This window comes from Phyllostomus discolor, chromosome 13 (assembly GCF_004126475.2).
Source record: "Phyllostomus discolor isolate MPI-MPIP mPhyDis1 chromosome 13, mPhyDis1.pri.v3, whole genome shotgun sequence".
Classification (NCBI taxonomy): domain Eukaryota; kingdom Metazoa; phylum Chordata; class Mammalia; order Chiroptera; family Phyllostomidae; genus Phyllostomus; species Phyllostomus discolor.
In genome coordinates, this window is record NC_040915.2 from 61,246,822 (window position 1) to 61,302,813 (window position 55,992).

The 55,992-nt window shown below is 55.0% G+C and overlaps 1 protein-coding gene and 1 long non-coding RNA gene across 4 annotated transcripts; both read left to right on the forward strand.

Annotated features, from left to right (window-relative positions):
- The first annotated feature begins 7,751 nt into the window (after positions 1-7,751).
- LOC114510208 lies at positions 7,752-10,123 on the forward strand. Its single transcript, XR_004900425.1, has 4 exons — positions 7,752-8,170; positions 8,327-8,444; positions 8,821-8,935; positions 9,405-10,123. It is a non-coding gene; the product is annotated as an uncharacterized LOC114510208 (long non-coding RNA).
- Positions 10,124-29,533: 19,410 nt separating this feature from the next.
- On the forward strand, positions 29,534-54,516 carry PPM1F (protein phosphatase, Mg2+/Mn2+ dependent 1F). 3 transcript variants are annotated; one of them, XM_028528767.1, is made up of 8 exons: positions 29,534-29,664; positions 35,605-35,852; positions 41,161-41,303; positions 44,327-44,529; positions 45,125-45,313; positions 46,746-46,889; positions 49,209-49,302; positions 50,560-54,516. In XM_028528767.1, the coding sequence occupies exons 2-8, from the start codon at positions 35,656-35,658 to the stop codon at positions 50,970-50,972; spliced, it is 1,383 nt and encodes a 460-aa protein (XP_028384568.1). In that variant the 5' UTR covers positions 29,534-29,664; positions 35,605-35,655; the 3' UTR covers positions 50,973-54,516. The 3 variants fall into 3 exon arrangements, with proteins under 3 accessions (XP_028384568.1, XP_028384567.1, XP_028384566.1); XM_028528766.2 differs by having other exon boundaries at positions 29,544-29,619; XM_028528765.2 differs by having other exon boundaries at positions 29,552-29,675.
- Positions 54,517-55,992: the final 1,476 nt, after the last annotated feature.

The following is a 55,992-nucleotide window of genomic DNA, read 5'->3' on the forward strand; positions in this document are numbered from 1 at the left end:
CTCAGACCCCACACTCCTGGCTCAGCGGCTCTGAGCAGGTCTGTGTGTGCTGCCTCAGGCAACCCTGACAGTCTCCGGGGCCTGGTCCAGTTTCTGTTGTCAAACAAGCCATGATTGTCTCAGACGGTAACTTCCAGGGGACAGGGGTGCCATGGTGAGCCGTTCTCGTGCCAGATGTTGAAAATCACCTGTAAGCCTTAGTGCCCTGTGGTAGCTGGATGCAAGGGGTAGGCCTCCTGCCCGCCCACCTGCCATCCTGCCTGTACCCCTACCCCAGCCCCAAGAAGGAGCACTGCTTTGGGCAGCCGCAAGTCCTCTGAGCTTCGGAAACTCCACCTCTGACCGTGTGGCAGCAGGAGCTTGGAAACAGGGCTTTCCAGGTTGTTCAGTAGAGGGACATTTGTACCAGGGGCAGGTGAATGTTTCACACAGGCCCCCTGTCTTGGGAGTAGGTTCACAGTTCACACCGGGACATGAGAGGCTCTGAGAAGAGCCTCTGTAAATAAGCCTGTGGCCTTACCTGGCATTCCACAAAGAGCCACGCCCCCAGGCTCCCTCTCCCTGGAGGCTTCAACAGGAGGAACACAGTTCGGGGAAACTCCTTCAGATGCTCTCCAGAGGCTGCCTCTGTGAGCAGTCTCCCTGGGAAGCTGAGCTGCAGCACCCTGATCCTGGGGCCCTGATAGGGCCCCATCTGTGGGGGGGGCAGGGTCCCTGGCACAGGGCTGGGACTGCGTCGCCACCCACTGAGGCTCCGTCACATAACAGACTCTGGCCTTCTCTCCTGAGGTTTTAGCCCGCCTCTGGTGAGGCGGCCAGGGCAGAGGCCAGGTGTGGGCTGAGAGGGCAGACACTGCACGTTAGGCTTCAAACCCAAACCACCCGTTCCGTACAGGGTTCTGCACTGAGGTTTCAGCCTGGGGGCCAGGAGTTCAGTTAGGGAGCTACTGCAAAATCAGTCCAACCAGATACGGCAGCTGGGATCAAGGTGGTAGCCGTGAAGGTAGGGAGAAGCAGGTGATTTCTTTTTTGTTGTGGAAAATTGCAAACATAAAAGAAGCAGAATAATATAAGCCTCTGTATACCATTACCCAGCTTCAACAATTAACCTGGAGACAATCTTGTGTTATTCAGATATGAATCCTAAACACCTTAGCATTTCACTGGATGTATTTTGATCACAAACCAGAGTGTTCTTGCTAATGGATAGAGGACGATGGGGTAGGAGGATCAGAGTTAAGGACCACTTCAAGGCCTTTGGCCATAACAATTGGGAGCATGGAGTGGTCCTTAACTGAGAGAGGAAAGACTGGCAAAGGGCACAGTGTAGGCAGGAGGACTAGGAGCTGAGTTTTGGGACAGAAGTATGAGGTGTCTGTTAGAGATACACGTGCAGTAGCGAGTTGGATGTATGAGTGGATTTCAGGGAAGAAGGCTGGGCTTGAGGTACAAATCCAAGGGTCACCAGCATAGAAATATTTGAAGTCACAAGGCTGGACGAAATGACTGAGGGAGTGAGTATAGAGCAGGAAGAGGACAGGACCACGGACTGAGCCCTGCAGCATGTAAAGTGGGAGGACGTTGGGGAGTTGCAAGAATCCAGCAGAGAACAATGTGAAGGAGTAGCTTAAGAGGTAGAAGAAAAGTCAAGAGTGCTGTATCGGAAGCCAAGTGGAGACATCGTCCTAAGAAGTGATCCACTGGGTCAAATGCAGGGTGAATCTGCTCTGACGTTCTCCTGATGGCAGTGGCGAATCAGGGGAGAGACCAGCGGTGAAGTTGACATTCTGGAAAGGTCGGCCTGGATGCTTCTGTGGTGAGGATGGGTTGCAGGAGGCAAGAGTAGGTGCAGGCAGGCATGCCAGGACACTGCTGTGGTCCAGGTGAGAGGCGATGCTGACCTGGACTTGACCGGAAGCAGTGGAGGTAGAGAGAAGGGGCTGGATTCTAGGTCTGTTTTGGAGGAAGGGTAGACATAGAACCTGGTGACAATAGGTAGGAGGTGAGGGACAGGGAGAAGACAGGGATGGCTATCAGTTCTCTGGCGTGGGTCCTTGAGTAACTGGCAGAGGGCGCCATTAACAAGGGGGAAGATGGAAGGAGAAATGGAGCGGGGGTGGGATTGAGAAGTGCATCTTTGAATGATGACTTGGAGGTCCCATGGGTGGTCAGGGAAGTGAGCAGTTCCACATGAAGACAAATTCGGTTTTCCTCAGCACATGGATGGATCATTGGTGCCTTAGGGAAGGATGATTGATACTGAAATTAAATGATGGGCAAAGAAAGTGAAACTTAGAACACCAGATGGGGTGGCCAAAAAGATGGGACAAAACCAAAGAACTTAAAAACCTTGTCCACGCTGCCTAATGCTTCTGATAAGTTGAGAAATGTAGATCTGAAAATACCCAGGAAGCCACTGGGGACTACAGCGGATGTGGTCTTACTGGAGAGATGGGGGCGCAAGCCAGATGAGGATAGGCTGGGGAGGAGGTGGGGTGAGAGGAACGGAGACCAGGAATGCAGCCACCCTTGTGCAAAGTTTGTCATGAAAGGGAGGAAAAAGACGGAGTGTGAACTAGAGGGCGTTGTAGGGTGGGGGGAGTTTATTGTTAGAACTATCGTTTTGAGGAAAACCCTGCAATATGACACACTTCTATTTAAATGTGCACACTGACTACCCCCAAATGTAAAGCATCACATTTTTTTATTTCATAAATTTGAAGTCGCCATATTACCAATGGTTGGTAGTGGTACTTGGTTGTTAAGTGGTCCCATATTGTAAAAGTTTAAAGAGCCATGGCAGTTCCGCAAACCTCAGTCTGCAACAACGTAAAGATCCAAATGTTTGCTGTATGTTTGTGATGACAAATAATGAACTTCAAGGCAATGTAAAAGCTACTCAGACAATAAGCATTCAGACCTTGTATACTGGTTTTTGTTCAGCTTCATGAATGAGAGTCGAGCAGCTTTCAATGATTTGATTGCTGATACAGCGGATGGCATTTGCAGGTTTAAAAAGGGAACCGTGAGTTGGTAACACGTTGGTCTCATGGTTTGGCAGCACGCCTCCCAGTTGAGCACGTTTCTGTAGGGAGGGAACAGAGCCAGTGGACAAGAAGTGGGTGGGCTAGGTTGGGGGTCTGCAGCACAGACACGCTCTGTCGAGGATACTGTGCATTTTCTCTTCTGCCATTATGATTCCATCTTGTCCAAGGGAGGTATTTTTCTCATTGATACAAAGATTGAAAACTATACATCCACAGTCCTCCATGCCGGCTGTCAGAAATACAGAGCAGGTGGTGAGGACAGAGACAACGGATGAATATTTGGAGGCCTACGGTGAATGGGGAGCTCTCAAAGAGCCTGCATCCTCCAGCTCCCCTCGGTCTCCACCCGAAGCTCCAGGCTAGACGGATTTTACAGAGCTCTGAGCAGTCAGTGATAGGTCCCGCAGGGTCAGGAGGCCAAGGGCGTGGCCTGAGTCTCCCAGTGGGCCACCCAGCTGAAGCAGTGAGCACAGCCCTCGTCCTGCGGGCTGTCTGATCAGTAATTGTCCCTGCCTCAGGCAGCTGGGGGATGGCGGAGCGGGGCCCGCTGCTGGTGCATGGAAAGAGACTGAGCCATGGCACCACGGTCTTAGGCACGCTTCTCTGAGCTTTAATTTCCTCGTCCTTAGAGTAGAAGGTAAAGGATCTGTATCCCTTATCTGCTGCCATGTAACAAACCGCCTCAAAGTATTAGCGGTTTCAAACAACACTGTTTAGCTCACCTCTTTGGGGGCTGGCTTGGTTGCGTGTTTGCTCTGCACCTGTGGTCAGCTGGAAGGTCGTCTCCTGGCTGGATGATCCCGGATGCCCTCCCTCACATGTCTGGTGGCTGGTGGTTGGGGTGAGGAGGTGCCACTGGGCCCTGAGACTGTCATCATCCGGCAGGATAGCCAGGGCTCTGCACATGGTGACTGGGGTCCAAGTGCAGCTAGAGAGAACAGCCTCTAGCACTTTCCAAGCTTCCGTATGTGTCACGTGGGCCAGCCTCCCAATGGGCAGAGTCGGTCCCAAGATCAAGGCTGGAGTCAATGTGGGGGGCGGGGCAACACCGCAAAGCATAGCTAGATGGACCAGAGTAATTTGTAGGCATTTTTGGAGACATTGCAAAGAGCAATAAGAAGCGGCTAAGTAGTCATAAAAAATAATAGCTCACCCTGGCTGGCGTAGCTCAGTGGATTGAGCGCAGGCTGGGAACCAAAGTGTCCCAGGTTCGATTCCCAGCCAGAGTACATTCCTGGGTTGCAGGTCAGAACCCCCAGCAACCGCACATTGATGTTTCTCTCTCTCTCTCTCTCTCTCTCTCTATCTCCCTCCCTTCCCTCTCTAAAGATAAATAAATAAAATCTTAAAAAAAAATTTTCAAAAAAGAAAATAATAATAGCAAACAGTAATTTACACAGAGTGGGGGCTGAAAAATATGTTAACGGAGCAATTCTCATATAGAGATGAGGTTCAGAGAAGTTCAATAACTCCAACAGGGTCACACAGCCAAATGGGGGAAGAGTTAAAATTTGCACCCAGGGCCTTCTGGTTCCGAAGCTCAGGCTCACAGCTGTCATCCTCTGCGGGCTTGCCAGCACACGTTATCCGGTTCCATCTTAATAGGAACCAATCGGAGGTTTAATCCAGGTTGGAAGCCTGTCTCTCCCTTCTCACCTTTCCCCTGATTGTTCTCAGACAATAAGGCTCTGGCCGCATTTTAAGAAGCCAGCTGTCTGCCCAGCTCCTCATCTGCATCACGGGGTCAGGGCAATGAAGCCAGGCACAAAATAGAAGCTTAAAAAATCACCCACTCATACCAGCAGAGACGGAGTGGCGAGTCTCGACTTCCACCCTCACCAAGCTGTGGTAAGGCACCTCAGCCCCTTTGCGGTGGGGAGGCAGCTAGTGGTGGTGTCAGGAAAGGGGGGGGCCAGTGGGGATGGCGGGGGGGAGGTTGGGACTTTCATCCCTCGCAGATACTCAGCAAATCAGGCCTCCACTCTGTGGTGTCAGTAGAGATTGGGGAGAGCCTGGTTTTGCACCCCACTTCCAGCAGTGAAGAGGAGGTCCACCCTCTCCCCACTGGGGTGGTGTCAGAGGGGAATTTCTCCACCACCCAGGGGCAAAGAGGCCATCTCCCTACCCATGGGGTCAGCAAGGTCAGCGGTACACTAATAGTGCACTCATACTGCTGCCCTTCCCCGCCCCCAAGATAGAAATCAAGAGACGAAACAGATGCAAAGGAGGGTGTTTACTGAACACAAAGTGGTGGGCGAGGAGAAAGGGAGAGAGCTGGGTGCACCCAGGGAGCACACGCTAATGAAGAGCGAGGCTCCCTGGCATGCTGCCAGGGTCGGGCTGACACACAGCTCAGTTCTTCACGCAGGCGCAGAGCAGTTTTCTTTGCTTGACGCGTTCCCAGCCCAAAGCTGTGACCTCAGTCGTGACCCCAGTGCAGGTGCGGAGCTCTTCGCTTTTCAGGTTCCAGCTGTGGCTTGGTATCCGCCGCGCAAGTGCAGGGCTGAGCTTTTTACTTTCCAGGAAATCTGTGCAAGTGCCGGCCAGCAGGTGTCAACCAGAGCACGCACAGGGTGGAGCCCTCCGGGGAGTGCCCGAAGAGAACCTTTACATGTATCTAGGAGAGGCTCAAAGTAATAAGAATAATAACAGCAACAATAATAATTGAACATTCATTTAAGAGATGCTCAGCCTGTTCCAATACTGGTCCCTACCATCGATGGGTCACTGGAGCCTTTATGGGGAGCTGGAACTCACCCACCCCTCCAATGCCAGAGATCCTCACCCCTCGGGGGTTAATAAAGGCCAAGTGGGAAACCTGGAGAACAATACTCACCTGGCATTAATGAGGCAGGGCCCCCTCCCCTTGACCAGTCTTTAAATATGACCCAGAGTCCCCTAACATAATACACCAAATGTGCAGGTTTCAATAAAAATTACTCATCACGCTCTGGCTGGTGTGGCTCAGTTGGTTGGAGCTCCATCCTATAAACTGAAAAGGCCACAGGTTTGATTCCCAGTCAGGGCACATTGACGGGAAAGCCAGACCAGATTCTGCTGCTCACAGTTGGGTCTCCACTGCCTCCTGGGCGTTTACTGAGTGAGTGATTATTGATGTTAACCGGGAGGGGCCTGATGTCAGTGGGTTTCTCTGGTTCTCGTTCCTGGCTCTGTTGCCTGTGTTAGAATAACGTGAAGGGCAGAGCTAATTCCCGTCTGCCTTTCTGACATCTAGGTCTGCCTCTTACCAACAGATTGCTCAGGCTGTATAACCCAGTGTTTGAAACACTCCCTAGGGCAGCAGCACATTCTCAACCAGGTCCTTTCCCCTAGTGAACAGAAGTGGCCAGCCCACAGTCCTCTTGGCAGGGCCGATGGCCAGGGGACACATCTGGTTTGGAACATTTAGCCCCATCAAGCGCAGCAGGCCAGCCCTGGTAGCATCGTGTGCGTCGTCGGTGCTGGAGCGACTCCCTGGACCCCGTTAGCTGGGCCACAGGAAACTTGAAATAGCTAGGCGCGGCTTCCCACAGGACCATGAGCGCTAGGTAACGCTTTTTCACACTTGGTCCACAAACCCGGACACATGAGATCTTCGCGGGAAAACAAGAATGAGATTTTACTACAAAGCATGAACAAGACAAAAGGGTTCTGGGGGGAAAACAGGGAGAGGGGAGGAGTCAACCTTAAGTGGAGGGTTGTAAGTGGAGCCAACTGCTCCACTGAATGGAACCGGCCAAGCACCTCCATTGTCTTGAGGTCTCTGACTGCTGGGCTTGGACGGCAGCTGCACACACCCCAGCTTCCGGAAGAAGTGCGGGGCAGGGCTGGGAGTGGGAGGCTGTACCTCTGGGTGCCCAGCTGGCTCCCAGGTGGCAGAGGTCAGGGCTAGACTGTGCTGCACGTGTTAATGGGGTCCAAACGCGGTCCAGCCTGGGAGGAGGGACAGGCATACCGGCTGCTCCTGGAGGAAGCTGTTCTTTCACGCCAGCATGTGCCTCCCAGACCCCAAGGGAGTGGATTCCCACCTGAAGGAAAGTAGCTCGGTTGATGGTCCAACAATTTTCTGTCCAAACAGGCCCTGGACGACAAGGAATGAGGGGGCCCTAATGGCAAGGCTCTTCCTCAGAGGCAGAGCAGCAGGGGGTGGAGGCCAGGACACACACCCCACTAAAGGCAGCCTTGCTGGCAGCGGCGCTGGGCCCTCAGGTGGAAGTAAGAGGAGCTCTGCACGTCATGGGTGAGACTCAGATGGGGGCTGCGGTGCCTCCAAGTGCACGGTTGTTCTTAGTGCTGGGTCCCCGCTCACCACTGGGGCGTTCTGGCGAGGAGGGCTGCAGGCGTTCAGACTCAGTCTTCTCTCATGGAAGTGGTGGGTGCCGGGAACCCCACTCGTTTCCACTGCAGGGCTGAGGTCTCCAAGGTGCAGCTGAGATCTGGGGCAGCGGCTGTGCTCCCAGAGCCCACAGGTGCTGCTGAAACCCCCAGGCCGAAGTGGGAGGTGCTGGTGCTGCCGAATGTTGAGCAGTCCTGCCATCGATGGCTCAGCATTGGTCACAGCCCTGTGTGTCCCAGCGGCTGCTAGGGCACCCGGCAGAACAAAGGCTGTTTTGGTTTTAGTTTTATTTTAGACAAAGAGGAAGGGAGGGAGAGAGAAACATCAATGTGAGGGAGAAACAACAATCAGCTGCCTCCCATTCATGCCCCGACCAGGGATCAAACCTGCAGTCTTTTGGCGTTTAGGACAACTCTCCAACCAACTGAGCCACACGGCCAGGGCAAAAGTATTTTTAACACATTCTGAAACTTGGGTAAACAATGTCCCCAGCACGCCTCTGGGCCTCCCTTTGTGATCCGAAAATGCACTTTTGGACCAATCTGTGTGATGCTAGGAAGAACTGCTGACAGTTCTGCCGGTGTTCTTCCTCGCTTCTGTTGAGCGGCGATGTCATGTCCAGGTCACTGACCTCACTCAGCCATTTCTGATCAGCAAGGGCAAATGGAGAAAGAGCCAGCAGGATACAGCACGCACACCTCTGTGGCCGGCTCCTGAGCTCTGCTCTCTGACAGGTGCTGTGGGTTTCGGCCGTCTCTGTAGAAGACAAGCCCTCTTTGAAGTCCAGGTACAGACTATAAATACAGATACTGTGATGCAGCCGTGCAGGACGCATAGCTGTGTTCTCCCCATTGGTTCTCCCCTTCCAGACCCAACAGTGACGTCTTCTCTGATAGGAACCTACTCTCGCTTGTTCAGCTATATCTTTCGGAATTTGTCCAAGGTCTGACCGATGCCATGCGTGAAGACTACATGGTGATGAGAGAGTTGGCTCTTCGCATGAGGTTAGATCCAGGAAAAAGGAAGCAAGAATTGCACAAGTTCATGGGTACTGTGCAAAAGTAAGTGCTGCTTCTCCGCCTTTCACCCCCTCTCCTGAAGTTGGGACCTTTGCAGACCCCTTGGCGTCTACCTCAGATTCTTCAGTTAAAAAATGGCAGTTGGGAAGAAGATTATATCTGGGGGGCAACTCTATTGTGTTTGTCATTGCTACCTCAGAGGAGGCCTAGAGAGGGAAGACTCCAGGTGCCTGCACAAGTGTGAGAACAAAGACAAGGTCAGTTCAGAGTTTTAGGGGGTCTGCCTGTGGCCCCGTCACAATGGGGAGGAGCAGGGAGGGAACTTAGAGTAGAGGGACAGTGTCCTGTGCTTTGCAGATGGCTCATTGCTTTGTTTATTTTCTTGGGCTGGATCACGTGGAACTATTTTAACTTTCAGAGATAAAAATACGCAAAAAGAGCTTCAACGCTGGGATATCAAATTAGAAACCGAATTTTTGTCCTTCTCAGGGAGAATTTTGAAAGAAGTGAGAATTTTCCAAGGAAAAAGAATGGTAAGACAGTGTCACATGATTATGGCAGAGTTGGGTCAGACAAAGAGGTGTGCAAAGAGAAACGAGCTCGGTCGTGTCTAAAACTGGGACAGCTCTCCTCCTCAGGCTGCTGGTTGTGTCCGAGAGAACGAGCAGAGTTCCCATCAGAATGCCTGGAAAGTGCTTGGCATGTGGTAAACTGGCATCACACCACTGACAGTCCTGTGGACATCTTCAGGTGGCAAAACAATCTTCCAAGTAGACCCTTAAGGGCCAAGTACCTAGAGTCGAAGTCATCCAGAGTAACCCATGATAGAACCCATGATAGTATTATTATACTGTACTTTAAGGAAAAATACCGCATTCAGTCATGATGGAAGTGTAAAATTATACTATTTCAGTGGGAAAATAGGTCACACTTATAGTGGGAAGCATCTTAGATGATTTTTTAAAATGATTTCTCATACCATGACTTGGAATTCTTTTCCAGTTTGACTCCCATCCACGATCAGCGAAATGGGCGAGAGGAACAAGAAGTGGACCACACTCAGTGTGAAGTCACTGCACCGCTGGCTGATCCTCTACACGAAGAGAAATTACGGAGCAGCCCTTTCCTTCATGCAGTCTTGGGAAAGTCACACCTACCATGGGCGTGGCTATGAAAGATGCAGAAACGTAAGTACAGCGGAAATCACTCCTGACTTAAAAGTCCGTTGTCAGCAGTCGGAAGGTGGAATAACAGAAAATATTAAATTGTAGGAATCCGTTGCTTATCAAAACCCCGAGAGTCTACACACAAAGTAGTCGCATCTACTCCAGGCAACTACTGTGCAAACAGGCATTCGTGGTTCGTGGTCTGTGGCCCTTGGGTTACAAGATGAGGAAGACGTGACCATCAGCAACTTGATGCGAGTGGATGGTGTGATGGTAAGAACTAGTTCCCAAATGTGTTTCCAAAAATTGGACTTGTTTTAAAACTAAACTTGCAAACTGAAATGCCTGTCTTGGCATGTGATCTTGTCTTGCATGGTGTCATGTGTATAAAATGTTTCTTACATGTTTCACAGCTCACTACCCTTTGAATACAGACGATCTGCTTTTCTAGGCTTGAAGTAAGTGATCCAGTCAAATCCTATGTAACCATGTTTTACCATTTTTATTTTTAGAGAGAGGGGAAGAGAAGGGGAGAAACATCAATGTGTGGCTGCCTTTCGCGTGCCCCACACTGGGGACCCAGCCTGCAAGCCAGGCATTTGCCCTGACTGGGAATCGAACCAGTGACCCTTTGGTTCACAGGCCTGTGCTCAATCCATTGAGATACACCAGCCAGGGCTCTTCAAGGATGATCTTGAAGAGGATCTTTGTTTCTTAATCGTGAAACCAGGGTATTTCTCCTATTGTCTTCTCCAAAAAGCCTAGACTGTTCTCTCCTTTTAATTTCTACTCAGAAGCCTTGGAGGCTGGCTACTCTGAGGGGTACCTTCTGGGGGCCATACTTATTCTCAAATGAAATGTGTTATGTTTGAAATCCTGTTGTACTTACATTTTGTGTCTTGCCTTCTGTTACTTGATTGACTCCTCCCTTCCTTCTCTGGTGGTATAGCCTTCCACACTCGGCCAGATTGGGACATGCCAACTGGGAATCGGCAAAGCAGCCCATTTTAGTCCTATTGGGGTCAGAGTAGAAGGGACTTGGTAGGTGTTTCATTCATAACCCATTCTCACAACAGTAATTTTTTTGCTCATTTAGCAGGTCTGCCTGAAAAGATTGCCTTTTAGTGTCCCAGGTTCGATTCCCAGCCAGGGTACATTCCTGGGTTGCAGGCTATAACCCCCAGCAACCGTACATATCTATCTCTCTCTCTCTCTCTCTCCCCCTCCCTTCCTTCCCTAAAAATAAATAAATAAAATCTTCAAAAAAAAAAAAAGATTGCCTTTTTAATTATGGGACTCTCTTTTAAAAAGAAGTCCTTTATCTTGTGAATGGGAACTTGTCCCACTTTTACTCATTTATTCTGCTTGCACTTTTTAGGAAAGTATCTTCTTTTACTCAAGGCAGCCCCTTAAATACTTTTTTAATGTTTATTCATTGATGTTTAGAGAGGGAGGGAAGAAGAGGGGGAAAGAGGAAGAAATATTCATTTGTTGTTCCACTTATTTGTGCATTCATTGGTTGATCCTTGTGTGTGCCCTGACTGGGGATCGAACTCACAACCTTGTCATATTGGGACAATGCTCTAACTAACTGACCTGCCCAGCGATGGCTGGCATTATTATTATGAGACAAACTTTATGACAACTTTTTTCCCAGAGCATATACAGCCATTTATAAGGACAAATTTCCATCCTTTGAGGAGATAATTATACACATTTTCCAATTAACAAGCGATCTCCAAAACACATGAAGAAAACTGACAGAAGTGAGAAGAGAAACAAACCCCTCAACAACAATAGCTGGGTGCTCTAATACTCGATTTTCGTTAGTGGAAAGAATCTGTCACTTCTTGTGATGTTCACACCAGCCCCATGGGGTGGACAGAGTCAGGGGCTGTGACCCACATGTTATGGTGCAGGACACGGAAACTTAGATCCGGTGTCTTGCCCAGAGTTGTAACCACAGAATTAATCTAAATTGGCCTTGTCCTGTTTCTAATGAGATATAAGTTGCTTTTCAGAACTAGCAGAACAGGCCTGCAAATCAAGCAGTGGGGCAGTTAGGCATGCACACTGGAGGAGGAGAAGGAATTGATGCTAGAATTACCTTTCAAGTCTCTGAGACAAAATCTGGCAGGACTACATACGAACACCCCCCCACCCCAAATTCAAACATGCCGTGCGTGAAGAACCGTGATTCCCAGGCGCCTGTGCACTAAGCTCTCATTATGCTGAAACGATGAACTCTGTAGAACATGCACAACCTCCCCCGCTTCTTCCTTTAAATACACCTCAAACCCCTCTCTGCAGGAGACAGAGCTTAGCCCTGCCTCCTGTCTCCTTGCTGCCCCACTTAGCAATAGAAACCCTTTTTCAAAAGCCAGTGCTCGAGTACTGGCCTCTCTACGTGTTGTGCTTGAGGACCTAGCTCACCGTCAATCACAGTGCCACTGTGCAACTGGTCTGAAGCAGGGGCCATAGCTGGTGCCCTGGGGACAGAAGTCCCTGAACACCTGGACAGGAGATCATGTCATGGAGAGATCACGGGCTCTCCTCACTCCCTACATCCTCCTGCCCCAAAGCTGCTGCAGGGAGACAGCAGGTGCCAGGAGCAGATGCCTGGCCCAGGAGAATGGCTCATATCCTCACCCAACTCCTGCCTCTGTTTCAGCCCTTGGCAGGAGATACAATGCCTTTCCTCCAAAGGAAGACTGCCCCCACCCCACCTTGAAGGACAGGGCATCCAAACCTGTGTCCATGTGCCCCTCACTAACCACCCCCCTGCCCCCGCACTTGATTCTATCAGCTGTCTCACATCGAGACTTCCCATTGGTCAGGTGATCACCCTGAATGACCAGTCATCTGACTCAGAACCCAGGACATTCCAAACCAACTGCCCACGTGACAGTTGCACAAAGCATCAGCTTCGTCTCCAGCTGACCAAACCTGGGCAATGAGCAGTTAACATCAGTACCTGGGAAAGGCGTCTGCTGGGCGGGTGCTTTGGTGGCTGTGTGGATGAGGTCTACATGCCCCCAGGGTCTCAGTGACAACTGAACCAAGCAGCTGCCACTGAGGCCTGGCTGTGAGTGGGCAGTGGCCGCGCTGGCTCTGAGTGTCCAGAGTCCGTTCTCATCGACGCCCAGTCTCTGCTGTGCACACCTCAGTCTAGTGACTGGACCCTGCTGGGCGCCAATTCTGAGCACCTTCAGTGGAGTGGGAGGTGGGGGGACATTCGTGCCTCTGTCTGTTGTTTGAGCAGACGCCCATTTTCATGCTGCTGAGCCACTGCTGGGGATGCCAGATTCTCTTCACTTACTCAGATTCTCTTAAATAGTTCTCTTAAACAATTTTCTATTGACACCTTTGTATGAATCCTTTATGCTATCCTTTTTATATTCTGAACTGTGATCCCGGACATTGAAAACAGGAAAATCTATTGACACGTTGCTGGCGGAAGGCCATGGGGGCGGGGGGTATTGATTCATCCCCAGGTCACATTTCTGTTCTCCCTGCTCACCAGCTGCCAGCTGACTCTGAGTTGGGCTTAGGAAAGGGCTGGTCAATTACCCAGCACCCAGGTTGTGTGGGGACATGATTTCGATGAGACAGCACAAAAAGTCAGCACAGCACGGGGACCGAGCATGGGAGCTGGTGTCTGGTCACTTGCATTAGATCATCCTGGAAGCCACATACACCTAGAAAAGTGACTACTTACCCCCTCTGCCCCTAGTGCCCTGTTCTGTGACATGGGGCCCCCTTTCTAGTATTATGAGGCTAAATATAACAAAATTCAGACAGAGCCTGAAGAAAAGTGTCTGGTTCTTCATAAGTGCTACCTATAGGTTCAAATGTTAAATGTCTGGAAGAATAAGCGTGAAAGGTAGGGGCTGCCTCTAGAGAAGACTCTCAGGCAGCTCCAGGGCAGGGGAGGGTGGGAAGTTACTTTTCAGTCTGCACATGGGTGTGGTGCTTTGTAACAGCTCAGGGGGAGTATCTGTTATCTTCTCCTGTGAGCTCCACACTGAGCCCTGTGGGGCGGGCAGAGGAGGGGCTGTGACCAGTATTTTATGGTTCAGGACACTAGAATTTAGAGGTATTAATTGACTTGCCTATTAACACAACACTCATGATGAATTAGAGACAGGAATGCAGCTGTTTCCCTGGCGAAGTGATCCCTGAACACCTGAGACCTGAAGATGCCGCCTGAACCACAAATCAAAAAGCTCTCATTCTCCCTTGACCACACCCTCCTGCCCCAAGGGTGCCTCCGGGAGATGGCTGATACCAGAGAGGTTACCAGCCCCAAGAGAAGGGAACATGCCTCACCCACCTCCTGCCTCTACATCTAAACCCCTGACTCCCAAACTATGCAGCTGCCCCAGTCAAGGCCTTCGAAATGATCCCAGCCGTCCAATCTGTTACCCTCCTCCTTCAGCATCCTCATTCCTTCAGAGACTATCAGTTGCTCAAAGGACCACCATGAATGACCAGTCATCTGTTTAACTCCCAACTGACTTGGAACCCAGGACATTCCAAACCAACTGTCCATGTGACAGTTGCACAAAGCATCAGCTTCGTCTCCAACTGACCAAACCCGGGCAATGAGCAGTTAACATCAGTACCTGGGAAAGGTGTCTGCTGGGCTGGTGCCTTGGTGGCTGCGTGGATGAGGTCTACACGCCCCCAGGGTCTTGCTGACTACTGAACTGACCCATATTGCATTGTTCATGGCAATATGAAGTTGCCGTGACCACTGAAATTCGGAGATTTTAAGTGACTTGCCCAGAGTCAGAACACCGCTGACAGGTGGATCTGTGAGAGGAATGCAGTCAGATTCCTGGGGCCCGAGAGCCCTGGATTTCCCAAATCCTGTAGATCAAGTCCTGGACTCCTGAACCAAGGGCCACCCTCCCTCCTTTCCCCACATCCTCCTTCCCCAAGGTTGCAGGAGGCAGACAGGTTGGTGTCCGAGCCAATGGCAGGGCCCGTGCCTTGCCCAGCTTCCACCCATGTGTTTTAACTCCAGACCCAAAAACGATGAAGTTTCACTGAAGTCCCCTTGAAGAACCAGGGGGTCCAATCTGTGTCCCTCCTCCCCCACCACCCTCACACATCAGCACCTCAAGGTGCACATCCTGAGGGTGTGACCAGTGTGTGTGTGGCTCCCATGTGGCTGGGAGCCCAGGCCTTTCATGCCACTGTCCGCAGGGCAGCTTTCTAATGAATTCATTAGCTTGGCTTCAGTGACGAACCTTGATAATAAACAGTGAGCGCTAGTTGATGAGGAAGGTGAGCTGTTGGGCTGATGGGCTCAGGGACAGAGCTGGCCTGCCCCGCCGTCTGCTGGCCATGGACGTGAAGGACCCTTCAAGCAGCCCGGGCTGAGGCCCGGCTGAGTGCAGGCTGTGAGGGCGAGCCTTTCCTGCTTGCTCCTCCCTCACTGCAATCCAGTGTCTACGAACTCCTCCTGCCTCCCCAGGCTCTGCCGGGGCAGGGGACAGAGACCCTTGTCTTCACAGAGGGACCCCTCTGGACTCTCTGAGAATCACCCAGCCCTCCCAAGCCTCTGTCACCAAATGTTTATTCCACCTGCCCAACGACACTGTCCCTTCTTGCCCCTCTCCCAGGCAGCATGCCGACACCCAGCGATCACCTGCACTCGAACCCATAGAAATCCCGCCATGGAATCCCAGTTTGTCTCCTTTCTAACTCAGGATTTAGACTGCTGGTGTTTGGTTTCAGATTGTGACATTTACGCTGGGAGGGTCGACCTGTAATTCCCCTTTCCTGTCAGGTCTGTGTGAGTGGTGCCCAGATCCCCCTGGTCCAGGGGAAGCACTGTGGGTGTGCCCCTCTGTGTCCGTTCTCTGGAACACCGTGCAGGAGACTGGCAGTGTTTGTGAAATGTTTGGTAGAAGTCAGAGGAAGCCACCTGGGCCTGAAGTTGACTTTGGGGAAATTTTTTTTTTTGCATTTCTTGTTTTTTAATTGACTGTAAATTACCCAAGTCTTAAGTGTAAAGCTTTATGGCAGGGGTGTCCAACCTTTTCTCTGGGCCACACTGGAAGGAGAGTTGTCTTGGGCTACATGTTAAATACACAAACACTAACAAAAACTGACGAGTAAAAAAAAAAAGTCCTGTTCATAGTTTTCGTGACCACAGAGAAGCAAAAAAGTCCTCACATAATAACCCTAATTATTCAGTGGCCCTTTTGATAATCTTCTAAAATCCTCGAGCAGGTCCCAAGCTTGTGATCACTAACATAGAAAAATGTACATATCTTACCCTGGATGGTGTGGCTCAGTGGATTGAGTGCCAGCCTGTGAACCGAAAGATCATTGGTTGGATTCCCAGCCAGGGCACATGCCTGGGTTGCAGGCCCAGCCCCCAGTTGGGGGCATGCAAGAGGCAACTGAACATCTTTCCATACAATGACGTTTCTCTCTCTCTCTTTCTCCCTCCCCTCCCCTTTCTCTAAAAGTAAATAAATCTTTTTTAAAAAAAGAAAAGAAAGCGTACATATCTAAGTAATAAAACATCATTGATTTTTTATATATTTTTATTATAAAAGTAAAAGAGGGCAGCCCTGGCTGGTGTGGCTCAGTGGATTGAGTGCCAGCCTGCAAACCAAAAGGTCGCCGGTTCAATTCCCAGTGAGGCAATGTGCCTGGGTTGTGGGCCAGGTCCCCAGTGGGGGCCACATGAGAGGCAACCACACATTGATGTTTCTCCCCCTCTCTTTCTCCCTCCCTTTCCTTCTCTCAAAAAAAAATCTAAAAAAAAAAAAAAACCCTATCTTTAAAACAAAGAGAGGGCAACATAAAACTAGTCAGATGTTTGACAATATATCTGAGAAACTAGCACATCAATATGTGGTTTGATAAAAGTAGTTGTGATTCTCAGTTCTCAAGGTGCTCATCAGACAGATATTTTAGCTCTAATTTTACTCTGAAGCTGTTTCATTCTTAAAAATAGTTGCTCACAGATGTAGATGCTGCCAAATAGTGATGACATGGATAAGGCGTGATTGCAAAGGAAGGAACATTTGTCTCTGGGAAGATAGGACCCATAAAATTCTAGTAAAGAAGTGTCACAGGTTCGATTCCCAGCCAGGGTACATGCCTGGGTTGCAGGCCATGACCCCCAGCAACCGCACATTGATGTTTCTCTCTCTCTCTCTCTCCCTCCCTTCCCTCTCTAAAAATAAATAAATAAAATCTTAAAAAAAAATTCCAGTAAAGAGACACAATCAAATTTGTCTTTAAGTTGAATGTCAGATGGCAGCTCTGTGCATTCCATTTGAAAATTGGCAGGCAACATATTTATATCAACTGAAAATGGAGTCACAGATATAGCAAAAATGCTGATTATTTTCCCAGAAATCTTGAAATATGTTTTCAAATTCTTGTATGACATTGAAAAGCAAGGCTGAATATTTTTCATTGTTCACAGGACTGTGTTAAGCCAATGTGTCAAAATGCATAAAATTGTTTGCCCTAATTTGAGCTTGCCATAACTTCCGTTTCATTGGGTTCGGCCGTTATGGTTTGAAACATGGTGTCGATAAGCTGGTTTTCACCTTGAAGACACATGTGTAACCCGTTTAAATAAGCGATTAAATCCACTAAAAACGCTAAACCTGTAAGCCAATTTTCATTGTGAAGTTCCGGCCCACATTTGTTTTGGGGCACTGTAAATGACTTGATAACATGTCGCAAATCATAAAATCTTTTCAACATTTGGCCTCGACTTAGCCATCTCACTTCCGAAAAGTAATGACGTCGCCACAGTCAGCACGCTTTTAAAGAATTCCTGGAACTGGCGGTGATTCAGTCCCTGGACTCTTGTGAAATTCATGGTTTGGATGAGGATTTGCAGGACGTTATCCATTTTTAAGGCTTTTGTGCATAAATTTTCTTGGCGATGTACTGAGCAATAACACTTCATCACACGTGAGTTTTGGGCAGCAACTGCGTTGTCTTCTATCAATTTTGCAGGTCCTTCTCCCTCCCCTGCCGTCACCGGGGCACCTCCAGTGACATCTGCACCAGATATGTTGACAACGGACAAAGACATTCACTTTAACATACTTTTTGCCGCTTCATATAAATCTCTTGATTTAGTTGTGCCTTTTAATGGCACTAAAGAAGCCTTTTCTTCAGTGACATTGTATCCGTCATCAATACTGCTGATAAAAATGGCCAGTTAGGCCGCATCTGTAGCATCGGGGCTGCCATCCATCACCAAAGCATAAAGTTTAAAATTAGCAGCTTTACTCACCAAACTTCTTTTAACTTTCTAGTTTCTTCAGTTTGCTTGGCCATAGTCCGGGAAGACAAGCTGATTTTAGAATGTCCCCCTTTTTTCCAGGGCAAATTATATCTGCCATGCCTTCTATATTTTGCTTAATAAACTCACCATCGGTAAATGGTTTTGATCTTTTTTCCATTTAAATATGCTACCATATAACTAACTTTTACAATGGAATCTGCCTCAGTTGCAACTTTCTGAAAATATTTTTGTTGAGAAGACACTTTTTTTCAGTTCTGCTATTTTGTCCTCACAACACAATGCTTCCTACGCGTTGACTTTGGCAGTACATTTTTGCATACGATGCCTTTTCAAATTATCCTCTCTGGAAACTTGCACACACAAAAAAAAATCCCTACAAATTAAGCAGAGTGCCTTCCTTTTGCCTTGACAAAAAAGTATCACCTGTCTACTTTGCACTGAACCATCTTCCTTCACCTGTAATCTTTCCTTTTTCTCTGGAGACCTGAGAGAAGCCATACTGGGATTAACAAATAATAATATATAAGGAACTTTATTTACTTGTATTGTGAAGATTAATTGACAGGAAAACAGGAAGCAAGATTTGGGCCTTCCCACAGCCCCCTCTCGGCTGCTGACGCAGAACGCAGGGCGGGCGGATTGTGAAGCAGGGCGGGCGGATTGTGAAGTGGGGCGGGCGATGTGTGAGGTGCTGCCAAGGTGTGGAAGTACCTTTAATAATCAAATGAGAATGCCTACCCGACTTCTAAGCAACATTAAATGCCTAATGTTGCAACAGTAGGTTGAAATACTGTTGGTACATCGCGGCTTTGGTGCGACGAGCACATGCAGCGTGTGGGGTGAGTCCTACTGTCCTCACTTGGAAGAGGACACGCTGGCAACTGCACACCAACCGCTGCGGAGCTGAAGCCACGTGCGCGTGCAAATAGTGAGAGCGTACATGTGTTCATTTTACGTGGCATTGCGACATGTAATCACAAAATAACTCATGATGTTTTAAGTAAATTTACGATTTTGTGTAAAGCTGCATTCACAGCCATCCTGGCTGCATGCGGCCTGTGGGCCACAGGTTGGACACCCCTACTTTGTGGTTTCTTATAAACACAAACACATTTTTTGCCAACACCCAGTTCAACATTCAGAATGTCTCCAGGTTACAAAAATACAATCAGTTACTCCGTGCACATTCCAGGCGCAATGGTGGCACCTAATTCACTCAATATTCGTGTGGCAGCCCCCTCAAAGAGGGTGGACGCAACCAGAGAGCTGGGGAGACCCAAGGAGGGCCTTAGGGGTGACTGGGGAAGAGGAGGCAGGAAAGGAAGCAGAAAAACTCCTCAGAGGCACTTGGACTTGGAGTGAAAAACTACTGCCACGTGAAGTGTGGTTCCCGCAATGATTCACTGATGGCTGCCTTGGTTAAGGGTGCATTTCTACGTTTGTGTTTTATTTTATGTATGTGTTTACAAAATAAAACTAGTAGGAGATAAACGCTTAATGTAAAAACCTGCAACATTAACTATAAACATCTCTCTAAACCTAAATCTCTGCGATGCTGCACACAAAATAACCAGCACCAAACTCCCTGACTTGGGAGAGAAGGAGTGGCGGGAGGCCGCTCTTGATTCTTGGCACATTATCCCATTTAAACCCCCTGACACTGTGTGTGTCCCGTCCTTTGGAGGCCCCGGTGAGGCCTCTGCCGGCTCACAGCGTTCCTAGCTGTCAGGCAGCACCTGCAACATCAGGGCAGGGGGGACATCGCTGGGGGGACATCGCTGGGGGAGCATAGAGACAAAGAGGGGCTCCCTGGACTGGGAGCCCTTCCTCAGGCCCTAGAAGTGACCTTAGGCCCTGACATCCCCAGGGTCAGATCCACAAAGCCCTGGAGTCTTTGGCTGCTCTTCGCTGCAGGAGTTGCTGTCCGCTGAGTGTCTGCAAACACTGCCGAGGGAGCAAGTGAACCTGGGCATCGGCTGGGCATCGGCTGGGCAGCCGGCAGGTGGCTGGTTTCTGGGACAGTGGGACTGGTGCAGAGAAAAGAGGGGGCTCTACACTCCAGGAAAAAAAGGCTGAGCCTCCCCCTGAGCTCTGTGAGGAGCGGGTCTGATGATACTAGTGGGGGTGGCGACAACGGCCCCTGCACCCCACACTGGGAGACCCCCATGCGGGTCTCCCAGTCAGTCATGAGCCCGTCACAGTGAAAATGAACACAGGCTCAGAGCACGTGTCCTTTCCCCTGATGTCCTCACTGTGTGCCTGCACCTTTCAGCGTAAAACCCACTATGCGGTGATAATAAAAAAAATGTTTTATGGTTTAATGTATTCCAATGTGGAAAGGTCACAGAAGACAATGCTGTTTAAAATGAAATGAAATCACTTATATTTGCTTTATTTATTTACAGACTGGTTGAGATGTGTATGTGGGTGATTTACCTAGGACTTAAAAAAAAAAGTTAAAAATTGTTATGTTAGCGAAGCCTGACCTGGGTCGGGCGCGGACTGCTGGTACACCCACCACGGGGGCGGCTCGCTGGGCTCCGGGACGTGGCTGAGAGGTGGCAGCGGTGTCACAACAAGCCAGGGCGGCCCTCCCTGCTTTTCCCTCCCTGGAGCCCCTTCAGTCCTGGGCTGTATCACTTAAACTCAAATATTTTGGTGTCCGTCCTTTTAGCCCTCGAGCCGTGCTGCGGCCCATTCCCCATGAGCTGGGCCACGGGCCCCTGCACGCAGTTAGGTCTGGCTTCCCACACGGCCAAGTGGACTAGTCAGCGCTCCTGTGCACTTGGCCTCCAGACACAGGCACGGGCACGGGAGATGTATGCAGAGAAACGAGAACAAGGCTTTATTACCACTTACAAAGAAGACAAAATTGGATTCAGGGCAGGACATGAGGAGAGGGGGCGTGGTCGGTGGGAGGCAGGAGGGGGTGTCCCACCGGCTCCAGGACTACAGGGAAGCTGGCTAAGAGCCCCTGACTACTGTCCCGAGGCTGTGGACGCTGCGATGGGACACCAGCCTTGAAGTGCCCAGCTCCGGGGCAAACCGCAGGGCAGGGCTGGGGCTGTGATGCTACACTTCCGGGTGCCCGGTTTGCTCCAGATCTCAGCGATCAAGGCTAGACTTGTACTGCACATCCCAACACCATCCAGCCTAGGAGGAAGGTGGGCAGGGCTACTTCTGGAGAAAGCTGTTTTTTCAGGCCAGCATTTGCTGCCTGGACCTGGAGGAAAACGCCTTGGTTGGTGGCTAAATGGTTTTGCGATCAGTCTACCCCTGGACAAGGCAATGTGCAGACCCTAACAGCCAGGACCTTCCTTGCTGTGCTCACGGTGGAGGCAGGGTGGCTGGGGGTGGAGGCCAGAAGGGTTGCGCCGCTAGAGGCAGCCTTGCCGGCAGTGGTGCTGGGCCCCCGGCAAGCACCGAGGCTTCTTGTGTGCACCTCTGAGGGTGGAACTTTAGGCAGGGACAGCAGTGCCTCCAAACACAGGGTGGTTCTTATGGTTGGGGCTCACGTTCACCACAGGGGTGCTCTGGTGAGGGCAGCCACAGAGAGCTTTGGCCCAGGCTTCCCCCAGGACGGCAAGTGGGCCCCTCAAGGGCGCCGGGGGGCCCCCCCGCTCATTTCTGTAGTCAAGCTGAGCACTGCAAAGGCGCAGCTCAGATCTGGGGTAGCTGCTCTGCTCCCAGGGCCCACGGGTGCTGCCCACACCTCCAACCTGAAGCGGGTGGAGTTTGTGTTGCCCAACTCTGGATGGCGCTACTGACATTTGGTCCCAGCACTGGTCAGAGCACTGGGTTTGTGGGTGGCAGAAGGGACTATAGCTGAGTTGGCAAGCAAAAGCTGGCCGGGTGCTGGCATGGGTACCCAAGGTGGAAGTTGTGGGTAATGAGCCTCCAAGAGTTGCTTGTTCGTTGTTGCCCAAGGCTGGCTGATTTGGGGCAAAGGACCGGGCCTGGGCTGGGGCTGGGGCTGGGGCTGCTTGTTTTCCTCCCTGGAGAGAGCTGTCAAAAGTGCTGGCTCGGGACTGCTGCCCACCATGGGCCCCAGTGTCGGACTGTTGGGGGGGCTCCAGGGTTCACAGCAAGTTTCAAAATTGGGGTGGAGCTGCCGAGACGCAGTGCAGAAAGGCTGGTGGCCCCTGTGACAAATGCTGAGCAGTTACTCAAAGGTGTCTTTGAAGGGCCCGTGCAGGTGGGAAGCTTCCACTAGAGCTTAGGGGGAGCCCCTGCGAGGAGAGCTGGACAGGCGGGAGAGCATCCATTAGAGAGACCTCACTGTCAGAGATGGGCTGTGGGAGCAAGCCTGAGGAGGCTTGGAGTCGGTGCAGGCTGCAGAAGAAATTGGCAGGCTGGTGGAGGAAGGGGCACTAGGAACAGAGCCGGGGTGGGGTTTGGGAGGGGACAAGCGTATCTACAGATGGGGTGGGGGACTCCATTCTGGAGGTGCTGGGAGCAGTGGGGAAGGTAGAACTGACACTGGCTCCTTGTGTCTTGAAGGAAGGGCCTCCTTCCCCACCAGCTCTGTTCAGAGGGGGCCCCCGGGTGGGCTCCAGTGTGAAGTGGGGAGGGATGTCCAGCTGCTGGAGTGGGGCAGAGAGCAGCTGGGCTTCTATTTCACTGCCCATGCCTGGTGTCAGGGAGGGAGTGTGGGCAGAGGGGTTTGGGTCCCACCCCCTGCAGACAAGTCAGCCCTGCCTGACAGCTGGGAGGAAGCAAGGAGACTGGGCCTGGGGGCTCTGGCAGGGAGGAGAGGGGTCAGGTGGGTTGTGCTTCCTGGGAGACAAAGGATGCACAGAGGTGTCCCCTCCAACCGATTCCAGGAGGGGTGCTGGGCCTGCAGAGTCCTGCTTCCTCTTTTCTTTCACCGGCTGTGGATTCACACTGGGGCTGAAGGGACAGCTGGGGCAGGAGCAGTCCTCGCAGCAGGCAGGGGGAGAGCACGAAGGCTCTGGAGCACCACAGCCCGAGGTGGCCTCCGTCTCACCCCGCAAAGCACTGTTGATGCGTTGGAACACTGCTTTCTTCGGCATGTCTTGGACAGCGACTGGGAAGCCCCGCTCAGGAGGCACTGGCAGCCTCAGAGGTTTCCCTCGCCTGCGTGGCAGTAGAGGAACCGTATGTCTCAGGCCTGAAACTGTCAGAGGCAGATGAGCATTTCCTCTCGGATCCTTTCTGCCCACTGGTTGCATCTTCGTCCTTTTCATGCTGGCTACTCCTTTGAGAAAGCTGAGGAAGGAGCCTGTGGGCCCTCCTGGCCTCCTGTCTTTGAGAACCTCTGAGGCAGCCTGGCATGGCAAGTGGCGGGACCCCTCCTCCTCTGCACTGGCTGGAAACCTCAGGTGAAGCTGTAGGAGCTGGTGACTGCATTTCTTTAGCGACAGGAACTCGTCATGGAGACCTGGGATTTCTTGTTGCTTGCACCTTCTGGGCTCTGCGTGCAGCAGAATCTCTGTAGAGGCCCAGGCCTAAGCATGAAGAAATAGGGCCTCTCTGGATTCCCAAAAGCCTAAATGCAAATTGGGCATCCCAGAGCAATCAGGGCCTCTTCCCCATGCAGCCTGCAAACCCTGTGCAATTTCAGTTTTCTCTGAAACTGCAGGGTCTTCCTCCTGCTTGGCTGTCTCTTTCCCCCTCTCCAAGGGCTCTCAGGACAGTCTCTTTTGTGCAGGTGTCTGGGAGATATCTGGGTGTCGTGAGCAGCGTGGGGGTGAGTGCCTGCTCCTGTGCCACACACAGAGAGTGCCTTTGCCCATTGCAGACATCTTTGAGTTGGGAGAAGAGCGCATCTTTTTCCTTTGACGCCTGCAGATTGAGGTAGTAAGGGTCCCCAGGAAAAAGCACAGGGTCTGTGGGATCCTGGAACACAATCTCAGAAAGGCTGTGACACAGCATGGAGGCTAACTCAGTGGACGCTTGCAGGATGGGCCGCGAGTAGATGCCGGCTTAAGGACAGCTGGGTGTGTGGACCAATGGGGAACTGGGTGAGCAGTAAGCACGGTGCTGGCCTCGCATCCCAGGCCCTACCCAGGCCTGAAGGTAGAAGGCAGGGCCAGAGCCTGCCCAGGTAACTGCCCACTGGGCGCTTGGGTGACATCTGTGCTCAGGCAACAAGCTCCCATTGAGCCCCTTCAGCTGCTAACAGTGCAGAAAGCCAAAAGCTCACTGTTGGGCCTGTTGCTGGGATACATTTGGAATGTGCCAGTGAACAATGGGCACCAGTGCTGGAAGCTAGAGCACCCGTGAGGACTCTGGGGGAGGGGCACACAGAGGGCATGTGCAGAGGAGGCCCAAGGACCCAGGGCCAGCAAAGGTGTAGAGCCGCCCCAGCCCTCACGGCTTGAGGGCCACGGACATGTTGGCAGAGGCCTCTGCTTCCCCGGGAGGCCCCGCAGCTCCAGCAGAAGTAACTGTGCGTGAAAGTGGGGAGCAGTTACGTGAAGCTGAGGAGGAAGCCCCAGGAGCAGGGGCGCTGGCCCAGCCGCCTACACACACGTGGCAGCTTTAGCATCAGCACCTGTGACCCTCCTACCCTCTTCCCTGGGGACACGGGAGGGGAGAAGCGGGGAGAGCCACTAACGTCAAGAGTGCCCAGGCCACTCAGATCCTGCTTGGGTGACACCTGAAGGTTGGGGGGCACACTTAGCACAAGACCCTACGACTCCGCTTCTGGCAATTACCCAAGGGAAATAAAAGTTCCGTCCTCACAAAAACCTGCATGTGGGTCTTTGAGCCATTTTATCCACAACTACTAGACAGAGGACTTGAAGTTGTCCAACTTGTCTTGAGGGAATTCGTCATTATTTTTCAGTTGCTCTGGGAAGAACACTAAGTATATGAATTATTTCACTGTGGGATTAGAGTTAATATCTGATCAGTTAAGTGACATGTAGGAGCTTCACTGATAGTAAAGACTGTTTGAATTTGGGCAACTGTCCCCCGCTGAAACTGTGGAATACTTTTTTTCCCCTTAGAACCACCTGTATATTACACAGTGGAAGAGGACAATAGCGGCTGTCACCTCGACCCAGGTCCTCGCCATTTGTCGCTCTTCCTTTGCTCCTACAGTCCCCAGCCCCCCGTGTCGTAAAGTCAGGGGTTGCCTTAGCGGGAGTTTCCCTGAAAGAAGGGGGTGAGACAAGGGCTTGCCCGAGGGTGATCCTAAGGAACAGGTGTGGGTGATTGGCAAGAAGGAAACATTCCAAGGAATATCATTAAATAGATGACGGCCGTGTGCAGTGGGTCTGATCCCACTGGGGACCCTCCGAGGAGCAGTGTACAAGGCGCCGCTCTTGAGAGGTGGGAGAGGGGAACACGCATTCACTGGCTCCTGTCTCTCCATTGGTCAAGGGTTGCTCCTTGGGGCGTTAGCTCCCTGGAAGGTCCCTGCTGGCCCGTGTACGCCACGGCTGAACGGGGAGGCCCTGCGGCTCCAGCAGAAGTAACTGCTGCGTGAAAGCGGGGAGCAGTTACGTGAAGCTGAGGAGGAAGCCCCGGGAGCAGGGGCGCTGGCCCAGCCGCCTACACGCACGTGGCAGCTTTAGCATCAGCACCTGTGACCCTCCTGCCCTCTCCCCTGGGGACACGGGAGGGGAGAAGCGGGGAGAGCCACTAACGTCAAGAGTGCCCAGGCCACTCAGATCCTGCTTGGGTGACACCCGAAGGTTGGGGGGCACACTTAGCACAAGACCCTACGACTCCACTTCTGGCAATTACCCAAGGGAAATAAAATTCCGTCCTCACAAAAACCTGTATGTGCGTCTTTGAGAGCCATTTTATCCGCACCCAGTCAGTTCAGCTGGACAGACAAGTCCAATCACTATGAGCCATTTGCTAAGGTGGGAGGCCTGGTCTGCAGGGGTTCTGCCCTGCACCCCCCTCAGAGCAGGCCAGCTAGCAGCCACGGACCTCCTGCTCCCCCTTCTCCCGCACCCTCTGCTCACCCTCCGTGTGAAGCACCCGCTCACGGATGTTTCTTATGGGGCGGCAGAGATTACCCTGATGGGGAGCAGGGCTGTTTTCACTGCCGTGTGAAGCGAGATTATCCAAGAAAATGTAAAACAGCGCTCTCAGATTTTTCCCATCCCACTATGCACACCCCTCCACGATGCTGACTTGCGGTTCCTTCCATCAAGAGCTGGAGCCTGTTTTTCCATCACCTGAAGCAGGCAGGGCACGGGACTCGCTTGGGCTGAGGAGGCATTAGCAAACAGGATGCAAGCAAAGGCTTAAAAAGGGTGGACCTACTGGGACTTGTCCTTTCTCCTGCTACTTTTAGAGCCCAGTAGCCACGCAAACAAGCTCAGACCAGCCTGTTGGGTAACGAGAAAGACATGACTAAGGCATTTGATTTTCCAACTGATATTGAGCCAATTGCCAGACATGTGTGTGGAGGTGCCGTAGACCCCCAGCTTCAGGCGAGCCAGTCCAGACCAGAAAACGTTCTCAGCCAATTCCCAGAACCAGCAGCAAGTAAACGGGTGCTTGGGGAAGGCTTGTTATGTTGTAAACTAACTGATCCAGCCCGTGGCATCTTTTGGATTCCTGGATCCAGCCGTGCCTGATGTTAGCGCCCCATGGGCTCTTCTCGGTCATTACATTCTTTTCATTTTTGCTTAAACTAATTTGAATTGGGTCTCTGTCAACAGAGAGGGTCCTCGGCGATCCAAGATTGAATAGACTGTGCAAACAATAAACAGGATAAATAAATAAAGTTATAGTAGATCATATGGCAATAAGTTCTAAGCAGAAAAATGAAGCAAAGAGAGAGGTGCCATGTGTGTGTGTGGGTGGGGGTGGGGTGTGCCTGTGTGTGTGTGTAGGTGTTCGGTCTCAAACAAGGTGGTTAGAAATAGCCTGAAAAGGAGACGTGCGTGAAGATGAAGGAGGTGGAGAGTGAGCCGCGTGTGTGGCAGAAGGAAGGAGAGCAGAGGTCCGTGGGGCAACGGTGTGCCCCGGGTGGGGGGGGGAGGTTGGAGAACACCAGCGTAGCTGGGGCGGAGTGACAGTGGGGAGGAGAGGAGGAGGTGATGAGGTCTGAGTGAAAAGGTGGGGGGTCCCTGGTGTAAGACCTTTACTAAGACTTCAACTTTGACTCTGAACGAGATGAGGAATCATTGGGGAGTTTGGAGCAGAGGACGGACATGGTCCAACTTTCATTTTAACAGGGTCACTCTGGCTGCGGGGAAAGACTGCCTTAAAAGCGGAGGATGCGGGAGAAGGGGGAGCTGGAGGTCCATGGCTGCAAGCTGGCCTGCTCTGAGAGGGGCACAGGGCAGAACCCCTGCAGACCAGGCCTCCCATCTTTGCAAATGGCTCATAGTGATAGGATTTGTCTGTCCAGCTGAACCAGCTAGAACAGACCGTTGTCCTTGATAAACCCCACCCCTGTCACCTTCCGATCCTGGTATGCATTGAGACCAAGTGCCCCAGATGTGTTTGCTCAGATGAATGTAGTCGCCCTTCCAGGTCTGCTGGACAGGAGAATGTACCGCACCTGCAGATATTAACCCGCCCTCCTCCTAACTCCGTGGCTCAGCCCTTGAAGACTTGAAGGCACCAATGGCTGAGGGAGACCCCAGGGCCCCCCATTAGAAGGCAGCAGTAGACAGGAAGCCAGACGGGCACCGCAATGCAAATGTCCTGGGTGAGGTTTGGGTGAGGGTCTGCACTTCCTTCCCAAGGTCACTGCTCAGTGATGGTTTGAAGGCCCAAGACCACCATGATGCCCTCTCCACAAGGAGTCTCACGATGTGTGACAGCATGGGGACTGGGAGAGCTGGAGGAGGGAGGGGTTATAACCACCTGCAGGTGGGGGGGCAGAGTGCTCAGGGTGGGGTTCCAGAACAGGAGACATTTGGGGACCAGGATAGAGTTCAGTCAGAGGGGGCAGAGACAAGAGGAAAATCCAGCTCTTTGGGAGCCCCCCTGCTCCTCAGAGAGGCTCTGGTGGGGGTGGGAGGGGCAGGTAACATTGAGAGATTCCTTGTACAAGTGTGAAAGTCAAGAGCCAGGAGCTGAGGTGGCATGGAATGCAGACAGGGCGGGGTTGGCAGAAACCGCAGGGCAGGAGTAAGCTCACAGGTATGTCCTTGGCCCGGTGCCAGTAAGGGGCAAGCTCCTCGCCAAGCAGCAGTGCCCTGTTTTGCCTCGTCTCCAAGCTGCCAGCCTGGAAGGGAACCTGCTCGGAAATGTGGGCCCCAGCCGAGGAGCCCTGCAGATCTGTCAGCTGTCATGAACACCCGGCTTTATAGCTCGGGGGGTGCTGTCCCACACACCACCTCACCTGCACCATGATTCTCGAACTTCACCCCACAGTCATTCTGTTGCACATGGTCCTGGACACACTTTGAGAAACACTGATGCAGGTTCTCACAACAATCCTATGAGATAGGTTGGTTGCTACTGCCCCCATTTTTCTGGTAGGGAGACTGAGGCTTGAGAACATCCAGGGTCTCGGTTCATAAGAAGTAGCCTCTGGCCTTGCTGACAGCAGGAGCTAGGGAGGTGTGGGTAGAAGAGTGGGATGAGCCAGCACCTTCTCCACCCTGCTTTATCCGCCCAGACACCCCCTTCCTTCCAGACCCACCCCGTCCCAGATGGTTTCCTTTCAAATTGGCCAACTGCTAGTTCTCCAGGTTCCTGGCTTCACCGAAACCTTCCTGTTAGTGAAGCATCCCGGAGACCTTAATTCCTAAGGAGGACACAGGCCAGTAGGTGGGCCTGAAGGTCACTTGAGCAGGGCCACCGTGGAACTTTTGAGGGCCCTTCCTTCATAAAAGATTTTTAAAATTATACCTTACAACCATATTGATATAAAAATGAGCATATTAATACTATATATTGAACTATTTTCTTTGACCTAAGAGTTCATTTGTTTCTTTTGGCGGTAAAACATCTTTCTGGGGCTCTATGGCGGCAGATGAGTGGCCGCCAAAGATGTCCACCTCCTTCTGGCCCCTGTGTGGCAAAAGGGAATGAGGGTTGCAGATGGAATTAGGATTGCACATCATCTGACTTTAAAACACGGAGATTATCCCGGGTTCTTTGGGTGGCCCAATGCGTCACAAGGGTCCGTACGTTCCTGGCTTTGACGATGGAAAGGACCCCCGACAAGGAGAGGGGCAGTCTTCAGAGGCTGGAAAAGGCGAGGGAACAGATTCCCGCTGGAGCCGTCAGAAAGGAACGCACCTGCTGACACCCTGAACTTAGCCCATTGAGTCTTTGCAGACTTCTGACCTCCAAAACTGTTAATAAATTTGTGTTCACTTTGTCGTAATTGGCAGAACAGCAATTGGAAACTGATGTAGTCCTTAAAAGTAGGGTGGTCTGGGACTCCTTGCCGGATGGATGGCGTGCCCTGGGCAGTTGGGGCGTGCATCCCTGCTCTACCACTTAACGTCTGTGGACTGCACAAGTTGCTTAATTTCTGGGCGCTGTGAAGTAGGGGTTGCTTTCCCCCATGTATTCACCCACTCAAGGCTCAAAAAGTGAAGCAATTCACCAGTAAGCAGGCAGAACCCAGCCTGAAGGCCTATCTTCTCCACCTGAAATGGAAGGGCAGAAATCACGGGTCGCGGGACCGCCAGGGGGCAGCAGAGGCCCGGCCCCACCCCTATTCTCCCCCCACCCCTGGCCCTACTGCGCCTGCGCAACGATCGCGGCGGCAGGGGACGGGAAGTGGGCGGGGCCGGCCGGAGCACCTCGCTGGGCGCCGAGCGGCGGAGTGGCACGTGAGGCCCGCGGGGACCTGGGGGTGAGGAAACCCTTGGAACGGGATTGCGGGGCTGACGGCGCTGGGGTGAGGCTCAGGTGGGGGTCCTAGTTGTGCAGGGGTGAAATGGGCCGCTGAGGATCCAGAGGGGGCATGATGGGGGGCTGCGGAGGCAGGGAGGCCGAGATGGGGAGGCTCAAAGGGTCAGGGGGCTGCTTCGTGGGCTGAAGAGCGGGAGGAGGTGCTGAGGAACCTGAGGCGGGGAATTGGTGGACTGAGGAGCCAGGGGTGCAGAATTGGGAGGCCATTAGCTTGACGGGGGTGTGGCCGAGCCAAGGCCAGGTGTGGACTGAGGGCCAGAGCAGAATGGGGTGCTAAGAGGTGAAGCGTCCCCATTTTCCGGAGTCCGGCCCCTCCCCACCCCACTCCCCCTCCCCAGGAGCATCTGGGCCGGTCCCACTGCCCAGATGCCCACCCCACCAGCCCCTGCACCTTTGCAGGACTGCGTCTCTGTCCAAGTGCCCCCATCCGTGGCCCTTAGCCCTGCCCCAAGTGTATTTAAAGTGTCTTAGTTAAAGCTAGTGTGGGGGCTGCAGCAGCTTTAGCAGGACGTATGTGTGAGAGAGAACCTCAGACAGGGAGACCACGGGTTCCACCACTGCAATTGTGTGACCTCAGGCAAGCCCTTTAACCTCTCTGTAGGGAGCCCTTAACCCGCAGTAGGGAGAGATGGCACCTGATTGTAGGGATTTTAATAAAGGCCTGACATAGTGGATGGTGATGGGCCCGTGTCCCGCCCCGCCCCGCCGCCCCCCCCTCCCCCAAGCTAGACCCAGGCCCTGACTGACAGGTGTCCTCATGGCGGTCAAGTTCTGTGGGTGGAGCTCTGCTCCCCTCTTGGGAGATGGACTGTGAGGGCCAGCACTCTGAGGTCATTTCTGCTCACTTCTGGCCTTTATGCTCATATCCCGCCTATTGTCAGGTTTCACTCTTTTCCTCCTGCAGCTGAGGTGAAACTGATGTGGGCATCTGACTATCCCGTTTGAGTCCGGTTTCACTTTAGTGGCCATAGTGGGGTTGTTTGCTGTCCCTGAGCCTGTTTCTTCATCTGCAGTGTGACTTAACAGCATTTTCTGCCTAGTTGTAAGAGGTAGACAAAAAGAGTGTCACTTTGAGAGTTGGAAACTTCCACACAAGTTCATTTGTAGAATTCCTTTGCAATAGTGCCTGGAGCCAGCCCCGTCTTTAAAGCCTTTCTCTGCTGCCCGCCATGTTCCATAGCATGCTTTATCTCCCTCTCTGAAGGTTCCAGACCTCAGGCTGCACATCCCAGCCCACACCACGCACTGGTGGTGGAAGGAAGCCAGCTCCTCCCCTCTGCCATCACACTTGCCAGCTGCCGTGCACAAAGGCCTTGTCAACACTGGAGGGGACAGGGGTGGGCTCCCTGCCCTCAGGAAGCTTGTAACCTAGTGAGAAAGTCAAGCCCATAAAAGTGGTCCTTGCACAACAGAGTGCCTGTGCTTAATGCCACAGAACTGTGCTCTTGAAAATGGGTAGAATGATACATCGTATGTGATGTATATTTTACCATAGAAATACATGCGCGTTTGTATGAGATCTGGAAGCAGTTACAAGCTCTTCCAGTAGTTATTCAGAAATAACGAAGTACAATTCTCCGTTTGCAGAAAGGTTTTTAACAACGAAGACAATACTTTTGTAACAGTGCTGTGGTTTCCTTTTCGAAGGATTGCTATTTCTTCGTGGGGCTCCCTGAAGTTAAGCAGGGCTCAGCAAGTATTTTGTCCAGACCTAGATAAATGCAGCTATACAAATAAGCATTATGTTGAGCATATGAGTCAAAACTAGAGGAAAATACATATTTTAAATGGAAAAAAATGGACTTTTTACAAGTCGGGTGCCAGCGAAAGTGCACTGGAGCCACAGAAGACAGGGGGCTAGTCTCCAAGGGTGTGAGGATTTCAGCAGAGCTTGGTTTAGAGAGGTCTCGGGGCACAGTGGAATGCCACCCACCAGCAAGGCACAGGGACACGGAGGTGAGGGGCTGTGCCAGGCAGGGGGCACAGGAGTGAAAAACGGCGCCATAAGAGAGGCAGAACCGGGGCTGGCGACAGATGCCGGGTGGGCGAGGTTTCCGGCATAGTTAGGAGCCAGTCATGAATCCCACCCCTCGACCCTGGGCCAGTCACTTGGCCTCTCTGCTGCGGCCCCCACCTGTAAAGTAGGGGTAACCGCAGGATGTGGGAGGTGGAAAGCAGCGGTCCGGGAGGAGTGCTCAGAGCAGCGATGGCACCTGGGGGCCGCTGGCAGATGTCGGCTGGCAGCGCTGTCGTTTGGCCCCCTGGCTGCCTGCTGATGAACAGTGCGGAGGGGCGTCATTCCAGGAGCCAGGTTTAGCCATACTGGTGGGGGCAGGTGGCACTGGGGACTGGGGGCTCAGTGTCCTTCCCACACTCACCCCAGGTCTTTGGTGACTTGCACAAGCTCATGCACAGGTCCCTCACCATCACCCGCAGTGGGGACATCTCCGCACCAGACTCGGTGCCACCTCAGCCTGCACTGCCTGCTCCTGTTGCCTGCCTGCTGGCCGCTGCATCCCTCCCGAGGCCGTCTCCTCAGTTGGTCCTGTGAGGGCTCAGGGCCACAGCACTGTCCCCCGCCCTTCCTGGCAGTCCCAGGGCCACTTCTGAGTCCCCCTTTGGGGAATTCCTCCCTCTTGCTGTCTTCAGGCCTTTATCTCTAGGCCCTGGGCTCCCAAGGGCAGGGATTGTTTTGCTCATATCCGTGTGACTCCATCACAGAGTCGGGAGTGTGTTGAAAAAAGGAAGGGCAGGGAAGGAAATTAATCGTAAGTCATAAAGCAGCTGGGCCCCAGAGAACGGAAGCCATGTCCTGGTTCCTCTCCTTACACCTCGCTGTCTCTAGGTGATGTGGAAACCAGCCTTGGTCTTCAGCAGGCAGGGTGGCCCTGGGCCACCTACCCGTCTAGTGAAGGAGGGCGGCTGGCACAGGCCCTGGGAATACACCACCCTGCTCCCCAGGCTGCGGGCCAAGCCTGTGCACGAGCACTCGTCACTCGTGTGCTGCCTCAGCCCCCAGACCTCCCCCGGCACTCATGCCCCACTCTGACTGCCGTCCAGGCCCACGCCGGACCCTGGACTTAGGGCAGTGGGCACGTGACCTCAGCTCCCTGCGTAGTGAGCAGGGACGTGGAGAGGAACCACGGCAGAGACCAGTGCCACAGTGCAGAGAGGAGGGGCCCCCAACCCCCAGGGAAACTGGCCCAGTTTGGGGGGGTGAGTGCCTAGACGCAGAAAACAGTATCCCAAGGCTGGGAGGCTCCTACATTACAAAATGTGCAGCGGTGCCACCACCAGCAAGTGAGGTCGAAGGTGAAGGGCCTTGAACTCGGTGCTTTATTCTGTGGGCCACGGTTGTGCATTCTGGGGAGGTCAGTGAGCACACGGTCATTTCATGTGGATCCTGAGATTTCATTGCCTCTGGAGGATTTGTTTCTGGGCTTGGCATTTCCCAGCCCCGCTGGGGCACTCAGTGTTGCTCCAGGCAGCTCTGCATTACTTACATTTCTCTCCTGTAAGCAACAGGAGACCAGAATGCTTTGGGTTTGAAAGCGGAGGCGGGGAAAGCAGAGGAGGCCTCTTGCTCTGCCCACGGGTGTCCAGGCTTGCTGGGAAATGCTTGTTGTCATGTTGTCGTTTTCATTGGCTCGATTCTTGTGTTCGTGGGCAGTGGTGTGTCCTTGCCGGCCTCCCCCGCAGCTGACCCCCACCACCCCACGGGGCTCCCAGCCTTTCCTGATCATTTCTCAGTCTCACCCTGGTGGTCATAATGCAGTGAGCGGCCTCCCTTCTCTGGGGTACATCCTCGACCTTTTTTATCTGTCAGCTGTCGTAACCTGGGCTCCACTGTGTTCACTTCCGCTGGTGAGGAAGTGGAAGGATAGCCGTGAACTGAAGCCTGTCCCCGTGTCCTTCTGTTACAGGTGGCCCCATTTCTATATGTTTGTGTGTGTGTGTCTACTTTTAAAAATTAACTTTAGATGCCTGTCCCTGGAAGAAGGGAGAGATCTTGTGTGTGTATGGTTTTTAATTGACCACTATTTGCCCTTTGCCCTTGACCCCTTTTGCCGGTCGACATTTAACTCTCCCTCTCCCCCTCACCCTCGCGTTTCCATCTTTGTTCTTTGAGAAGACTTGCTCTGAGTTAGCGCTTGGTGAGGACAGCCCCTCCCCTGGCCGTGCTCTGCCCTGGGCTTGCAAGCGGCCTTCGCCCTCTGACTACAGCCCCCGCCTGCAGCTGCCCTGCAGTGAGGTGGATGGCTGTGGTCTGTAGGTATCTAAGACTGACGATTCTGGAAGATTCTCTCCTGTGGTTCTGCCCTCTCCATTCACCCCTCAGAACCTAGAAGGCCTCAGGTGGGGATGGGCTATGAAAATGCTCCCCCAAATCTCCTAAAACTTGGGGTGTTGCTTAGGCTCTCGAGTCAATTTGTTACCGTCAGGAAACATTTTGTTTCTTGGGGGCATAAATTTGTGGGATTCATTCCCGAAGAAAGTTCCCCGCTGGCTGCTGTGGAGAGGCAGAGAGGAGGGGGCGAGAGTGAGGGCCCGTCAGGGGCCCTGGGGTTGGGAGGTGACTGCGCAGGGGTGTGTGTGTGTGTGTGTGTGTGTGTGTTAGGAAGTGGGGCCTGGCGAGGGCTGGGCTGCAACCCCTAAGTGGGATTGTGGGAGGGTGGGGGGCAGAGGGTAACCCCGAGGGGCAATGAACGGAAGTCCTGTGGGACTATTTGGGTCAGCAGGGCTGAGTAGGAGGCGGGAATCCAGCGACCCTGGGGGCTGGGGGCGGTATTTGACTGACTGGGCCTTAGCTAGCATGCAAACTGAGACAGGCAGGCTGGGGAGAAGGGGGCAGGTATGCAGTGGAGAGGGTGGTCCTGAGCTGGGGGAGAGGAGCTGGAGTCCCACCTTGGGGTGGAGGGTGGGGGTGAACGACACCTTCTTCCAGATGTGAGAGAAGTGGGTTAGGGGAAGGGGGCTGATGAGCTTGGGCTCCATGATCTCTGTGTGACCCTATCGTCCGTTCTCAGGCAAAGGGCTGCCCCTCTGTAAGCCTCAGTGTTCCCATCTGTGAAATGGGGGCTCATGTAATGCTGAGGGGCTGGCAGCTAGTAAGCCCTCCACCCTCCTAAGCTTACTGGGAAGAAGAGGCCTCAAGGCTTGAGCTGTGTGCGAGACAGTGGGGTCAGTGGCCTGTGCCATCCACGGGCCTCTCCTCCAGCCGGGCCTTTGGAGGCCCGGTCTCCTCCCGTTGGGGAGGCCTCACTAGGCTTGGCCACATTTGAAACTCCTCTGACTGTCCTGAGTTCACCCTCTGGGGAGCCCTTGCTGCTCCCCCTCTGGTCTATCTCTGAAATATCCCAGGGCCAGCCCTCCTGCATGCGGGCCCTACCGCCATCCTGTCCAGGCCGTTTTCTTCCTTCCTTTAACAGGTGACCCTTCCCCCCTCTGGGCACCACTTCTAGGCTCACAGACCTGGTGCCATCACTTCCTCACCTCTTGGATGCCCAGGTCCTGGGTCAAGTTGAGCCCCCTCACCTCCCTCATCGGCCTGGTCCTAGTGTCCCTCTCCTGCCCACCACTGGCTACACTGGCCATTGCTGCAAGGAGCTCGCCCGCCTTCAGGATATCTAGGCAGCTATTTCCTCTTGCTCTGGCTCCTGAAGCCACTTCTCTAGCCTCCCCCACGTCCTCTCTCAGATCGGAGCGGCCAGAGTTGTCCCTCCCACTTACTTGGGCCCCTTGAACCGTGTGTGAAGCTGGGTGGCCTTCTGCCCTGGGCTCTGAGCTTGGTGTGGCCCCTGCCCTGGGGTGTTTGAAGGTGCAGGAGATATCTAGGTGCCAGGCAGTCATCACTGCAAGGCCCGAAGACCCCACAGCAGGGTGCTGAGTGCTCCCTGTTTTTGCTGACCCTGGTGTCTCCCCCTAGTGCGCAGCCCGACTGGAACCCTGCCAGCAGTCCCCTCGGGATGCTCTGGGCATGGCCTCCGGAGCCCCCGAGCAGAGCAGCCGGATGGCAGAGGAGACCCCCAGCTTCCTGGACGAGTTCCTCCGCGACTTCCCAGCCCCACTGAGCCCAGAGAGCCCTTTGCCGTGGAAGGTCCCAGGGACAGTGCTGAGCCAGGAGGAGGTGGAGGGCGAGCTGGCCGAGCTGGCGGTGGGCTTCCTGAGCAACAGGTAGGCCTTGTACCCACTGAGAGGGGACGGCACAGCACAGGACGGGAGGAAGAGGCACGGCATGTGCCACACGCAGGCCTTGAACCTGGTGTTTACCCCACACATCCTGCCCTGTGCAGTGCATGCCCACTGCGTGCATCTCTGTGGCAGCGCTGCGCTGGTTTCCCAAGGTGGCCGTAACAAGGCACCACAGGCTGGGTGGCTTAGGGTCACAGAGAGGAATGGTCTCCGCCCTGGAGGCCGGAAGTCAGAGATCAGCTTGTCAGCTGGGCCATGTTCTCAAACAAAGGCTGTCCAGAAGCATCTGTTCTGGACCTTTCTCTTAGCTTCTGGTGTCGTCACTGGCCCTTTGTGTGCCTTAGCCTGGGGACACGCCACCCCAGCCTGGCTTTCCTGGTCACGTGGCATCTTCCCATGGGTCTGACTTCACATGGCGTCTGTTTTCCCTGTCTTTCTGTGTGTCTCCTCTTCTTGTAAGGACACCAGGCCTGTTGGGTATGGGCGCCCCCTGTTCCTGCAGTGGGACCTGCAAAGACCCTCATTCGGAATAAGGTCCCACCGTGAACCACTCGGGCTAGGACTTCAGCACATCATTTTGTGGGACACAGTTCAGCTCGTGACAGGTGCTAAGCAGTAGATCCTATTTCTGTCCCTTTTCACAGATGGGGGGACAGAGGCTGGATGGGTTAGAGATTGGCCAAGACCTCCATTTTGGGGCAGGGCAGGGCAGGGCAGGGCAGGGCCTGGCCACGTGCCCCGCCTGCAGGCCCCGCCGCCCCGCAGAGAGGCGGTGGTGCTTCCCCCTGTCTCACAGATGAGGAAGCTGAGACACAGATGCGGGGAGTATGACCAGCAGAGACATTTCGAGAAAGATGTGGGGAGGCTCATGGCGTGTGGGCTGGAGACCAAGTGGCATCTGCAGTCCCTCGTCACTGCATTACCCCTGAACCCAGGACAAGGCCTGCCCTCAGTGTGGGTCCTTCTCCGCAGGTCAGCTCCAGCCCCTCCCCTGGGCAGAGCTGCCTGCTCTTTCTTGCCCCTGCGGCTGCAGTGCGGGAGCTTGGGTAGCTGAGCACAAAGGCTTCTGGTTGTGGGCCTGCTCTGGGGCCACGTCCATCCCAGCATCCCCCAAGGTCCCACAGCGCTCAGGAGAAAATTCCCAGGGACCATGTCCCTCGGTGGAGGGGAGGGGTGGAGGACAGCATGTGTAGCAGGGGCTGCCAGCTTGTCTGGCTTTGAGGAAGTAACTTCAGAAGCAGATGGAGCAGAGCAGGCCTGGGACCTGACGACGCCACTTTGGGCATGCTGGATGGGTGCTGGTGGTGTGGGAGACGGGAGGGGAGAGCAAGAGAGGGCTCCCAGAGCTCTGCCTCCTCAGGGCCAGGAGCATGAAGGACGGGAGGAAAGGGAGCCAGCCAGGCACAGCAGCCACACTCGGAGGGGAGAAGAGAACTCGAGGGGCCCGGGGCCGCAGAGTCTATCCTCCCAGCAGCCACAGTGCCTTCTGTGGGGGCTCAGGGGTCACGGCAGGAGAGGCAGGCCCAGGAGGGCTGGTGCCTGTGCCGACCCGGGCTGGAGCAGAGTGAGAGCACCAGCACGCTGCTGCACCAAGGACAATATGTCCTTGGGGGCAGAGAGAAACCAGGGGGGAAAACCAGCCTGGGCAATAGTGGGGCCGCAGGTGAGCTCGGCCTCCCGGCACGGGGCCCAGCCTGAGAACAGGGAGTGGCTACCACGTGGAGCCTAGGAGGGGCGCCAACTTGAGGGTCAGTCCTAGGACAGGGAAGGAGAGGGCTCAGAAGGGCTGTGCAGGGAGAAGGAGGATCAAGGACAGCAGAGCTGGTTCTGCTTCACAGCAGTGGAAATGGCAGGGGGGGAGGAAGAGGAGGGTAGCTGAGCAGGAGCCAGGGACCACACTCCTGCCTGGAGGGACCTGAGCTGGAGAAGTCGGGAGTCGCTGTGCAGGGTCTGTGGGGTGCAGGGCCCTGGGGCAGGAGCCTCAACGGAATGCGGGGAGAAGCAGGACTTGCCTGAGGTGGAGCAGGGCTTCTCGAGGCCCTGGCAGCAGGCGAGGCCGAGAGGGAGGACGTGGCAGCAGGCCCCGGGCTCAGGTGCTGAGCGAGCGAGCGAGCGCCCTGTTAATCGGCGGGATGCCGGAGCAGGCCTGAGACTCCCGGTGACGGAAGAGACTGAGAGTCACAGCCCCTGGAGGGGCTGCTGCCGGCCTCTGGGAGTCCACCTTAAAGTACCTTCAGATGCCATATTTTAAAGTCTTCTGTTTTCCAACCATCTTAGGGGATCTATTTTCAGTTATTTTTGCCCTTTTCTAGTTTTTCTTCCATGTGTAGACACAGATGTTCATGCGCGCCTGCACTGTATGTGACGGCACGAGGGCAGGTGTGCGGGGTAGCAGCGGCCTCAAGCATTGGTTGGTCCAGATTGTAATTTGTATCTTTTTTTTTTTTTAAGATTTTTATTTTAGACAGGGAAAGGGAGGGAGAAAGAGAGGGAGAGAAACATTAATGTGTGGTTGCCTCACATGGCCCCCACTGGGGACCTGGCCCACAACCCAGGTACGTGCCCTGACTGGGAATCGAACTGGCGACCCTTTGGTTTGCAGCCTGTGCTCAATCCCCTGAGCTACAGGAGCCAGGGCTGTAATTTGTATCTTTTACAAAACTACCTGGAAGTCAGATCGCTGAGTTCAAGAGTGTGACGATTTACATCCTATCTGTTCCCTTGTTGTTTGCTGCTCCCTGTCGCATCGCAGGCCCCCAAGCAGTGCCTGCCTTACTCCGTATTATTTATTAGGTGTTTTTATCTCTACTGCTAAACTGGGCATTCCTTGACAATCTCCGAGGAGTGTGGGACTGGAGCATTTATCGGGTTCCTGGGCCTTGCGCCACACCCTGCCCCCTTCACTGCCTCTGCTGGCCACTCTGGGAGCCCGGGCTGACTGGAGCCCAGCATGCCTGGGTGTGGGGGGGGGCGTGGGCAGGACCCTGGAGGAAGCGGGAGAGGCATCCAGGAAGCAAGCCTGTGGCCCGGAGCCAGGCATTGTCTGGGTCCCCATGGCCGGAAGCTCAGTGGCCTCGGCAGTGGGACCTCAGAGGGCCTGCAGGAAGGCACAGCGCGACCTCCCCAGGAGCAAGCGGAACAGGCGCCCCTTGCTGCTGCTGTGAGAAGGGAGGATCCAGTGGCGGGCAGGAAATCCCCGAGTGGCAGAGGAACTCATTTCTCATGTCTTGGCTGGCTGCTTTTCGAAGGCATTCACCCCAGTGGATTCCTAAGACCACCCATAGACGCCACAAGTGCCCAGCCCCAAAGGGACAGGAACCATCCGCCAGGCGCTCGGGCGGTCCTGGTCATCAGGGTGGGGCCCAGTGTGTCGACCCAGCAGAGGAGCACGGGCCTCCCAGCCTGGGCCTTGCCCCCTGCCCTCAGGGAAAGTCACACAAGGGTGAGCCCACCTCACACTGCTGGGGAGGTGGGTTTTTGGGTCAGGGTATATTCTAGAAGCTGTAGGGGTACCAGGGGTAACAACCCCTATGCCTGGGGGAGCTGGGGAGGGCTTCCCAGGAACATGGTGTGGGAACCAGCCCCAAGGCTGAGTGCTGGGTGGGCAGGCCAGAGAGCCCGTGGAAAAAACACATCTGTGGCAGAATTTTTTTTAATTTAAAAAAAAATTATTTAATTTTTAGATAGAGGGGAAAGGAGGGAGAAAGACAGGGAGTATAACATCAATGTGTGGTTGCCTTTCACGTGCCCCTTCTGAGGACCTGGCCCAAAACCTAGGCATGTGCCCCAACTGGGAATCAAACCCTCGACCTTTTGGTTTACAAGCCAGCACTCAATCCACCGAGCCACACCAGCCAGGGCAGTGGTAGAATTTTTGATAGTCCTTCCCCATGGGCCTCAGTCTGTTCACCCCACAACTTCCTAGGAGCTGCCACTTGTCCCTCCTTTCCTGTACTCAAGGTTCCCATCTCCTCCCTCCATTTGCTTTCCCATTCCTGCCCACCCCCACCAACCCGCCCCCAGTTCTGTTCTGGGTGGCCTGGCTGTGACCTTGAAAGCACTCAGCCAAGTCTTGCTTCCCAGAATTGGCCCTGAGCGGCCACCTGTCCAGCTGTTCCCAGGCCCCCGCCTGCTGTCCGCCTAGGCGAGCTCCTTCGGGCCGTTGCCCTCACCCCCGTGCATGAGAGACCCCGTCTCCAGACCGTGTGCTCATCAACCCCAGGCCTCTTGACACTCAGTTGGACCTGAGACTCACTGTGGACATGGAACTTGTCTGGCTCCCACCCCGGCGCCTGTTCTGCCCGCTGCTGTCCGCCACCAGGCCCGGCCTAGCTAGGGCCTCGGCCCCCTGGCAGCTCACCCTCCAATCCACCCTGAGTGGAGAGGCCAGAGAGAAGCCTCTCCCATCGTGGCACAGCCCTCTTTAAAACACACTGAGGTCAGGGCTCCCAGGGGCCTGACACCTGCGCCCTACCCCCAGCATCCCCTGGTACAAGCTGCTCTGATGGGCCAGGGACCTGTGGGCCGTGCACAGCCCAGCCTCACAAGCGCAGCTCAAGGCTTGTTTCCTGGAGTGGCTGTAATGAAGGACCACAGGCTGGGCGCCTTAAACAACAGAGCTGGATTGTCTCAGATTTCTGGAGGCCGGAGGTCCAAGATCAAGGTGTCAGCAGGCCTTGTTCCTTCTGGTGGCTGCCAGCCGCCTTGGCTGTAAGTTCGTCACTCCGGCCTCTGCCTTCATTCTCCCAGCATCCTCTGTGGGTGTGTCCATGTCCGGATTCCCCTTTCGAACAGGAGCCAATGTTACTGGATTAGGGACACTCTGCTCTGTGGTGACTTCATCTTAACTAACTGTATCTGCAACCAGCCCATTTCCAAACAAGGTCACGTCCTGAGGGACTGGGGATTAGAACTTGAACATAGGGATTTGGGGGACACAGATCAACCCATAAGCTCCCCCACACCCAGAGGTCCCCAGCTGGTATTGGTGACCAGGCACCTGTCATCAGGCTGAACACTGCAGTTTGTCTGGGCCTGGCCTTGAAGGCCAGTGGACATAGCTGACAACTCGGTGACACCCCTCCCCCCATCTGGTGCAGCAGCACAGGCCCCGGTAAATGGTGCCATGTGAACAGAGGCTGACCTGCTCATTACGGCCCTACAATGGGGTGCATGTGGTCATTTTGCTACCTCCAGGGAGGTCTCCCTGGGTGGAGAGGGCCCGAGATTTCTCTCTGGAGGGCTCAGGCCAGCGCTGAAGTGCTGGCTTCACTTATTATTCCCATCCCAGGAATGCTCCGCCACTGCTTGCTTCATCTCTGGCCCATGAAGCAGTTTCCCAGCTGCTGCAGACAGACCTGTCTGAATTCAGGACGTTGCCCAGGCAGGAGGAGGACAACGAGGAAGTGGAGGAGCAGAAGGCCCCTGTAACCCGTGAGTTCTCTTTCTTGGGACCCCAGGCTTAGCAGGCCACGCACTTGCCAGGCCAAACAAAGGATGGGCCACCAGTGAGCACCAGTGTGGGAGAAGGCAGGGCTCAGCTGGCCTACATCTCCTTTCCTGTTTTGCTGCGGGGAAGATGGTCGTGGCAGCGCATAGCCTGATGTCAGCGGGGTGGGGCACAGCAGCTGCTCACTGGGCTACAGAACAGCCGGATAACATGTGGCCCATTGCACACGGGAGGACCCCAGGCTCTGGACTCTGTCCTGCTTCTGTTCTCCTGCCTCGGCCAACGTCGCCCCGTGGTGCTGTGGGAGTTGGGAGGCTGACGTGGGGATGGGCTCCCAGGGCAGCCTTGATGTCCAGCTAGTAGAAAATGCTAGAGTTTGGCCCATGGCCTGGGCCGACCTGGCCCCCTCAGGTGGAGACTCTGGATTTCCACGAGAGCCTGGGGAGGCAGCCTGCTCCTGGGACGGCGGTCACACACTAGAGGGACCCAGAAACGGAGTGAGCCTCACGCTAAGAAGGCAGGGCTCTCTCTCATTTTGCCTGTCTTCCTCTCGCTTCCCTAGTAACTCCGTGCTCTCACATCTCACCAAAATGTCGAGTCCTGCTGGACCAGAGCTCCGTACAGCAAGCCAGGGTCACTCGGCTGTGGCCTGTGGCAGAGTGTGCGGAGGGCCCAGGCCTGGCCGGCAGGGCAGTGAGCACCTCTGCAGGTTCCCCTTCCTTTGCCATTTCCTATCTGACTGTGTTACTTTATTATTTTTCCACCGAGATATAATTGATGTATCACATTGTGTAACTCTAAGGCATACAATGGGTTGATTTGGTTCATTTATATATTACCTTAGCTAACACCTCCCCTATGTCGCTTAATTACAGGCATGCCTTCGAGATATTGGGGATTCAGCTCAGGCCAGCAAAGCGGCAGAATCTTTTTGCTGGTGGTGGTGGTTGGGGCGGGGGGGGGCAGTGCCTTGCCTTCATTTTACAAAAAATGCAGCATCTGTCAAGCACGATACAGTGAAGCATAATAAAACAAGGTATTCCTGTATTACCCGACTATCTCAGCATTAGTGGAAGCATTGAAAGCAAAGCAATGAACGGGTTGGCAAAAGAGGAGAAAAACAAGCAGCCTGCCCCTGCAGTAGGTGCCCGGCCCTTCTGTCTGGGTCCCCTGCCCTTTTCCCAGGCTCCCTGTCCTCATTCCCTTACTGCACAGCCTTGTGTCCCCACCTGCGGGAGACAGCAGCTCAGTGACCGGCAGCCATTGCCTCCGCCAAGTCCACAGGCCTTTGTCTCCGCAGAGGGAGCGCCTGCCAGCCCCACCCTGCATGCGTCTCCCAGCAGGATGTTGGCGCCACCTGCTGGCGGGACGGAGCAGTACAGCGGCAGATCTGCACTTGAGGGCTCAGGCCCCTGCTCCTGCCCTCAGCGCCAGCCTGAATCAGCTGTCCCTGTCATGGGAGTGGAACTTACTAAAGTCCATCAGTGGGGTGTTGTGGAATCATCACCCAGGGGCAGAGACTCGACTAAAACTTCTCTGTGGCAGGGTCAGGTGGAGCCATCAGCAGCCCCTCCCCAGTGAGTAGTTCTGTGGGAGCCAGGAGAGCAGGCGTGGCCTGTGAGCAGCATCGGGAGTGTGCGGGCCAGGTGATCCTCCCCGTAGGTAATCATTCTCATCGGTAATTGCCCTCTGCTGGAGCCAAGATACAAGTTGAAGCACGCTGCTGAACAACAGCAGTGTGACCTAGGAGAGTAAACGGCACTCTGTGCCTCCCCGGGCATCTCAGACCTGACAAAGCGCGGTTCTCGACAAGCGCCTGAATGGCCGCCGAGCCCTGAGTGTGGTGGCAGCAGCAAATTCTAGACCCCCCCCCCGGTGGGTGGGTTCTTCGGAAGTATCTCCCTGGGGCTTCCCGCACCCCCAGGCCCTCCATGCCTCCCCTGGCCTCGGCCCTTCTTTCCTTCTGCAGCCACTTCTCTTGGGCACAGGCTGTTTGTTCTCCAGCTCTCCCAACACTGCAAGTGTAGCCTGTGACACTCCTGAGTCTACTGTGTTTCTTGCCTGGGCCCCCCTCTTAGGTGACTGGCACTGACTTACCTGTACCTGCCACCAGCCCCTGGGCCAGCAGGGGTCCCAGGAGGGGGTGGTGCATCAGAATGAACCGAGTCTCTGAGATGTGGCACCTGAGGGTTCCTTTGGACCTCTTCCTCATTAGTGTTTTCTTTAGAGCCAGTTAGGTAGGATTTAAACTTTTAAAGTCTCTGTTGTCAGCAGTATTACTTGTTGCTGCATAACATTGGCCCAAAATTTAGTGGCTTAAAACAATAAACACTGACCCACAGCTTCTGTGGGTCTGGAACTTGGAAGCAGCTGAACAGGCGGTTCTTGCCCAGGATTTCATGAGGTCAGACGAAGGCCAGTGGGACCGGGGCTACACTTCCAAGATCGTTCAGTCACACGCCATTGGCAGGAGGCCTCAGTTCCACACCTGGTGGCCTCTCCACGGGGCTGCTTGAGCATCCTCCTGACGTAGCGGGGAGCTTCCCTCAGAGCCAGTTGCTGGGCCAATGACAGTTATGTGTTTAGTGGTGAAAATTACTTCTAATAGCAGTTTAATTCTTTGTCAAAAGTATAAACCGTAATTGACTCTGTCATGGATATGTAGTGTTTCTGATTAATGCAGAATTACAAGTGACTCTGTCCTTTGTCCTTAAATCACCAGCGAATTTCTGCTGTTCCCTTGGGGCGGGCTCCCGTGAGTGGACATGCTCCATGCACAGGGCAGGAGGCTGTCAGTGCATGTTGCCAAACCAGACACGTCTCACTGCTGATGATACAGCCTTTCATATTGGCTGGTGCACCTGGGGGCTGATGGCTGGAGGGGCTGTGCAGGCCTGTGATGGGGCTATCTGGAGGCCACAGCAGGAGCAGGGGGGCAGGGCGAGCCAGCGGAGCATCAGCTGGCCTGCAGTGGTGCTTCCCTAATGACCCCCATCTTGCCCATCAGTGCTGGACACCAAGGGCCTGGCGTGGAGCTTCTTCAACCGGCTCTGGGAAGTATGCAGCCAGTGGCAGAAGCAGGTGCCCTCAACAGCCCAGGTTCCACCAAGGCAGTGGCTAGTCTCCATTCACGCCATCCGGAACACTCGCCGCAGGATGGAGGACCGGCACGTGTGCCTCCCTGCCTTCAACCAGCTCTTCGGCCTGTCCGTGAGTGCTCCACCTCCTGGGCCCTAGGGAGGCCGCACCGGTGTCCCCAGTCAGGACAGCCGAGGAGGGCTTACACAAGGGATAGGAAACCACTCTGGGTGCCAAGCAGAGCTTCTAGCCAGAGCCGAGGCAGGAGTGGTGCCTGCAGCCTCCGTCTGAAGGCCAAGGTGCTAGACATCTCTCAAAGCACTTCCAGGGAGTCGGGGAGGCCCAGTTCATCATCCCAGCGCTTCTGGGCCAGGACAGCCACTGGCCACCCTGCTTTCCCAGCTGAGGGACTGAGCAGGGAATGGTTTTCCCGAGTTTGTTGTAACCTGGTGCCCAAGGCCCTGGGCACCAGGTTCACCCTCACTCGTGATTGCTGAACCCTGATCTGTCCAGCCCTGGGGGCTGCCTGACACGGCTCCTGGTGCCAGCAGCCTGGTGCAGAAGGGGGTCTGATGCGCTGGAGGGGTCTGGTGGCGGAGGCCAGGCTGATTCTTCCAGGCCCTTCCTGACCCTTCTGGCAGTGCCCGATGAGAGCCTCTGGCTGGGTCACAGCCTCGGTCAGACGTGAGGCCAGCCGGGCAGTGACACCCACTGTGTTCTCCACCAGGACGCCGTGGACCGAGCCTACTTTGCAGTGTTCGACGGTCACGGGGGACTGGATGCCTCGAGGTACGCTGCGGTGCACGTACACGCCAACGCGGCTCGCCAGCCGGAGCTGCGCACCGACCCTGCGGGGGCCCTCAGAGAAGCTTTCCGGCGCACCGATGAGATGTTCCTCGGGAAGGCCAAGCGCGAGGTGAGAACAGGTAGACCAACCTCCTGTGCAGTTTGGGGGCGAGGAGCCATTAGCATCAGAGAGGCCCAGCCCCTGCAGAGGGTGTGCCAGCCTCACGGAGGAGGATAGGCTGGCTGTGTTCAGATGTGCTCAAGATGTGGTTTTGTCTTGATTAAGCAGGGTGAGATGACAGAGACAAATGCCCTGAAAGAGCAGTTTAGTACTTCCAGTTCCCGAAAGGAGATGCCATGCCGCACAGTGGCATGTGGGAAGCCCCTTGTCACGGGTCAGGAGGCAGAGGGAGAGAGGAAAGCGTGGCCACGGCCTTCACTGTGGTCTCCGCCGGCAGGCGTGGGCGAGGCGGGGCTGGCAGGCCCCAGCGAGCTTAGCGTTGGCTTGTTGGGCTCAGCTCTATGTGCTCTGGGCTACTGGGCCAGTCCCCAGCCCTCTGGGCCGCGGGAACGCTGGCCCGGCAGGTGAGGATGGGGATTCTCTCCAGGGTTAGCAAGGCCCCTGACTTATTCAGGTATCGTAAAATACAGAAAACAAAACCCTGGTTAGCACACAGCCCCAGTCCCCGCTGCGCTCCGGGGGGGCCGGGTCTCGGCAGGAGCTGGTGTCTCCGGAGTACTCCCCCTAGGGAGGCCGAGCCGCACAGGGATGAGGCCTCTGCTGCCAGAGGAAGGGAGGAGCCCAACCCCACCGCCCCCACGGAGCCTTACCTGTGTTCTCTTCGGTGGGTCATCTCGCAGCCCTGGGGGTGGATGCTAAGATCAGGTCCATTTTGGGCACTGGGAAACGGAGGCCCAGTTGACACGGCTGGTGAGGAGACTCGGGGTGGGGGCCTGCGCGGAGGTCGGCACAGCAGACCTGACAGAAAACCAGGGGCATCTAAAATGCTAGGGGGCGGCCAGCAAAACCCCGACCTGCCCCAGCCTCTTGGCCACTGTCACCCCTGGGAGGTGAGAAAAGTCAGGGCTGCCTCATGGTTGAAAAAAGGTTCTCTGAAGCAGGTGTTTGATTTAGTTCATCATTTGTGAGCATCTTCACTGAGGTATAGTTGACACATAATTAATTGCACGTATTTAAAGTGTGCGATATGATGGTTTTGGCATATGTCCCCCCGTGAAACCCTCACAGTGACAGACCTATTCGACCCAGAAGTTTCTTCCTGCCCTGTTTTCCACCCTCCTCCTGCCCGCCCACCTGCTCCCCACTCCTCCACTTCCTGACATGGCAGATGTGTTCCCCGAGTTTGACAGAAATGAGATCACGCGGGCCGTGCCCTCCTTCCACGCCGCATCGCCCCGTGACCGTCACGGTGCCTGTCCACCTCAGCAGCCCCTGCGTGTCTGGCTGAGCGCTCTCCCGGCAGTCCCTCGGTCCGGACCGCAGGTGCCTACGGGGCAGGGGCCCGGCCCGCCCTCACCCATTCGGCCTTCTCTTTTCACAGCGACTGCAGAGCGGAACCACAGGCGTGTGCGCGCTCATTGCGGGAAAGACCCTGCACGTCGCCTGGCTCGGGGACTCCCAGGTTATCCTGGTACAGCAGGGACAAGTGGTGAAGCTGATGGAGCCACATAGACCCGAGCGACAGGTAAGGGCCCCCTCCACCCACCCCTGGGACATGCCTGGCCCTGCTGGCTGGGCCCGTCAGGGAAGCGGGTGGTCAGGGAGCCCTGGCCAAGGGTTGCTGGGACAGATTAGGAAGTAAAAGGGACCGTCTTCCCAGGAAACCCCTGGCACTCCTCCACGGGGGGAGCTCCCCTGCTAGACTCCAGTGGCCAGGGTCCCCTAAAGCTTGGGACACTAACAGCCAGTGGTCCCAGTGAACCCCTCCTGTCAGAGTGAGATGGCGCCCAGAGCTACAGGGCAGAGCCGGGCTCTCTACCCAGCACACAGCCCAGTAAACGGGGTCAGTGTGTAGGGTCCTAGAGTGCATGCCAGCAAGGAGTGGCCCACACCTGGGCTATGGGGAAGGAGGGCTTCAGGGAGGAGATGACGCTGGATTGGAAGGAGCCAGGCTTGGGGCTTTGTTAGGCAGAAGTTTCTCGGAGACCCTGAGGTCAGTCACCCACCCACCTGTACCTTGGGATTCTCACCTGGAAATGAGGATCACATTCACAGGTGTCCATTCTGTCTCCTGAGGTGGGAGAGTGAGAGTTTGCGCGTCTGGGGGATGCCTGTAGGCCCCACATGGTGCTCTGCACCAGCTTTGTCACCTCCCCATGCACCTGTGGGTGTTCCCTGTCAGCATGTACACTGCTCCCACCCTCTCCTGGGGCTGGTGGAGTTCCATCCATTTCTGTCTCTCCATGATGGACGTTTTTGTTTTCAGTCTTTGGTACTGGAAACAAGGCAGCAGTGAATAACAGTACAGCATTTCCTCGTACCAGTGCAGGTATACCTTGCTCAGGTATATCTTCAGGGCACAGATTTGCCAAACAACCCCCCTAGGCTGTGTGGGGTCCTGAGGAGAGAAGGCCTTTGTTCAGTTTGCATTTCTGTCAAGGCACCAGCTCGAGCATCTTTTCAAACGCTGACGATCATTTACGTCACCCTTCCTGGGAACACTCTGTGCCTGTCCCTCACCCGTGTTTGTCCTGAACTGCTGCCCTTTTTCTTACCGATCTGCAGGCGTCTTATAAACATTGGGGAGGTTGGCTCCCTGTCTGTGCAGTGATTTGCAACTTCTTTTGTCTTTCTTTATCGGCTTTTCCACGTGGAAGTGTTGGCTTTATGTAATTGTGTGGAACTGTCTTTTTGTGGCTTCTAGAAAGCACTGCAGGGAGTATCAAAACAGCTAGGAATGACAGCCTTCCTTAGCTTCACGACAGCTCCCAGCCTGTGCGCAGCCTCCTAGATACGCCCTCTCCGTCGTGTGGAGAGACTTGAAGCCCAGGGAGGTTAAGTAACTTGCCCAAAGCACAGCCAGGAAGTGGCAGGTATTCTCTGTCACTTACCGGCCCTCTGGTGCCTGCTCTCCAGTGGGCCCTCCTACCCCAAGACAAGCAGTCGGGTGAACTGTGGCCCAGATTAGTAGTAGATACAAACCTCTGCTTGGGGTGCCGGTTCTGCACCCACTGGCTTCACCCGTGTAAGCCAGAGTCCTGCACCTCCTCTGAGGCCCACTGGGGACTTTTTGCAGGTAGCACTTTCCAAGCACTGTCTGAGCTCGGGGCAGGGCGTGACACCGTGGCAAAGAGCAAGGACAGATGGCCGTGCTTGGCCCTGGCTCCACCCATTCCAAGCCTCAGGCTCATCATCAAGCAACAGACACTGTCGTTACCCTCCCTGAGGCGGCAGACTCACTTCTGGAAACCTCTGGTTGGGGGCAGTTTATAGAGCCAGAGGTTTGAGGACTCGCGGCTAGGCTGGGCCTCTGTTCTGTCCACTCAGGCCGGCAGCACTGCATTCCTCCGGGAGCCAGGCAGGGTCTGCGGGTGCAGGAGGAGGATGAGGAGCCGGGCCGCGGGGCTTGCCTAGGGCCTGGTTCAGGTCTCATCCAGCCCTGCCACATGGCCACGTGTGCACGCGCTCAGTCTCCTCCCAGCAGCTTACAGGAAAGGGACCTTGTCCTGCATGAAAAGAGAGGCAGCTGGGGACCTGCCTTCTGACCCCGGGGCTCGTGTTCCTTCTGTTGCCTCTTGAGCATGTCCCTGACCCTGAAATGCTGCTCAGGGACGGGCTGCTGGTCCGTGGCTGTGAGTGGCCTGTGTGTGTTTGCACGATGACCTATTTAACAATTCTCACAACTAAAGGGGGATTAGGTTATTCAGAATTTCTCACTGTGTGACTGAAGCCCCATTTGGGCATCTTCTGAGAGCTGTGGCTCGGAGCACTGTCTTAGAAACCGGCTCGCCTCCTCTGGGTGGCAGTGCCGGATACCCCGCCCCACTCTGGCTGTCTCCCTCAGGACGAGAAGGAGCGCATCGAAGCGCTGGGGGGCTTCGTGTCTCACATGGACTGCTGGAGAGTCAACGGGACCCTGGCCGTCTCCAGAGCCATTGGTAAGGAGGCGAGGGCGGGAGTGAAGGCCACCCAGGGCTCAGGCCTCTGGGCCCAGCTGTCGGGGATAGCAGTGTCACGTGCTGAAAAAGTGCCAGCCGTCAGTGGGGTTGTGTTGGCGATTGGTCCGTGAAGGGAGTGTGGAGGGCGCAGGCGCCTTAGAAACTTGCGTCTCGCACAGATCACTGTGGCTCATGCTGCGTGTCCCTGCGTCTTTGTTGAAAGGCTTCCTCAAACGATCTAGAAGGAAGCCTTTGCTTAGCTGGGAGTTTTAAATACTCCGTTAAGTGAGGTCTGTCTGCCCTCCACATACACTGATGATTCTTGTTTTTCTTTCTTTGACAATCTGAAGTAAAAGCAGCCGCTCACCTGCCCCACCCCATTTTCTCAGCATCCGCCGCTGCCAGGCCCCTGTCTGGGGCTTGACCTCCCCATTTCTTCTTCAGACACTGAGGGGTCGTCTCCCTCCTGCTAATGCCTGTCCTTGCCAAGCGTGTTGCCCTCTTTACATACCCCTTCTCCCTGTAGGTTCTGCCCTCGAGTCTCCCGACACACCAGGGCAGGGAGGGGGGAACCAGGCTCCCTTCCAGGGACAGGGGACTTCTGGGCAGCTTCGTGACCAGGGTCTGGGACCACAGGGTCTGGTCATGCACCTTGGAGCAGTGACTGTCAGGGCAAGAGCAGGAGGAGGGGGTTGGCGGGCAGGGTGAGCTATAGAGACCGGCAAGGGAGGGGAGTTTGAGCTGCATTTGAAGGTGAAGCCGGTAGGGCTTGGTAACAAGTTGCATGTGGGGTGTAAGAGAGAATCCGAGGAAACCCCCGATATTTGGGCCTAAAGACCCAGGGATCATGTTGCCATTCTCCTGTAGGAGTCTGGAAGAGCAGGTGTGAGGGAGGAGAAGTGAGCTTGGTTGAGCACCTGTTGGGTGTCTGGGGGGCGCTGTCGGGAGCTCAGGGGGGTCAGGGCCATCGCCCGTGCAGTGTCCCGGGCCATGCACTCTGGGCCCTGCTCCATGGGGAGTGAGAAAGCAGTTTTGTGGAGCTGAACTCCCGCCCTCCTGGGTTTTGATTCTTCCCTCGGGAATACCAGAATAAATCTGTCATGTCCCCTCCGTGTGAATTATCTTCTTGCCCTGTGTCCTTGCCCGTGAGCATGGGTGTTGGAGGAGGGGCAGGCACAGCAAGGCCAGGCTGGCAAAACGGGCGGAGCAGCCGGCAGGCTGATTCTCTGACCCCAGGCGCCTCTCTCCCACGTACAGGGGATGTCTTCCAGAAGCCCTATGTGTCTGGAGAGGCGGACGCAGCCTCCCGGGAGCTGACTGGCTCTGAGGACTACCTGCTGCTGGCTTGTGATGGCTTCTTTGACGTGGTCCCCCACCAGGAGGTTGCCGGCCTGGTGCAGAGCCACCTGGTCCGGCAGCAGGGCAGCGGGCTGCGTGTCGCTGAGGAGCTGGTGGCTGCAGCCCGGGAGCGGGGCTCCCATGACAACATCACGGTCATGGTGGTCTTCTTCAGGGACCCCCAAGACCTGCTGGAGGGTGGGGCCCAGGGGGCCGGGGACTCCCAGGCAGACAGGAGAAGCCAGGACGTGCCCTGTGACCTCTCAGAGGCAGAGAACAACACTCCATGGAGAAGTGAGGAGGCCCAGCCCCCCAGTGGTACCCGCCTGTGACCCCACCCCTCGGATGTCCTAGGACCCGACACATAGTGGTGGCAGGTGGGCACCACCCAAGCAGTGCTTTCCCCTGGGACTCCTGAACCCTTGCGCTGCTCCCATGGGTCCGTCCCGACCTCCGCGGAACTGCGTGAGACGGTGGGCGTTGTGCCTCGCTCGTGACGGGCAGTGGAACAAAGGAAGCCTCACCAAAGCGAAGCTGACCCGGGAACTGGACGGGCTCTTGCTCCCCATGGGGCAGGGGTGGAACCAGAGGACCAAAGACACCGGGCAGTGCGTGGGACAGCGGACACTGTGTGGGTCCTTGGGCAGACCCAGGGTGCCCGGCGCAGGTTTCTCCCCCACTCCTCATCGGCCGTAGCGGGGGGGTTCGTGTCTGCAGGCACACCTGGCAGGACCTGGCTGGGGGAGCTCGCTCCCCACACGGGAGAGGATCGGGGATCGGGTCTACGGCGGTCACCCGCCTGCATCACAGCAGCTGTGATGTGTGGCCCTGGCCTCACCGGCCCCTCGTGTCCCCCACACACCCAGGGAGGGGCAGCTCAGAGATGCTACGCTTGTCTGTTGTGTGCCAACCCCCCACCACCCCGCCCCCGCCCCGGGGGAAAGTCCGATCCCGAAAAGCAGTATTTCAGGTTTTGTCTTTGTTCCGTCAGTGCCAAGGGGGCCTATTTGTCTAATGAGCAGAGCTTAGCATTTATTTTATTTCTTAGAAAACTTAACGTATTGATATTTTTTAGGGGAAATTTCTTTTGCAGTATTACTGATTTTTTTTTTCTTAAATCAAGATTGAAACAAAAACCTTTCCAGGTAGTGTTAATAAGCCATTCAAGTGCCTTAAACAGTTCTAGGTAAGGCTGGATCCGCCAGGCCTGGGGTAGGCTCTAAGAGGCACCTTTAAGTTTCCACAGAAGTGGGGCTGATTTTGTGACAGCAGATGGTTTAGGCCAGAATTCTTCCCAGGAGAGTTCTGTCTGACTCGGGGATGTGCCACGGGCAGCAGAGTGGTCGGTCCCCAAGAGCATGGGCTGTGAGGCGTGGCCCAGGCCAGGCTGCAGGGCTCCTGGAGCTCAGGGTGACCGTGGTCCCTGCCTGATCCCCACCTTCCTTGGCTCTGCCTCTTGGTATCTGGCTGGACCTTAGGCTGAGAGCTTGAGCTCCATGAGCAGGCAAATCCTTGCTGCTGTTTGGAATGTTCCAGGGTGTCTTGTGTGTTGGCAGTTGGATTGGTTTCATTCAGAAACACACATAAGAGGCTCTGGCGGGTCTGATGTAGCTGGCGGGTCTGTTTGGAGGCAGCGGGAGTGCAGCTGGGAGTCTATCCCACCCACCCAGCCCTTGCCCCTCTTTTTGCCAATAGCTGGCAGCCTCTGCTGCCTTGCGGTGTCTGCCCCCAGCCTTGCCTGCCTGTGAGAGCATGCGCCCGGGTCCCTTACTGCCCTGGGAAGGCGAAGCTCACATCAGGGGGCGTGATACAACCACTGTGTGGAATAGAAAGTAGTGAGGGCTCCAGGTGTGGGACCTGGGCTGCTGTGTGGGTAGGGCTGCTGCAGGCAGAGGCTGGTGGTCTGGGAAGGGCAGTGGGTGGCTTAACCAAGGCCTCTGCAGGATGTTCCCTGGGCCCTGGGCAGTGGGAGGAAGCTTGGTGCCAGGGCCCCATGCCAGGAGGTACGGAGGAAGCATTCTGAGTCTACCCACGGCAGCAGGGCCCCAGAAAGGTGTGCGCAGAGAGCCCCCTGATCCCAGCGGCACTGAGGAGAGTCCCGGGGAAGGAACGGATGGTGGAAGCCATCCCTCCCGAAGTGATTGGGCTGTCCAGAAGGAAGGGTGGGAGCCTTGGGGGGCCATTGCCTGTAGGCTGACTGTACCCCTCCCCTAGAGCAGGACGAAGACGCCGAGGCCATGCGGTCAGTGCCTTGCTTAGGGCCTCATGATAAAAGCATCTTAAACACAGGCACTGCCGTTCAGAGAGTGTTCGGCAGCCAGCATGACCATGTGTTGTTCTATTTCACTCAAAGGCCCCGCTCCCTTCTGGGGGCCAGAAGCCCCTTTCTCAGCCCCTCCCAGCACAAGGCTGGGCGTGGCCCCACCCTTCACTTCCAGCCTGGCATCCTGAGGGCGTGGCCTGACTGGAAGGAGCAGGTGGTGGGCTTGTTTTTCCTCTTTTTTTTGCTAATCTTATTCCATCAATTGCTACCAAGAGAGAAGCTTCTGCTTTGTGCCCTGGCTGGAGGCCCCACCAGGACATTTCTCCAGGCTCGTCCTCAGTCTGGCCGGCCTGTCAGCCCAGGAGGCCGTGCTCTCCTGCTGTGCCCCAGGGCACAGAGCCGGTCTTTTCCATCGGGACCGGCTGCAGGGGGAGCCACTGGGAGATCAGCTTCCAAGCAGCCTGCTCTACTCCCTCTTCAGGCCACAGTCCCAAGGGGCCCCTAGCCGAGACACTGATCTGGAAACCTCGACCCCCCCCTCTCAAGTCCCAGCTTTGCCACCGGCTCCTTATGTGAGCTGCGTAAGTCATTGCACCTCCCAGGGCCTCAGTTTCCCCTCTTTCGGGCACAGTGTTGCATTGAGTCTGCAGCAGCTCCTGGAATTCTGGAGGTGCAGGGAGGCCCTGGGGCGAACCCAGCACATCCTGGAGAGATGCCTCCAGCGCTGAGGCCCCTCCCCCACCACCAGCAGGGTGATTAAGTATTACTAGTGTCTATTCTTAAAACTAAGTGGGTTGGAAAAGAATTGAGCTACTGATGCCAGGGTTTTATGTGGAATACAAAAGCTAGAGAACTCTAGCTCCGCTTTTAAGAACTCTAGCTCCGCTTTTGCAGGTAGAGCCGATCCCAAGCCAGCAGGGGTGGGAGAGGAGGCAGCTGAGGTGGGAGGGCCTGGGAGAGAGGCAGGTACAGTGGGGCTCCCTGGGGCAGCCGGTCCAGCTACCCACTGCTGAAATCCAGAGGTGAACACGTGACCTCCCCAACCCAGCCTGTCCTCAGCAGCCAGGGCTAGGAAATGGGCGTATTTTAGGGAGATAGCAATAGAGTGCCAGGCTCCAGGGAGAAGCACGGGCTTGCTGAAGTCCTGGGTCGGCTTTTGGCTGCAGTCCTGTCTCCCGCCCTCCCTGAGCCCACTGCAGTCTCGGCCTCGCCCCCTCCCCAGCTACCTCAGCAGTGTTCCTAGGGCTTCGGGCCCAGCTCTGACGGGCCTGGCCCGATGCCAGCCCTGCGGGAGCCAAGTGGGCTTGTGCAGACCGGGCTGTTTGGTTCCATCCTGCCCGTAGCCCAGAGGGGCAGCCCCTGGGGCCTGGGCTTTCCTCAGGCCCCACAGCTTTGCCAGACTTGCCGTGCTTTGCCATTCACACGCTGTGCCAGCCTTGCCAAGGGTTTATCTGTGCGAGTTTTATGAGGTTCTGTGGAGGGTGGGGGTCCTTTCTAAGGCAGGGTGGCTATTTACTCTGCCTGCAGGGACAAGCCCCAAGGTAAGAGGCCAGAAAGGCCGTCTCCTCCCAGGGCTGCTGTGCTCAAGTGTCAATAAACCATGAGTTCTGAAATGTGTCTCGAGTCCTGAGTCCTGCCTTGTTTCACCTCTGAATTCCTGGTTCCCCTGGGTGCCCAGGGTGTTTGGAAGCTCCTGGGGTGCAGGGGGACCTTCTACAAACCTCACTGCAGGGGAAACAGATGAATTCTGGAGGGAGCCCTTCTGGCCCCCAGCCCCTCCAGCCGGCCTGCCCAGCCTGGTTCACATGCCTGGGGTCCCAGCCCCCCCTTAACCAGCAGCAAGAAGCCAAGTTCACAGTGAACATGTGCAGGGCTCATGGCACCAAGGCCAGGCCTCTGGGAACCCACAGGAGTCCTTGGGGCCCCTGGGTGGCCGAGGACAGAGGCCCCGCCCGCACAACTCGCAGCTGGAGCGAGTGGGGCCGCAGCCCCATGGGAGGAGGTTCTTCCTCGTGCTCCTGGCTGAGTCCGGACGTCCAGGGAACATGGACAACGTCAGAATGGCCGCCTCCACGCCCTGGCCGTGGCTCCGTTGGTAGGTGGTGGGTTCGATCTCATCAGGACCTAATCCTGATTGGGGTGCGTGTAGAAGGCAACGGATCAATGTTTCTCTTTCCCTTCCTCTCTCTAAAATCTGCTGTTTTTAAAACCGTATTCTTGGATGAGGATTAAAAACAGAGTCTCCTCCATGCAGAAGCTGCTGAGTCAGGGCCCCAAAATGCTGCCTAAACTCCCCCAAACAGGGTGGGGTAACTTGTGCTTTCAGGTTAGTTGGGGCCTGCTAGCTGCTAGCCGGGGCTTGCTGCGTCGCTCCCTCCCTGTCAGCCCCTCCCCCAGCCTTCGCCCACTCTCCTTGCCCGTGGGACCCTCTTGCCCACTTTCAGGCCTGGTTGGCCTCACTTTCCCTAGCCCTTCCTGAATCACCCCTGCAAGTTTCCAGGGCCCCGTCCCCTCCTGCTCCAGGCAGCCTGGGGCAGTGGTCTCCCGCCCTCCAGACCACACCAGGCTAGGGAGGCAGCTTGATCTCTTCGTCCTTTCACTGAGTGAGGGCTGGGGCTTCCACTCGGGCCCTGTCACTGCCACCCCCCTCCCCAGCTAGTCACCCATCTGCCCTCCCCTGCCCTCGCCCCCTCTTCCTCCTTCAAAGCTCCCACAGAATCTGCCCAGCAGAATCCTCGGTCTTAAGTATATGCTGTCTCCATTGTTCCCTAATGAGTTGCCTCATGTGTCTGAATCTCATCACGGCATCCAGATGGTGGTTCTAAACTTCCTCCCACTGCCACAGAGCGTGGAGCCCAGGACAGCATTCTCTCTGGGGCCACTGGCTGAGGGCAGGGGCAGCCTGAGGGACAGGGCACTCTGAGGGGGCAGGAGCTAAGTGGCCCCGGCCAGACGAGGCCATTGTGCTGGAGGTGAAGGTGGAGGCCAGAGACATCGGCCAGGCTCTCTGCCAGCAAGGACACAATCTGCACACAGAGGTCAAGCTCAGCACAGGGTCTGTCTAGGGGAGGGGTAGGAGCTGGGGCCAT

Coding starts and splice junctions, on each gene's coding strand:
- PPM1F (XM_028528767.1), top strand. CDS start 35,656: ATGGCCTCCGGAGCCCCCGAGCAGAGCAGCCGGATGGCAGAGGAGACC. Junction 41,304..44,326: donor GCAGAAGGCCCCTGTAACCC/GTGAGTTCTCTT, acceptor CTTGCCCATCAG/TGCTGGACACCAAGGGCCTG. Junction 49,303..50,559: donor GGCCGTCTCCAGAGCCATTG/GTAAGGAGGCGA, acceptor TCCCACGTACAG/GGGATGTCTTCCAGAAGCCC.